Raw genomic sequence first — 71419 nt, forward strand, 5'->3', positions numbered from 1 at the left:
ACAGAGAGCTGCAGTCCTGGCCGCAGGCTTTGTGCAATGCCTGTGCCCCAGGATCGTCCTCTCCCTGTGTCGGGAGGTCCCAGCCATCGGCTCGCACAGCGAGTGCGCGACTCAGACCTGGTGTTTATTTTGGCAATAAGGAGGTGAGGTGATTCCCCCACGCAGCTTGCGGCAGCGCTGCCCGGAGGAGTGGGCGAGACTGTGAACAGCCAAACCACATACAGCCAAACCATGTACAGCCAAACCACGTACAGCCAAACCACGTATAGCCAAACCATGTACAGCCAAACCATGTATAGCCAAGCCACGTACAGCACGGTGCTGTCAGGAGCCGTGCCTTTGTGTGTTATACACAGGGAACCTGCACAGCAGGCAGCTGCTGTGTCTGTGGGCAGGGTCTGGGCTCCTGACACGGGGACTTTCATCTGAGTGTGCCTCTTTGGATGAGATGCTGTGGCTGGAATTAGGGACATGGGTCTCTTCCAGCTACTGCCCTGCAGATCCTTGTGTTTTCAATTGGCATGTTGCCACATGCCACTTGTCCTTGCAAGGCATGGTACAGCAACGAGCTTCCTTGCTGCTCTTCTTAACACCTAGAGAAAATTAAATACAGGTAAATACAGTAGGGGAATGGATTTGGAGCTGCAGGTTTCTGCATGCAGCAGAGATCCAGTCCTTCCCAATCCCTGGTGTAAATTAGAGTTACTTGGAGGTTAAATAACTTGTAACAGAAACTTTAAGTGATGCTGCAGTCAGTTCCTGATGTTCCTTCCTGTTCCGAGCCCATACTCATTTATTTCTGTGCCAAATACATCTGAGAATGGGAACTTCAAGAGGCCAGTAAGTTTGCTGGGATTGTGCAGGAGCGAGCATTTGAACAGAAGCAAAAATATCAGGAAGATATTTCCAGTAAGATTCACAGCTCAGTGTCTGTATCATGGACTCAGATTTGTATTGGACTTCCCTAGCAGAGGCTATTCTCTAGCCCACGTAGGAAATCCCCGTGGTTTTGAAGCTTAAATGTCAATATTTTGAGTGTGCGTGGGAGGTGTTTAACCATGTTATTTTTAGATATAGGTCTGTTGTAAAACAGTAGGCAGGAGCTATGCTGCAGCTTGGAGGTGTCTGTGCAGAGCTGTACGACCTGTGCTGCTGGCTTGAGTCACACTTGCTGGGCATGGACTGGGGCTGGTGTTCCCTTTTTCTTTCAGGGCAACCCCCATTTCAGAAGCAACCAGCCAAGCAACACTTCACAGGGAAGCTTAAAAATACCCCATCTGGGAAAACACAGCCAGACCTAACTACAGTGCATGAGACTCTAAAGCTTGAACCTGTGCATGTTGTTAAATGGAGGCTGAAATATAGGACAGGTGAGATTTTTGGAAAAACTTAAACACTCAGTTATAAAGATAAGCCCCTGGGCTCCAGCGAAAGGTTTTGCAATGCTCCAGTTGGTTGCTACCTGGCTTACTTTTTCAAGCCACGTTATAGAGAAACCTGTGGCATAAAAACGTCAATCATCAGAGCAGGGGCAGATATGTGTCACCAGGGAAAATGGGGGAGGCACCAAGCCCGGAGAAATTGGATGCAGAGAGGAACTCTGTGACCCTCCTGTACACCTGAGTTTGGATGCAGGTTACTGCAGCAGACAGTGTCCCACTACACTTCTTGTACACTACACTCCCCAAGATGCTAAACTCACTCTTGGCAGGACAAAATCTGAGCAGGTTTGGAGAAGGAATTGCAGAAATAGAAAGAAGCATTGAGAAGAAAGTAGTAGAGATGAGGTACTATATGGTTTCTGATGACCTGTTGTGTAAGGTGTGTTGATCCAGCTTGGGACCAGTGAGCCAAGCCTGTCATTTCTGGTGTAAATGAAGGAGAGGGTCATCTGTCTCCCATGTTTTTTAACTAGATGAGTTAGCACACAAAAGCCCTCAAATCAGAATGTTATCTGCTTATCTACCAAATAACACTGTGGGTTCCAAAAATAAACAGAGAAAACCCTACATCACAGGACAGTTCAAAGCAACCATTGAGATCCACTGCTTTGATAAACATACCTTCCTGAGATAGACTAATGCAGGTGCCAAAACCAACTTTAACCTGCTGGGTACAGAATCCTGCAGGGAAATTTTATAAAAGAATATGTCAGTTCTACAAACCAGAGAGACAGGGCTGGAGGAGGGCTTCTGTCACATTCCTGTGGCCAACATTCTTGCACAAGGTAAAACAAAAAAAAATAATTACCTGAAGTTAATGAAATATGTAACTCAGACCTGAGTCAGACCTGTAAGCCTGAATTTCAACATTTCAAACAATCCAGAAAGTTTTGGTTGCAAGTGCAAAGCTCAGTGTCAATTTAGAAATACAGATCGGAGCCTGTTATTTTTCCTAATGCTCCTGGGTTCTCCAAGCAGTCCGCGATAATCTGCACTGACAGCGTTCACCTTTTTTTTTTTTTCACAAGCACCAAAGCAACACCAGAAAATGCATATCATTCCTGAGATGAACTGGGGACCAGCCTGTGGAGAAAAGGACACACTGGCTGTAACTGGCAAGGCAGGGAAAGATGTCTTTAATTTCTTTTCTAGACCCCATCAGTTTTGCAGTGACCCTGAGAGGGGGAGAAACTCTTGAATTGGGCCTGAGAAATGCAGATGTGGTTCAAGATGTGGCCATTGAAAGATATCTTTATGATAGCAGTTGTGATGTATTCCAGTTTACCATGCCCCAAGCAATAAAAAAGCGCCCAAATTCTGTTCTATTACTTTTTAGAAAGGGAAACATATAAGCCAGAGTGACTTATTAAATGTAACTTGAAGAATAAAATAGGTGAAATGTTCACAAATAGCAGGGTGATATTTGAAGATACATTATGAAAGACTCAGTGTAAATATTTACCATCAAACAAAAAATATGAAAAGGATGTCCTCAGGCACACATATAGACCCAGAATAACTAAATCATAGCGTAAAGGAAGCTACTAGAAGAAAAAAAACTTTTTTTCAAAACCAAATAAAGAAAACAGAAAAAAAAGTCTGACCTCAGGAAAGTAAAATCATAAAGAGGCAAACAAATAACTTCTTTTAAGATAGGAGAGAAAGGTCAGTAATGACAAGGCAGAGGAGAGTATTTTTGTTATTCAACATACTCATAAATGATCAGGAAAGCTTGGTGAATAATGAGGTGATGAATATGCTGATGATTCAGAATTATTTTTCATATTTTTCAAAAGTGCAGGTAACTGAACAGTTGCAGAAATATCTTGAGAGACTGACTGGGTGATAAATGGCAAATGAAAGGCAGAGTGGGTAAGTGCAAAGTGAAGTGCATGGAGGAAGAGTAAACTAATTACATAAACACAAAGATGGGCTGCAAATTAGCTGTTGTCACTCAGATAGCTTTGCATCACTGTGGATATGCCAAGTGAATATTCAAAGTGTCAAAAAGGCAAATTGAGTTTTAGTAACTATTAGGAAAGGGACTGAGTATAAAGCAGCAAACATAATTTTGATACTGCTGCAACCCCTGCTGTTCCCCTGCCTGCATCACTCTGTGACGTTCTGGTTGCCCCAAGCCAAAAAGGAGAAAGTGTAGTTAGATGAGATGCTGAGAAAAGTCCTCTGGCTCATGGGAACAACGAGCTATGAAAAAAGATTTTGAAGAGCGTAAGGATCTCAGAAACTAAGCTGTCACAAGACAGCCGGGGAAGTTTTCTCCTGGATAAATGGTGGAGTAACAAGCAGAGGGTGAGAGCCCATGGACGGTTTTCACTGCAGGGAGAGGGCACGAGGAGGCTCCTGCAGAGAGGTGTGCTGGGACCTTTGCAGCTTAACAAACTTGTCAACCATCTGGAAGAGGAGGCAAGAGGGTAAAATTTGTTGACAATACCATATTTCTGTGGTGGCAAAGATATGAGCCAGTTGCTCAGGTGGATTGTGCAAAACTGAATGACTGCAGAATAAGATGGCAGGTGATGCTTAATGTCCGTAAATATGAAGTGATGCACACTTGAGAAAGGAGAAATCCTACCTTTTCAAATAAAATGATGGGCCCTGAGCTGATTACAATCACTCAGGTGCACATGAATGCTATGTAAGTATGACATGAGCATATGGAGGATAACAGACAGTTTTATGAAAACACCAGCTCAGTGCTTAGCAACCGTGAGAAGAGCAAACGGCAGGTTAACAATTATTAGACAAGGGACAGAGAATCACACAGATTCACACTGTTATGCCATTTTATAATCCCACAATACAGCCACTTTTTCTTGCTGTGTTCTCAGTCTCCAAGCTGTAAAAGGTCCCTTGACAGGGACAGCGGTGTGGGACAGCATCCACACCAGGAATGACCACGTACACTAAGTCCCTTCAGGCTGTAAGGTCCATACGGGTCACAGGAGGCAGAGCTCATTGTCTAACATAAAAGTCTGACCGCCTGAGTGGCAGATTCAAAGCACGTTAAGGAAGACAGATCTCCACCAAGCACGTGAGTACGATACAGTTCAGCTGCGGAGCTCCCTTCTGCAGGATGTTCTGGATGCTAAAACTTCACACGGGTCTGAAAAACAATTGGATGAACTAAGAAGAAAACTTGTTTGGGGCTATTAAATTGCTAAACTATAGGTCTATCTCAGGAAATGTCTAAGCCGCAAATCACTGGAGGTTGGAAGAGCATTCTGGGAAAGTACCACTGCCCGTTTGACTACTTTTGCTGCTCTTGAGGACAGGACACTGGCTGGCTGGACTTTAACTAATGTTAATCATCATTTCTCAGAACACAATAACCAGAAGGCATTTAATGAAATGATCATAGAATCATAGAACGGTTTGGGTTAGAAGGGACCTTAAAGATCATCTAGTTCCAATCCCCCTGCCATGGGCAGGCACACATTCCCATAAATCAGGTTGATCAAAGCCTCATCCAACGTGGCCTTGAACACTTCTAGAGATCGGGCATCCACAGCTCCTCTGAGCAACCTGTTCCAGTGCCTCACTACCCCGAGAATGAAGAATTTCTTCCTTAGATCTAATCAAAATCTTTCAGTTTAAAGCCATTGCCCCTTGTCCTATCACTACATGCCCTTGTAAAAAGTCCCTCTCCAGCTTTCTTGCAGGCCCCCTTTAAGTACTAGAAGGCTGCTAGAAGGTCTCCCCAGAGTCTTTTCTTTTCCAGGCTGAACAGCCCCAACTCTTTCAGTCTGTCTAGATGAAGCATGGGTTGTAAATGAGAAGAATATGGGAGGGAGGGATGCTCACAGGTGCAGGGAAATGCATTGCCCATGGTACAGTTGGCGAGGGGTACAAGCAGGCCACCACATCTCACCTGCGCCTGAGACAGGGGATGGGGAGGCACTGAGACCAGTCAGCAGCTCCAAACACTGATGTGCTGAGGGCAATGGCACGGAACAGCTGATAAATACTGCCTGTATTGTACCATTTTAGCATAATTCGTCCACTAATGTCAGAGCAAGTGGTAACAGAAATTGGAGCACGCAGGAATTCGTAGCTGTTAATCCTGCAAGCTAAAGGTAAACGTTCCCCTTTTAGTTTTCTTGCAGCTTCTTAGATCAGAGTGAGAACTCTGGTTTTCACCTTACAAGTCAAGGACTGAATATTTTTCAGGACAGATGAGAAAAATAATTCCGTCGTTCTCATTCGCTACTATGGGAACAGTGGATGATCAGAACTTCGAAAACCAGGCAATGCAGCCAAAGGGCTGTAAGGTTATTTCTGGCACAAACAGCTAAAGAGAGAAATAAAAATGAGAAATTCTTGAAATGGGAGAAGCAGGAAACCTAGGAAATAATAAGTGAGCCTAAGACATCACGTTCACATGGGAGGAAAAGGTCATTTCAGAGAAGTTTTTTGCCCTAGCTGTTTCAAAAGCAGATAGCAAAAAGATCTGCCTAAACTGCTGTCTCCAACTAATGGTGAGGACTGGAGAAGGCTCAGAGGGAGGTACGGTGTGGCAGAGTCTGCAGAAAAAATGAGAGGGCAGAAAGTGACCCGGCCTGGCTCAGCGGAGCTGCTAGCACAAATTACCTACTGTGGGGCAGAGTGGAGTCAAAACAGTGGCTGCTTTTAGCAAGTTTCAGTGGTTGCTGTTTTCACTGATGACAGTGAGTGGAGGAAATACTGGCCAGGAAGTGTTTCTTCTGTACCAATTAAACGTCGTTAAAAATAGAGGAAGAAATATTAAGCTCTAATGTTACCAAGACTATATGAGGATTAACAGGAGAGGTACTTCAGGGGACAACCATCTCTCTATATAGTTAAACTCTTCAAAAGAGTTAAAATACTGAATGAAAAAAGTAGATTTGATATTTTCGACTTTCAAGAGAAAAAAGGTGGCTAGCTATAAAATTCCTTCGAAACTTTCCTTTCAAGAATTTTAAAGAGAGTGAGCTTGTGAAGTGAACTGCAAAGTTTTGGCAAGAATCAGAAAAGGAAAAAAAGTATTTTCCTCCTCTTGAAACTAAAAAATCTTAATAAGAACATTTTTCTTAACTGTATTTTTATAATGCTTTACTGCAGGTGAGAGCATTGCAGAAGCCACAAAAGTCTTTAGCTCGGGTCTGGATGAGCACGTTGGTGGTCTCCAGCTGGGATGAAGGATGCCATAGCAGATGAAATGATACCTGAGGCTGCCCTCACTGCATCCTGCTTTCCCAGTGTAACCTGATAAAAGCCGATGCAATGCATCGGACTATAGCTGAGGCACAAGAACTAGATCAAATGTACCCAGATGGATTAAAACATTGCTGGTTAGAGTTGGTTGGCATTTTTTTTAAATAAAGTTTTGTCGGGATGAGTAGACTGAAATGGAAACTTGGTGCCTGCAAGGACTGCATTGGCAAAACACTGCTGTGACTGTTCTTCCCTATCTGAAGGTGTTTTGGGGTGGGGCAGAGAGCAAGAGACCTTTCTGTCAGCTCAACAGAAATCCATTTGCAGCAGTTCCTGGAAGGGAAAGCCCATCCGGGCTTTTAAAAAACAAAAATATCATGGTTGGTTCATGAATTCCCTGAGTCAGGAACACCCAGCAGCGAGGAGCATACCAGAAGTGGACACTTGCCCTCTTGTTGTGACCATGGAAGCTGGTGTCTAGGGCTGAAGGCAGCACAGCTTTGCACTCTCACACTTGTAGAGGAGGTGGCTCATTCTTTTCCCCTTTCATATCAGGCCCTACCTCAGATCTGTGAGGCAAAGTAAGAGCTAAATCCAGAAAAACCTTTTGATAGTGAGAACCTACATCCTTTTGGGTGCAAATAGGAAAGCAATCAAATTTTGATGATAAAAGATATCGTTCACATTTGCTGTATATGTCACCCAGCCAATACAGTAGCCCAAGAGGGCTCTCGATTGCTGGATTAAATCTCTCCTTTGTAGAACAGTAAAGGAAATTATCAAACACATTTGTGTCCACAGCAGCAAAACAGCGATTGATTCATGCTCATAAATACAGGGAGGAAAATGTTAATATTGCAGTAAATCAAGCAGCTTCTCTCTCTATCATATTTCGCTCTCCAGAAGGGAGGCCTGAATTCTCAATGCCTCTCTGCTAATGGAAAAATTCTAAAGCCTAATTAAAAAGTCTCTATTCAATGGGCTGTGGAGAATTTATAGCAGGGAAACTGTGTCAGACAAATATGCTATTGATAGTCCTGTGGGAACTAATGATGGAGGGACTACAAACAAGAACAGAGAGAGAAAAAGGAAACAGGCAGTACCCTGGGCGCCGTTTCAGACAGCTGGATGCTGGTGTGCGGGGAGGATGAGGAAGGGAGAGGGCTGGGGGTACGCTGGTGTCAGTGCTAAATAAATGCTGCTCCAGGAGAGGTCTCAGTGGGAGAAATGGAGATGTCCTGTGGGGTTTTACCTTTTCTCAAGGAAGGGGCTGCATCTGTGGTTTTAGGGCAGCCAACAATCCCACCAGGCATCACTGTCCAGTAACTTCACAGATCCCTCCCAAAGGGTGAAGATAAATACTGAAACACAGCACCAGATCATCCTAGTTGCTCTGTTACCTCCGGTGACATTTGGCCACCCCAGCAGTCACACAACTGGCAGCTGTTTCCTGACAGCCCGTGTTGCAGCCTGACTTGGCTCTAGCTCTGTAGGAGGATTTTGGGGAGTTCAGGAGCTGCTGCCTCCCTGGGGCTACACTGCAAGATACAGACGCTAGGGGTGATCTGCACCCTGGGCTGAAGGAGGACATGGTTGCAGATGGTGGGGGCAACACTGCCAGGATCATCTGTGCACAGAGCCCCACCTGTCCCCAGCTTTCTCCTGTTGGTCCCCAGGATCTGTGAATCAGCTCTCTGCTGCTCCTTGCTCATAGGTAAAGGTGCATTAACCACATCCAGGCTAGACAAGACGCGTCAGTGAGATTCAGTGACTTGTTGAAATGGCCATCAAGGCTTCTGAATGGCCTTTTTCAGCAACATCTGTGAAGAAACATGTGCAAAGAGGGCAGACTTTGTCATTGATGAACTTCATGCCAACCTGATGGACTTCCGGCTGAGTCCATGGCATTTCTCATTTCATCAGCTGGAGATCAAAAGACTGCATTTTTCCCAAAGCGAAACCCGTTTTCCCAAAGCAGGAATAGACTCTTGCCCAGCCGTTACAGGCACATGCATGCCAGGCAGGTAATGGAAAGCAGCCCAACCCTCTCACCAGTCTTGCCCCACTGAAAACACTTCCTTGGTGGCAAATGTCCCCCTCCCACATCCCTAGAGACCCGCTGGATTGCATCTCGAGCTGATGACCAGTGCAGAGCATGGGCGCACAGCACTTTGCAGCCAAGGGCATTGCAACGGCAGCAGCGTTGCCGACGGGAGGGCCAGCAAGATTTATTTACATATGCACTGGACCATGAGTTTCTGGTTGCTGGAACCCACTGTAACTCCATCTACAAACGCTGTTTCTGGGTTTTAGTCTCGGGCTGGCTTGACTTTGTTTGGAGAGGTTTCAAACCTCCTTATTCACCTCCCTGATAACAAAGCAGAGCTTTAGAAATGTGGAGAACATGAGGTCCCTATAAGAAAGGGCCTGATTTCTGAACACCAAGCCAGATGCCCTTACCTTCCTGTCAAATGTCCTTCTCATTAGGCAATAGGATCAGCTGCTCTTGCCTAACGCACATTTAGTTGTTTGCATTAAGGAGGGCCACCTGCAAGGGGAGAAACTGAGAGGGGAACTTTGTGACTCAGAATAAAGCCTCAAAGTTGGGAGCCCTGGCCAGGTGACCTCACCTGAGGGGTTTTCCCCTCATTTTCTCCTCCAGCTTGGGCTGGAGGCAAGTTCCTGGTCAGTCTCTTTGCCTTTTAAAATACTTTTCTTCAGTGAAATCACATTAGTGGTAAGAAAAAGTTCTGCCAATAATTTAATTCAAATTATTTGTTGCCACCTATACAGCCCCTGATGTTTGTGTTGGGATCTATTCAGAATAACCATTATTTAGGAAATGCTTTGTTTGTCATTCCTAAGAGTAGCTTTATACAAACTTTGATTAGGTCATTCCCTGCCTATTTACGGGAGCCAACACACTAGTTAGAAATTTTCAGTCAGAGGTTTTCTTCCTGTGTTATACTAAACTTGACCGTTATAATTGTGTGATGTAACAAAATGATTGCTACTTTAAGGGCTAATTTGGTGATTTTTTGGGGTATTACATTAGTCTCAGAGATTTTCAATGTTCAAAACAAATGATCCCTATTGTTGGCCCTTGGGAAAAGCAGACCTGGAGATGGTGCGAAGCAGTGACCCTGATGAGATGCCCTCAGCTAAAATGTTCCTGAAAAGATAGCTTCCAAACAGACTTCAAGTGGGAGATGCCATCAGGACAGTTGGGAAGTCCTGCAGAGGGTAACCTCAGCCATGAGGCTTGGTCCCTTTCTAAACCACCCTGTCTGGCCATGTCTGGAGCCAGGAAAGTGAGCTTCACGGGCTTTAGATGGCCTCAGGGTCAGGGCTTCAGCTCAGCATAAACATTTGGTTTTCGTTTGTGGTAGATGGGTCATCCTAGTGCCAGCAGGACTTTCTGCTGCTACTGGCCTGACCTTGTTCACTTCATCTCTTGATAGAAAGAAAAAAAACAAGCTTACATGTCTCCTTGAAGAGATCAGTTCCTGTGCTGTGTTCGTAGCAAAATGAGTGTGAGGACAGGATGAAGACAAATGGCTTTATATGCTCCATCTGTCATCTTTATGTTCCTCTATGATAGAGAAATGTGAGTCATCTGTCTGTAGAACTGATGGGGAGAAAATAAACCCTTAAATATCATTTATTTCTCTCTCTTTCCTTTGCTTTCTTTCTCTTCTTAGTTGATTAAATCAAAGTGGCTCTGGGTGTATAGACCTCTCCAAAGCAGATCTGCTTTAGAAGCTGTACTTTGTTACATTGACACTTGGGCTATTCCTGTCTTGAACTCTACTCTCCTGTGACACAGCTGGAAGGAGGAGAAGGTCTAGGAAAAGAAAATATTTTTCTCTTAGTATCCTTCCACATTTTATATGTTTTAAAATAAAAAGTATACATGCCCTAGTGAATACTTGCTTTAATAGCTTCAGGTTCCCAGTTGCACTGCACATTACCCCTCCGACTACTTGTCACCTGAAGCTCAGTGTGGGCCAGTGATGGCTTCAGAGGGTTTGATGTGACTGCACCTTGCCACCAAGGAAAACAGCTCAGCAGAAGGCTTATGATAATGTTGCTGGCTTGTTCCTGCTTGGGCTGGTGTTTTTTATTCTGATGCACCCTGGACTAGTGTCCAGAGAAACATGACAGCAGCCACAGACTTTAGAGGGTTGGCCACCTTTTTTTTCCTGCCTTCATGAACTAGGAGGTGGCAGGGGTGTCTCGAGCCCCTCTGTTCACACTGGGTCGGTGCTCGCTCCTGAAGATGCAAGGTCGCACGTGCTGGATGAGCCCTCTGCCCTGAGCTTCGGGTTCCAGCCTTTCCCCCAAGGTCTTGCTTAGTCCAGTTTGCCCAGAGGGCATAGGCAGCAAGCCCCCTCTGCAAGGAAGGAGCTGGAGGAAAGTGGATTTCAGCAGGTCCTTTACCCCACTCCCTTCTCATCCAGTTAAACGTAGAAGGTGTCTTTCCTCTCCTGCCTTCCAGGAGGCCCCTCCTGGGCCTAAGAGCTGGCAAAACTGTTTTTGAAAGCCTCTTCTGCGGGCTCTAGGCTAGGATTAGTCATCCAGAGTTGAAATCATAGGAGCAAACCTCCTCTGAAATGCAAGATTCTGGCAGGAGATGGGAAGAGATGGGGTCACAGTGTTTGCATTTGGTAAACGTAACCCCACACCCAGCACAACTCTCCCCCGCCCCACCAGTTGCCTGCACCAACCCCTTGCTGCCTGCAAGAGAGCAGAGCCGGGACTGTGGGCTCCTGAGCTCCGGGGCTGTCAGCAGACCCACTGCTCCTTATCCTGTCTGAGCCTTTTTTATCCCCGCTGCCCCTGAAACACGAGTGCCCAAGGGTACAGCGGCAGGGGAGGGCAGAAGCCGTCCGCTGACCCGGCGGAGCCGCTCCAGCCCTGCCGGCCCTCGGGCTCGCACCGGAAGGGCTGATGATTGCAATCCCAGCGTTCTCCTCCTGTATTCTCTTCTTCAGCAGTATTGGGGCAGGAAATACGAAGGAACAATTTGCCAGAGATGCGGGTCTTTATTTTTTTCTGTTTCAATTGGGCACGTTTTAACCTGGGGAGCGCTCATCTTCCGAAGAGCTGTGCCGTGCTGCGTGGGCGGCTTTTGCGCTCCCTCTCCTGGCACACACACACGGAGGAAAAGGAGGGGCAGTGGTGGTGGTGGTGGGAAAAACCCGCCCTGTGGGTTGCGCTGGGGGAGGGAGCCCGATGGTGCTTGCATGGGGGTTTGGGCATGCCAGAGTATCTTCGAGCTTTGCGTTGGGGCTCTGCTTGGTTGTCTGCACCCCTGGGGCCGGCTGTGCTACCCCAGCCCTCAGCCTTTCTGACCTGTCGTGGATCCTGGGCACAGGCGACCCAATGCTGCTTGTTTAAATGGTTCTTACAATCCAAGCACCAGGGATCCTGAAAGGTCATCCTCCTGTTCCCACTTCTGCTCCCTCCCTTCCTTCGCCACCAGCTGAACACACCCTTGCCTGAGCTGCCCCATAGCACTCCAGCTTGCTGCAAGAGAAAGAAATCAATTGTTTCTAGTTTGTTCGTGTACTTAACGGCCTCAAGATAGAATTGTTTCCCTTTGGCTTGGTCCAGTATGTGGATAACCCTGAGTTCCCCTAGCACTTGTTCTTGCTCCCCGGTTGGGCTCGCTCGGAGGAGGAGACCTCTGCTATTGACACACAGTGGTGTTTCCCTCCACTCTGGTATTCCCAAGTGCCTCCTCCCACGCTGAAGCCCCAGTAGATCAGGTGCTGAGGTTACACCACACCACAGGCTCTCTCCTTGGCAGGACCTGAAGGTTGCATGTCCCAGGGCCCCAGCGTCAGCAGAGGGGAGGCGAAGGAGCAGCCCTCTCCTTGGCCCCTCGTTCACGTCAGAGCCATACCTGCCCTTCCTGCTGTGCACTTTGGCAGGTAGCCAGCCATATATCTGTACACCATATACTGCTTTCCTTCAACCCATGGCATTGTGCTGTCAACCAGAAAGCAACAGAGCTGCAGGTGGCGTGAAGTTTAGTTGACCCTGGGATCCATTCTGCAAGGTCCAACATGGATCGTAAAGCGCAGATGCACCAGTGCTGAGCCCTCAGCATAGTGCAGGTCTGGGAGAAAGCCACGGCCAGGAAAGACTGTCACTGAAAACTGAGGAGCACCAGCAGTACTTCTGGTGGATACTGATTGCTTGGAGACAGGGCTGACACACCAAGGCACATCTGGAGTGGTTGGGTCAAAGTAACACATCTGTTGCAAGCACTGTGATGGCTCTGTGGTGCCTAGAAACCCACGGTTCTCCCTTCCTTTTGGGTGCACATCACATGAGTTACAGTCCATCTAAAACAAAGGATAAGGTAAACAACATGTATATGTATCTATATGCCATGCAAACATATGCACAGAGATACATGCATGCATTTATACAAAAATATACAAAGTGTAGAGATATATAAATATTTTTTCCTAACTAATCAATGCAGCCACTCCAGGGTTGCATTCAATATTTGACCTGTTCGGTCAAATATCAAAAATAGCTGTGAACTCAGGAGTGTGTTATTTTCCACTATATAGGCCCAACATGAGCCAATCCTCTAAGCAAAGGGCTACTTAGTGAAGTAGGTTATGATCTTGGCCTGCTCTCAGAAGCCAAATATGCTAATCTTCACAGTTTAATGGTTTCTCTCTCTTCACATTAGTCCCTGGCACCTATCTGTGCATCCAGCCATAACGCTGCTGTGCGGACTGGTGTGCCTCTAAACGTCACCTCAAGGAGCCTCCAAAGGGATGATGCTGTGCTGCTCTGCCTCCCTGCAGAAACAGCCTGCTGGCAGTTGTGGCAAGTTGTAAATATGAGGTATTGAAAGCTGGTTAGGTGCAAACATGAAACAGAGTTTGAATCTCAGCTGTGAAGTAAGAGTGATGCTGGAGAAACCGCGGGCAATGTGTCAGGGACGATCCATGTGAAAGGCAAAAGGGGCTCATGCAAAAAGTTGCAGCTTCAGTGCTCCAGTGATGATGGGCTTGCTCAATGGGGTACCCGCCTTCAGCTCCCTCTGAGGCAAAGCCAGGCCTTTTGCCCTTCATCTACTGGAAATGCTCTGCTGCAGCTGCCTCGCTGAGGATGCCCTGGGGACCAGAGGTTGAGCCGGAGCTACCTATGCCATCCAGAGGTCTGAATCCTGACAGCCTGTGGCACCCTGCCTGGGCACTAACCTCCCAGCAGAAATCCTTTTTTCATATTTTGTAGAGTACTGACCGTACACATAGTACTGCAACCACCTGAGAGACCCTCTGAACTGACTCTGTGGCTCCTACACCCCTCTGCCAGGGCAGACGAAGGCACCTGCATGAAGAACATTTCTGAGCTCTGTGCAGCAAGGATTATACAGTATGATGCTGTAGAAACTTATTTAAATAAATCTTACTTATATCATTAATACTAGATTAAATAAACATTTAGAAAATCTCCTTTACTTCTGAATATTGGCTTTTTTTTGGTGTTCATTTAGCTTGGAGGATGAAAATTGATTAGGCCTTTGTAAAGTAATCCTTTAAGGATGTTCCCAGTGCACTTTATTTCTCCTGGTGTCACATACATAACAGAGTCTGAAAGCAGCTACATGGCTTCACTTTCTGAGTCTATGCTAGTAGAACAGGGCTGCTCCCTTTGAGCTGCCAAATAGTTGAAATCCAAAATTAAATCTGCTTTTTGCCAACTCAAGGAAAAAAAAAAAGCTGCAGTGATTCCTGATGCGAAATTTCAGAAAAATGTTAGTTTTGAGCTGCTGAAAAAGCAGCTCTGCTGGGAAAGCAGATCTGTGCTTGACTCTGCTACCACAGCTAAGAGAAACGTAAATCGCTGGTGTCCCGATCCCTCCTTCTGACAGGAACAACATGGAAAGTGTATTCATTTCCTGTGTCCGTCATGTCTTTCATGATCCTGTACCAAATTATATTTACTTCTGCACATAGCTTTATAACTATGAGCATAATATTCACTTAATGTTTAGTATTTCTTGGTAATGAAGCAAGCCCCCTGTGGAAGACATTATTTAGCAGCACCCCTAAATAGCGCAGGCTAATTTCAGACGGCTTGGTTTTGCACCCAGTACAACTGCTGGATGCTGATGTGCAAACTCCTGCGCTTAGTCTCTGGGGTGCTGCTGAGCCCCAGAGCCAGCGAGGTGGTGAGGAACCAGAGCAAAGTCTCCTGCACCCCTGCCCTCCACCCGCAGACTTTAGGTAGGATGTGCGCCCACAGAAAAAAGTCACTTTTGAGGCTTTATTCTATATCAGTTGTGTTGTCCAAGTACTCTCATATACATTTGCCCAAGGAGGAGCTTTTTGGCCGTTTTATTCTTTTGTTGTCACCCTTGATTGTCATGTTGTCGGCACATTTGATGTCCCGTAAACAGGCAGGTGGCTGATCCTGGGCAAAGGCTGGCGAAGGTACCCAGTTTAGTGCCCAGTCGGTGTGGCAGGGAGGTTTGACCATCAAATCGGACATTCTTGCCAGCGCTAGCCCAGCTGTCGTTTATCACTGGGTGTGTGTTTTGCTAGTTGCTAAATAAACTATCTCCAACATGGTGAATCACCAAGTCAATGCTTTTATGTGTGTGTACAGCAATATTTTTATTTACTTCTTCAATTATGGAGTTGATGGGGAGCCTTCAAATAATGCTCAGTCCAGGGACAAAATGAAAAGAGGCTGCAAATGCTGGGAAAAAAGGCAACAAATGGGGTTTTCTTCTTTAGTGAGGCAGAGCCAAATGCGAACGGATTTTCAGAGGGGCTTGTTATTACCCCTCCTTTCTTTTAGCATTGTCTGGTAGATATGTACTCCGAGGTAAATGGTAGGAGAGAAGTTGCGCAGCCCCTTCACTCCCAGCTCTTACCACCTTGCTGGATAGCATACAGAGGTTGCCTGTAGCATTGGGGAAAATTTGGACTATGGGCCAGGTGGAGCTGCACTTCTCTTCTTCATGCTGCAAAAATATCATCAGCAAACAGTCCAGAAGAAGTCAGATTCCCGCATATGCCTGTGGTTTCTGTTGCTTGTCAGGAACTCCCACAGAGACTAAAGGAAGGCTTTTAAATATGACGTGCATCTCAGATGCAGATGCTGTCCATGAGGACTGATGAAGGCTCAGTCGACATCACAGAGCCGCTGACATCGGTGCGGTGAAAGGGGTGATGCTGCCGAGTGGAAGGGTTACGCTGGGCGGGTGCGAAGTGGGTGCAGGCAGCCCTCGGGTGCAGGCAGCCTGGGCAGGGCTGCAGGAACCCTTCCTGGGGGTAAGCCAATGGTGCGGGCTGGGGCTCTCCCCTGGCTCCACGTGGCCGCTGGCCTTCTCCTGGGATGGCCTTGGGTCTGTCCCTGTTCTGTTGTGGTCTTTACACTTCAGTGTGTGTGTGATTTATGTGATCCTAGCGAGTGACGAATCACCCATGACACGCAGGTCTCCCTAGGGACGGGTCTTACACTGACGTCCCTAGTGTCACTTGGAGGGATGTTGGCAGCGCTTGGAGGGATGCTGGCAGCGCTTGGAGAGCTGCTGGGAACAGCCGTCACCGCTCTCCCCTCCAGCTCACACATGTCTCGGGCAGGGATGAGCAGCTTCAGGTCCCAGAGGAGTCAGTGGTCAGCATTTGCTTACTGTCCTACTGCAACATGAAGAGAAATTAATTCAATATATGAAATTATGAACTAGGCTCAGCCTGGAGAAGAGAAGGCTCTGGGGTGATCTTCTAGCAGCCTTCCAGTACTTAAGGTGGCATACAGTAAAGCTGGAGAGGGACTTTTTACAAGGGCGTGTAGTGATAGGACAAGGGGCAATGGATTTAAACTGAAAGAGGGCAGATTTAGATTGGATATAAGAATGAAATTTTTCACTCTGAAGGTGGTGAGGCACTGGAACAGGTTGCCCAGAGAAGTTGTGGATGCCCCATCCCTGGAAGTGTTCAAGGCCAGGTTGGATGAGGCTTTGAGCAACCTGATGTAGTGGAGGGTGTCCTGCCCATGGCAGGGGGATTGGAACTAGATGATCTTTGAGGTCCCTTCCAACCCAAACCATTCTATGATTCTATGATTCTATAATTCATCATCTGGAGCAGTATTTCTGAGTCTCCAGTCCCAGTGTGTTAGTGACTAGAGGGTGATCTGCTCAGTGGCTGCCAAAAAAAAAAAAAAAAAATTCTTTATAAATATGAGCATGTGCCCATATGTACTGGTGGATGAACAGAAAAAGGAAACTGGCATAAATAAAGAAGCATCTCCACTTGTAAATAAAAATCATTTCGCTTCAAGGGAACTGGCTGGGGCTGTCAGGGGGTGCAGGGGCAACGTGACCACAGGCTTTGCCCCAGGGGGGTGAGGAGTGGAGGAAGAGGAGGAGAGGCTGCTACCTTTGGAAAGGAATGAAGGCTTGGAGCAATCCCATGCCTTGGGGATACCTGTGGGGTTTGCCTGGTTTTTGCATGCAGGCAGCACATCTGCCCTCCTTCTGCCCGGCCTCCTGGTCCCCTAATGGCTCCTGAGCCTGTTGGACATTTTAAATAAATTTGAGAGAGAAACTGGAGGAGAAACTATTGAAATAGTCATACCAACTTCTGGCAAGCTGTGTGCAGATTTGCAGCTGGGAGGAAAAAAGGGATCTGAATGTTTGTCCCCACTGAAGGAGAAGCAGGAGGTTTCAAGCTTTGGTTGGCATCAGCAGGTTGGTCACTGGGCTAACTGGCCAGCCGGTGATTGCACTGCCTCCTGCCCAGCCAAGTGCCATGGGATGGGGACGTCATGGGCAGCCAGTGGCACTAGGAGAGGGAAGGTGGGATCCAGTGGGTAGAGAAAGCAAAGGGCTTGTGAGGCAAGAGAGAGGTCTTGAGAGGTGGAGAGGATCTAGGGGTATTGCAGAGGAGGCACTATAAAAAGCAGGGATTATGGTGGTGTGGGGTGGACGTGGGGACGCAGAGCCATGGAGGTGCAGGGACGCAGAGCCTGACCCCAACCTCCCACTGACATGGCCGTGCCTCATTCCTCCCACAGGGAGAAGCAGGAGGAGGGAGTGAAGGAAACCTTAAATAGGTGACCATCTTTCCCTCTGCTTTTGCTGCAGCCACAGTATGATGAAGTCGTTTGTTTCTGGAGAGGCTTAGATTCCATTTTCCTACCGGCTTCAAGGCTTTCTTAAAATTAAGCTGTATCTAATGAATATCTGCACATGGCTGTAAGTGTCTAGTGCTGGATGCCTGTACAGAAATATTTTTATGTGACAGTTATATTTTTGCCCTAGAGCCTGTATATTGTGATACCATCCTAGTCCTAGTAAAAGTGCTACTAAAAAGAAGGTTGCTAAATCTCTAAATAAACTCGTTTTTTTTTTTTTTTGCCATTGGTAAGTGACACAAAATAATTTGTAGGGAAAAGGTACTTTTTCACTGTTACTGTCCAATTATAGCTTCGGTCTCAGATGGGAATATTCTAGCCAGGTAGTTGGAGATGTGGATAATATACTGCTCAACAGATCTCTGTGGATCAAAAACAACTCTGCAGTGACATCAGAGTCCCCTCCTCTGCTAGGGGAACTGCATCTCCCCAGTAACGTCTCCTCAAATAGCCAAGAGTGATGGGGACCATAACTGTGTTCGCATTACCCACTTCCGGTGACTGAGGCATAAACTCTTCAGTATTTTTTTTTTTTTTTTTAAACAGAGGTTGTAGGCAAAATTTTGAGGTATGCTGCCATCTGCTGTGGGCTTAATACTGTCATAAGTGTTTCAAATTTGTTTCTGATAGAGATACTGCTGTTGAGGGTAAGGGAGCCCAAATAAATAGCTACATGGCAGTCACGCTAGTTGTATGAAAAGGATCTAAAACTCCCTTCCACTTGACGCTCTATGCAAAACGTATAAAAAGTAGGAAATCTGTAGAAAGGAATTATGATTTACTGCTGAGTTTATTTTAATTGCAAATGATTTCCCCTAAGTGCTTTATGCTGTGGTGCTTCAAGACATTCTTGTTCTTTACTCTTGCTTTCTCATTTTTCACTCCTTCACTGCCCTCCCGCTCTCACCTGAACACTTCAGGGGGGTCATATTTATTTTAAGACCACACCTCAGAGAAGGCGGCCTCATTCCCCCTATTGCCATTGGGAGCCGCTTTAATATAATTCAGCAAGAATTAGGCAAATCCTTTTTTCGGGAAAGCCACAGGCGGTCACCCGCCACTGGAGCTCCACCAGCCTGCCGTGCACCAGGCTCAGCAGGGGACAGTCCTTGAAAAATGGCTGCATAGGATAGGATGTCACTTGGCTGCAGCTAATTTCCATTTATTTAGGTCTCTGATAAAGGTTTTAAAGCCGTTGCTTTGGCCTTATTTTCTAAGGCTGCGTTTTGCCAAATTTGTTTTCACCATGCAGCCCGTACCCAGCCCTGGCTATGGGGACACATAGACACATGTGGGCAACCTCAGAGCAGAGGTCTAACGTGGGTGCCCGAGGCCAGACTGGGCTCCTAGCTCAACTGCCAGGTCATGTGCCAGCATTTACCTTGTGTAAACACACTCCAGCATTAGGAAACGGGACATTGTTAATTTTTTTCATCTGGCCATTGCACTTTGCAGGTTCGTATTGCTCAGATTGGCAGCTACCAAGGGGCTCTTCAGGAACACAAATCAGTTATGGAGTCAGTTTTCTTTTAATCAGCAAAAATTGGTCTGACCATTTTGTGCCATCCACAAGGCTGCATTTTTACCTCTCCTCTGACAAATTTTGGAGGTAAACTATCAAAAATGCTACCTATCTAACCAGTGTCAAGGCTGGGGATGCAACCTGCTGTCCTCTACTGTAGCAGGAGCTCCACCAGCAAGAAAACGTGTGACAAAAGCAACAAAATAAACTCGGAAGCCTCTGCTTTTGTAAAATACATAAAAACGGGGATTAAAGGCAATGATCGAGTGTGCTTTTTCAGTTCAGATAAGAAACATTTCCTTGTACCTTCCCTAAAGTTAAATAGCCAAAGTAAGCTCACTTTTTACTGTGCTTTGCGTAATCTCAGGCTCCTGCTGCCACAAGTGTGGTACTGCTTCTCACAGGGCTGTTTGCTGACGAAAGAAATTCGATCTGCACATCTTAAAATGGTACTACACTCACAGAGATATCGGAGAGTGTGTACCTTCAGGAATCAAACAAGGTTTGTCACCATAACAGCAAGATTTACAGTGCAGCACTTATAGAATATAAGATTTCAACCTGTTTTGTTTGGGTGTTGAAACAGGATCGGATGAGCCAGATCTATTTTTTTTTTAAGTTTAGTGTTCTTAATGTATAAATACTTGTATTCACATTTACAGACGTATATGAATCTTGACAGTGAGATATCCCTACGAGCAGAGCTGTGCAGCATCTCCTCGTCTGTGCAGTGGTTGCTTCTTGGTATAGGATGTGTTAGCATGTGAAAGCATGTCGCCTCTCAGAAAAAACTTTGGCTTTCTCAGACACCAAACTTAGGCATTTGTTTTTATGCTTATCTCTGTGTCTTTACAGAAATTGTCTTTTTATTTGTACATCTCAAGTGAAAAAAAAATTAATTTCAGATTGGCCAAAGGACAGTTTATCTATGTGATGTTTTTCAAAGTGTTTGGGAAAACTATGCAGAATCATAGAATCATAGAATGGTTTGGGTTGGAAGGGATCTTAAAGATCATCTAGTTCAAATCCCCTGCAATGGGCAGGGACATCTTTCACTAGATCAGGTTGCTCGAAGCCTCATCCAGCCTGGCCTTGAACACTTCCAGGAATGGGGCAGCCACAACTCCTCTGGGCAACCTGTTCCACTGCCTCACCACCCTCTGAGTGAAAAATTTCTTCCTTATATCTAATCTAAACCTACCCTCTTTCAGTTTAAAGCCTTTGTCCCTTGTCCTATCGCTACACACCCTTGTAAAAAGTCCCTCTCCACCTTTTCTGTAGGGCCCCTTCAGGTACTGGAAGGCTGCTAGAAGGTCTTCCCAGAGCCTTCTCTTCTCCAGGCTGAACAGCCCCAACTCTCTCAGCCATAGGAGAGGTGCTCCAGCCCTTGGATCATCTTTGTGGCCCTCCTCTGGACTTGCTCCAACAGCTCCATGTCATTCTTATGTTGGGGGCCTCAGACCTGAATGCAGTACTCCAGGTGGGGTCTCACAAGAGCAGAGTAGCGGGGCAGAATCATCTCCCTTGACCTGCTGGTCACACTTCTTTTGATGCAGCCCAGGATATGGTTGGCTTTCTGGGCTGCAGGTGCACATTGCCAACTCATGTTGAGCTTCTCATCAACCAGCACCCCCAAGTCCTTCTTCTCAAAGCTGCTCTCAATCCATTCTCCACTCACCCTGTTCTTGTGATTGGGATTGCCCTGACCCATGTGCAGGACCTTGCACTTGGTCTCATTGAACTTCATGAGGTTCGCACGGGCCAACCCTTCAAGCCTGTCAAGGTCCCTCTGGATGGCATCTCTTCCCTCCAGCGTGTCAAACACACCACACAATTTGGCGTCATCTGCAAACTTGCTGATGGAGCACTCAATCTCACTGTCCATGTCGCTGACAAGATGTTAAACAGCACAAGTCCGATACCAGCTCCTGAGGAACACCACTCATCACTGGTGCCCACTTGGACATCAAGTTCATTGACTACAACTTTTTGAGTGCGGCCATGCAGCCAATTCCTTATCCACTGAATGGTCCATCCATCAAATCCATGTCCCTCCGATTTAGAGACAAGGATGTCATGCAAGACAGTGTCAAATGCTTTGCAAAAGTCCAGGTAGATGATATCAGTTGTTCTTCCCTTATCCACCAATGCTGTAACCCCATCACAAAAGGCCACCAAGTTTGTCAGTCACGATTTGCCCTTAGTGAAGCCATGCTGGCTGTCACCAATCACCTCCTTATTTTCCATGTGCCTTAGCATAGTCGACAGGAGGATCTGCTCCATGATCTTGCCAGGGACAGAGGTGAGACTGACTGGCCTGTAGTTCCCCTGGGTCTTCCCTTTTTTGCTTTTTAAAAATGTGGTCTATATTACCCCTTTTCCAGTCAGTGGGAACTTCACTGGACTGCCATGACTTCTCAAATATGATGGATAGTGGCTTAGCAGCTCCCTCTACCAGTTCCCTCAGGACCCGTGGATGCATGATCTCATCAGGTCTCATGGAGCATCTTGAATAAAAGTCACATCTGGTTCATCCAAACTTACCCACTTTGTCTCAGTTTTGGACTTAAATACCGTGATGACAGGAACAGGTCATGAATGCCAAATGAATTTTTTTTTTATATATGCTGGACATTTCACATGAAGTCATATGTTGGATTCATTTTCTAGAATCTATTACACGTTGATGCAAGTTTGCTCTACAGGCTTTACATACAAGCAGGTTGTATTTCTAAGGGATACTATGGCTGTAACGTAATCCTGTTTTAAAGCAACCATTTTAACCAGTGATCTGAGTTCACAAACTAGAAGCTGTTTCATCAGCCTCTTTAATAATGCAGCAGATATACAGTCCTCTGGTATAAAGATCTTAAATACTTCCAAGATGTTCACCATAGAACTCCTAATCAGGATTAGTTAAACTAGAGCTGCCTTCAGCCCACCTGGTTTGGCAGGCCTCTGTACATGCACATGCGGTGTAGCCGGTTGTTATCATTGAATAGAGAGAAGAAAATCCAAGGAAAAGGAAAGGCTTAGTGACCTGTCATACAACCTCTTTGAAAAGTCACTTTACTGTCTACCAGTTCATTCCAGCTGTAATACCAACTACTAGTAGAGGCAAGCTTATCCATCCCACCTCTCTTTTAATAAAACACAATGCTGATCTCTGTACAAAACCCTCCCCACAGCAAATGTCCTAAAACTCCCTGTATCTTCATCTGGGTTCATACAAAGAAATACACTAAAACTGTGATTGTATTTATCTTTAAAGCTCTGGCATGCATGTTGAAATTACCCATTTCATTCCAGTTTTTGTGTGAGCTTTGCAATTATATTTCCCTCTTCTTTTAATAATATGCCATTTCTGGAAGTGCTGTTTCCATTGCAATGCAGTTTCTTTAGCCAGGGTGAAGGGTATCAGTGCAGTGTTCTCTGAGACCAAAGTTTGTATCCACAGGATGACGTGGAGATTGCCAGTTTGTGCAGCGTTGCTGTTGTCTCTCAACTTTCACCCAACACGTTGCAGTGAGAATGCAGTTCTGATTCCACTAGTGCTTTCTTGCAGCAGTGGTGATGACAGTGGTGATGTAGATACTGATTTAGAAGCATACAAAACTGCATCCCAAACCACTTATCGAGCACTTGATCAGATGATAAGATCAATTTTGGCTGACTTTGAAAAGCTCTGACAATGTTATCTATTATCAGCCAAACTAGTCCTTAGCAATCAATTCTAAAATTGACAACTTTCATCCCAGGATTTTTACAAAGGGCACGTGCAAAATGATCAGGTATTTTCCAACCTAACAAATAACATGAAGCTGATATATTGAAATGTCTTGTAAAACAGGAACCACAGCAGCACTTCAGGTATTTTGTCCCTTGCCCTGCTGGCATCAGTTCACCTGCACCACTGAATTCACTAGCAGGTACAAAGAGTGCAGAATCTATATTGTCCTGTCTGCAGAGGAAGAGAGGGAAAACAGGGAAGGCAACTGAGCATGAGTGCCTTGAGGAATTCTACTACATGGTGTGATCTTGGTAGTAATCAACTGCTATTGCACTGTATGGTGCACCATAGGTAGAGCAATGATTTTGGCTCTCCAGCCTGTTGAAAGGCAGTAAAGAAGCTGCTCTTCCCTTTAAGACTGTTTGGTACTCTCACAATTTTTCACTAGAGTTACAACCTGTGTGTTGCTCATTTCAGAGCTATTTGCCACAAGAAAACTCCTAAGAATTCGATATTTAGGAGTTTTGTTCACAGCCACATGATAAAAGATTTGAATCCAGAGATATTTTCTAACAAGAGTTGAACATACTTGCCAAATGCTTGCCAAAATTGCCAACTGCTTGCTTCCTGCTTGCTTTATGGCTTCAAAGAAAACTGCCTCTGTAACAGAGCATGGATCTTATATAAGAATACTTTCAGGAAAAATTCTTTTTGTAGTCTGTTTCTTGGAAAGAAAGTACTAACGAAACAGCTAGCAGCCTGATCTGAAGTTGCCCCAGTCTTTTACTCATGGTGCCTACAAAACTTTAGTATGATAGCGTCCCAGGTTATCAGTCTTAGCACTTTTTCCACATATGAAATTTGTAGCTCTGAAGGCGCATGCCCATCATCCAGCATCCAGCTGCCTCTTCCATCCTAAAGAGGCTGACTGTGTAACAGTTTTCACTAAGTACAGTTACCAGTACCAAAAGAAATGGTAAAAAGTAGTCCGTGAAGGTACAAAGCTCAGAGCAGGTGTCCGGAAGAGTGTGGTAGGTCCTTTTGTAGGGTTGGAGCATGATGTGGATTTTCAGAAGTCCAGCACACTGCTGCTCTCCTCAGGTCTGCAATTCTTCTCTCTGGGAAGCAAAACCAGTTATGCATCTATTTAAATGCTCATGTTGCTGCCTGTTGAATTCCAAAAGGGAAAAACTTTTTTCCCCCTGTGGTACTAGGGTCACCAGAGGAACTGCAGGGTTGCTGGAGGCAGTTCTGCCAGCTGAAGCTCTTGAGAAAAACACACCACCTCAACAGAAGAGGTGTGGTCCAATTCCCATGGGGTGCACTGTGTACCTGAGCAAACACCATCAGCTTCTCTCTCTGCTTTAGTTCACTGGTTCTCAACCTTGCGTGAGCTAAGACAGGAACACAAGACTCATAAAGAAATATGGCTATAGGAGACGGAGGAATATATTACTAATTGTAGTAGACACTGCGTGCATGAGACACATGCATACAGGGAGCTAAGTAGCCTTTGAAGGAGTTATTTTGTTTCCTCTTAATTGTTCCATTGCTGTTTTCTTTTTTTTTTTCTTTTTTGCTGGGGTGGGAACCTGTCACGTCTATTCAGATTTAATAGTTGAAGCATAATATTTCTCAGACAGTAATGTATGTAGGTCACTAGTACTCCCCTTAGTGTTATAAACATTTTTTTTCCTCCCTAGTGGAAGAGCTGTTCAAAATGGAGGCAGCAGGAATTCTGCTCAAAACGTTGGAGAAACATCTTGCTAAATGACATCAACTGATTTCCACCACTTAGTGGAGAGCAATAAAGAACTTTTCTCTGCGCTCACAGGAATGAGCCTTTAGCAAAATGTTTGTATCCTCCTGAAAACCTGAGAGACAGAAGTGCTTTATTCAGGTTTCAAACCTGGAAAGGGCAGATCAGAAAACACAAATGGCTCCTCTTTGGTCAGGCCTTGCATTAGATGATTGGCCCTGAAGGGTGAGCTGTTAACAAAGCTAGTTTCCAGAAAGCAAGCCTTTAAGGACATGCTGATGGCCAAATTCCTTATCTTGCAATTTTCATCTCTTAGATCAAAATGAACCTCTTTCCTAACTCCTTTGCTACGCCTTAGCTATGGGAGTTAATTTAGTTTGAAGAAAGTACAGAAGCTTCTGGGGAGACCAAATGAACCCTAGTCCACGGTGAGAAATAGCAGGTAAGAGCAGATCAGGACCGTTAGGCCACAATACTGATGTGCCCGGTGCAAGCTATTCCCTTGGTACCATTTTCAAAGGTACACTTGTTCTACTTTCTCTTGGTTTGTTTCAGAGTCCATTAAAAAGTGTCCGTGTTTCTATGCTGCAGTTGAAAATCCTTTCTAAGAGGATAAACTGGTGAATTAACGTTTACATCTGAAGGATGTCCCTGTGAAAAATTGTAACATGTTAGCATTTAGATAAACAAAGATTTAGTTGTACTTTTTTCCCCTTGATCACTTCTTTATAATGGAGATCTGTGCTTTCACTGGGTATGAACATCTGAAATATCTGGGCTTCTGCATCTGCAAATGAATCACGATGTATATATTTTGGAGGAAGAAAAAAAAAGTACTATTAGAGGTCTTAAAGATTTAGACGTCACCCTGTTTTCTTTAGCTCTGTTGAGTGACCAATAGGCACGTGATAGCGTAAATCTTTGTGTGTAATATAGGTTACGAAAACAGCATATGTCTTAAAACATATGGATGGGAGGCTGAGCTGTCACTGCACACATAACCTTATTTCGGGCATTTCCTTGTCTGTGAATGTTTGATATTGGCACTTGGGTTTGAGGAGGAAGTCTCACATATTTCACAAATGAGACGAGGACAGGAATGGTTTCATCACGTGCCATCATGGTGGCACAGGCAGCTGTCAAGGCTGGGGACTGTATTGTTGGTGCTGCAATATTCATTAATGAATCCATTCATTCATTCATTCATTCCAGCAAACCGGGTGCTGGAATAGCAGCATGGCACCACTGTCTGAGGACCAGGCTAGAGCAGGATGGACGTACACTTTGGTGCTTAGGGAGGCTTTGCCATGAAGCTAAGAAAATGGCAATTAAAAGCCTGTGCATAAGCATCTGCCTGTGAGCTACATGTCCAGGCTCCTACTAGGACAGGTTCACTTGCCTTGCACATGCACTGTCTAGTGCTACTTGAGGTGCCTTAGTGCCACTTTGCCCAACCTCCAGCAGTTGATCCAGAAGGCCTCAGATCTCCCATAGATCCTCTATCATATCTACCTGGGCTGTCACAGAGTGTCTGAGACATCCCCATGGGCTAGCTGCAGATCCTTGCCCCTTCTGCAGGGACACCGTGGGCCAGGCAGGACGGCCTAGGGTCTCTAAATGTCTCTAGATGCCTCTGCTTAGGCAACAGATCCCTGCCTGGGAGACCACCTGAAGCACAACGACTCTGCCTGCCCAGTGTCTCTGGCAGTGCTGGAGGGGTGCTGGCAGCAGAGGACCCGGTCTCCAGAGAGCAGGCCACACTTGGGTCAGGTGAAGGTGGCTGCAGAATCCCTCCACTTCCTTGCCTCTCCTTCCAGCCAACACCATCTCCCCTCTTCCCCAATTTCCTTGGCCCACTCAGTTTCAACTCCACAGGTTTTTTTTGTGGCAGCTTCATGGCTTCAGCTAAAGCCCCTTAGCATCTCTTCTCCTGCCCCATCTCCTTACTCAGCCCTTTCACACCTCCCTGCTCCCTGCTCTGCACCTCCAGGCCCCCTCCCCAGTCACTCCATGCTCCTCTCCCCTCTCTACCCCTGCCCTGGTTCTCCTACATCCTGCCATGACCCCTGCCCCCTGCTCTGCCCGCTCTGCACATGGACCTGCCCCGATCCCCAAACACGCCGTTGGGTCACACATGGCCATACAACACAACTCAGCTATGACAAATATGATCTAAACCCCGTGTGGCACAGGCAGAGCAAAGCAACAACTGGAGACAGAGAGACTGGGCCAAACCAGACCTCCATCTGTTCATGTATCCAGTCCAGGAAGGAGGTGGTTCGGCTGTAGACGCCCGGCTTGTTCTTTTCTGCACAGCCCACTCCGAAGCTGGTGGTCCCCACCAACTTCCAGATACTCATGTCTTCGCATGCTAAAGGACCCCCGCTATCTCCCTGGAGGAAAAAGAATTAAAACAAATGTCAGTGTCCCAGAAAAGGAGGGGAATGTCTATTTGGGGGAATAGGGGGAGGGGCTAGTTCAGTAATTCAAAGTCTCCTGTTTCTATTCTGTTCTGGGTCCTGGGAAATCTATGTGTTACAGCAGAAGTGGAGACTTCTTAGAAACGTGTATTAGATCTTATTTTTCTTTCCCCAGTTAGCAGCACAGTACACAAAGCATGTTGAAGCCTGCTGTTAAACAACATTTAGGCGCTGGGGAGCATGCCTGTCCTGCAGGCAGGGCATCGCTTATCTACAGTCTCTGTGCCAGGGTCTTGGTCTCTCACAGCTGCTTCTCTCAAAAAGCTCCTGGCTTTTGAGCTGAGCTGAGCCCAGGGTTGCAACGACGAGCTGGTACCCCACCTTCCTTCCCTGCCTGCTCCTGCATGCGGTCTCGCTTTTCTGGCCCTGCCCAGGCACTTCGCTAAGCAGATCCGACTCAATGGACTCACGTCTAAGCACTGGAAACTCCCAATTTATTTTGCTGGGGCACTTTCCTGCTATGAGCATCAGAGCCAGCACAACAACAGAAAAAAAGGGAATCTGGAGCAAGCCTCCCTTTGGTGAGTAGGGCTCATTTTGTCGCTTGGAGCCGCATGCTAAGCGTGCTGCCTCTGGGCAGCAATCCTAGGCATAGTGCTGTGCTGCTGCTCGGTACTGTCCTGGTGGGGTTGTACAAACAGGCACTTAAATGAAGATCTATGCACCTAATGCCTTTGCGTTGTCTTGTCCCACGCGTAACTGGGACTGAGCAAATCTGGAAACATGAAGTTCCTCCCCAGGCCCTGCTCTTCATCCATGACTAGCTGGGTGAGTCCTCATTAGTGTACATGGGAATGAGACCTGGCACAAGGTGGGCGCTCTCATGACTCTGACAGTGATTTTGAATCATCACCACCCTGTGTCGTCAAGGATCCTCTGATCCATCGCTGCTATGAATCCCTCTTCCTCAGAGTCATTACCAGTTCTCTGGGTTACTCAGACACCTCTCTCTTCTTTCTTCCCCTGCCTCACTCTACTCTTTCCAAAATCACAGCCTTATGCTTCTCTATTGATGTATGCTTTGACTGCTTTTCACCACAAGGTTTCTACACCTTGCAGGTCTCCGGGGCTGCTCACAGTGCAGTACAGAGGCCACAGCCAGGGCAAAGGAAGGATGGCACCATTCCGTACCACATGCAAGAAAATGTGAAAAAAAATGGCTTAAGTAAATTTGGCTTCAGAAGTAGCAGATATGGTCCGCAGAAGAAATGTAAGAAGAGAAATGTAGCATATGAATGCGTGCATAGTCAGTGATTGATATTTATGGTGAACAGAGTAAATGGCACAAACCCAAATGTTTGCCCAAGCAAAGCCTAGGAGTGCCTTCTGATAACTTATCACTCATGTTTTCCATTGCTGCTGTTAATGAGCACAGTTGCAATTTGGAAACTTCCGTACCTGGCAGGTGTCTACCCCTCCCTTTAGGAAACCGGCACAAAGCATTGAAGAAGTTATGATCCCACCATAGACATCCCTGTGATTGCAAATCGCATTAGAAATCAGAGGAACACCTGCATAATTCATGGTGTCAGATGTATCACCTGTTAAAAAAACAAAAACAAAAAACAAAAATCGAGCAAAAACTATCCTTGAAACTAATCTCTAATAATAAAGAGAAAATTTTAGTATATGAAGAGTTGGCAAGCAAGGGTGAAAGAAATATGGTTGAAATGAAAACATACAAGTAAGGCAACTAGGTGTCTCATCACTTACAGAATCCAGTAACTAGTGACTCTATAGAGCTGTGGATTATCACATTAATAATGCAAAGCTGTACATTATGTTTCTACTTCAAACTAGACAATCAATTACAGTAATGAACTTAAAAGGTAGTTTGACACTGTCTTCAATACTAGTGCCAAAATTTGTTTCGAATTTATCGCCTGTTCTGTTAGTCAACAAATCATCTGCAAACATCTGATTTATTTTATAAACATTTATTTTATTTCATTCAGAGTCTGAATGGATCATTTCTACAAATGAGAGTATTTGCACACTGTCTATTGTCAATTTATAGCTGACGTGGTAAACCTTGCTTTCATTTTTCCCCACCTTTCACTGTTATCTCTGTCGGGTAACATACTGTTCTTGTTCTCTGAACAATGGGAACACTTTAAATAAGATGAATAAAGAATGATAAAAAACAATGACCTGAGAATTCAAACATTTTCACATGAAAGTGATTCAGTATGTATTATTGATTAACATGACCTATGAGTCATGATCAAAAAAAAAAGAAAGAATTCCCTTTTCTTTGTGACATTTTTCATAGATCAAATTTCTATGTCATCCAATCTGCCTGAAAGTGCATACATGCTTTCTCTGAAAAAATGGGTGGTTGATTCCTGCATTCGTGCCATGCTTTCTGTGCTTGAAGTTGTAAAGAACACAGCCTGCTTGACTGGGGCTGAGTACAGCACTGTGGACAGAGTTGCTGTCTACATACATTTTCAGTCTTTTCAAGGAGTTTATGCATCCCTTCCTGGTGATAAGGGTTTGTACAGCACTTCTGCAGTTCAGGGTGAGCGTAAAATTTAGGAATATGTCTTCTTACCCCCCACATATTCCAGAAAATTTAATGTTGAACAATGCTCCAACCAAATGCTGTATTTACTGTATGTGAGGTATTTTCATATAGTGTAATCAAAAGCAGACCATTTAAAATACCTCCTTCCACAGTTGCTCCCCATCCCGATACCCAACACATTTTCCCTTCTGGGAACTGTTCACCAAAATTAGGCAGACAAATTGGCTCTATGTGACCTATTTAAAAAGAAGAATGAGAAGAGAGAATTGCTTTTAAAATTTAGCAAAAAAAAATGTATGCCTCAGTAAAACTTGAGGATTTGGCTTGCAGTGAACTCATTATGAACACCACCCACTCCCCACATAAATAGCCTGGCAATTCTGCAGGTCATTTGCCTTATGGTCAATACCACAGGTAGGAAACAATACCGAGAACAGACCTAATTAATTTTGAGTACGAAGCAACAGAAGGAGGTGTCGGCAGGTCAATAAGTTGAAGAACAAGCAAACAAGACATGCACCACATACGCAGAGGATGGGCAGATCAGGAACCCCACGGCACACTGCTCGGGCAGAGAAATGGCCTTGGCTAAACACGGCACAACTGCGTGGCACCACCTAACAGGGTCTGTGCAGCGGCACGTACAAAGAGCCGTGTGTGCACATTGCCGCGCTCTTCTGAAACGGCAACAAGACATCTGGGATGCTCCTTGCTTCCCACCTGCCGACTAACAGAGTTTCAGGACCTCTCTGTTCCAGGGTGCTAAATGCCGTGCAATATAATATAATGTATTTGATGTTTATACAATATAATATATTTGATGTTTGCGGGGACAAGCTGCAGCGTGTCAAGATGAGGTGGCCCTCGGCAAACGCAGGGAAGATATAAGATATTACTGGGCGATTCCTAGTGCTTTGGTTCTCCATAGTGCAACGATCTCAGCTCAAAACATCAAGCCTCCCAGGCAACCCTCTCCGGGCTGCCCTCAGCCCCACAGGGCATAGGGTATCTCGCTCAGATGTGGAGCCATTATTGTTCTTGACAGCCTCCCAAACTCATTTCTGAGTAAAAGAAAACAGCACTAGCTGAGATACAAACCAGAACAAAATCAAGTTTAATTTTCATTCAAAGTGGAAGTTTAAAGTATTTCAAGAGAATTGATTTAGGAACTGACAATCTAGTTGTGTCAGAGAGAGCCAGCTCCCCTTTGCAGGGAGCTCACAGTGATTAGGAGGCATTGGTAGGTGATAATTTAAATTCATACAATATATTATACATTATTTCAATTCACGAACTGCACGAGCTGTAGGTGGCATCCTGCAGGAAAATAAAAGTAGTTTTAAGTTAAAAGCATTATGTTTGAGTTGCCTTTTCTGCTTTGGAATTTAAGCTTGATTTTCAGCTTTGGACACTGCTGGATCTCCCTATACGCACAGAAAGGACATGATAAAAATCTTTGTGACCTCCAAATAAAATGAAGTGAGGCATTATTTTAGATAGGAAAAATATTTAGAAAGAATAAAGTTAGTGTTTGCCTATTATTAAATGCCTTCAGTAAGCCAGTACCAAAATGGACTGGGAACATTTTGCAGAGCCCTGTGACCACGTTGCTGCTCTCTGTGCCTGGATAACAAGTGCAGAGAAGTTCCTGATACTGAGGACGGGAGGTTTCTACTGGTGTAGTGTGAACAGAGACCACTGCCTTGCCATCACAGCAGCAGGCTGGCTCCATCCACATTGCACATCTCTCACTGCTTTTGTAGGCGGTGGGGATCCACTCAACTCTCCTGGGTCAGGTGTAGGTCACTAACAAAAATTTCCCTGTCTGTGCTAGGAAAGACCCTTCTTGCTTTTAGCTAGAAAGATGAGAAAGTCAAGCGAAAGCTAACAGAAAGAATTACCATTGAGAGCAAGCGGTGCTGCCAGTTTCATCAGTGCTATATCATTTCCCATTGTCTTGGGTTTATAATTCCGATGGTATATAATTTTTCCACTGAGTATGGGTGAACCTGGGTGTCTTGCTGAGTCACAAAACCAACCTGCACACTCCATGAGCTCGGCAAGTACAAGCTGAAACAAAGAGGTGTGAGAGAGTGAAAAACCTTCAAGAAAGCCCTCAGGTTTTCTAATTGTCTCCTGAGCTTCCACATGAAGCTCTGCTGTACTTGCTTACCTATCTGTTAATTTTGGCTATGTTTGCACCTAATTTCAAAAATTGCAGAAAGGGTGACTAATCTTAGTAACACACTGGGTCACTGGTATGTTATCTGTGCAGCTTTCTACAAATACATGAGAGTTTTGCATTAGCCTACCTGCCTGTCCTCCTATGTGGTGCTGCTGCCTGGCACACCTGTGCTCAACCATTTGGCTAGCTCAGCGGCACTTGTGGCAAGGGTTTTGAAGGGAGAGTCTTGCCTTCTGGAAGGTGCTTCTGCCCCTACTTCACGAGCAACCAACCACATCTTTCAGCCTCCAGCACATGAGCAGCTCCTCTCCTCTTGATTTCCTCCCACCGGGCTGGCAGTGGGTTAGCAACGGTGGTTGGAAAAGGCTCCAGGGATGTGGGCTGTGTTGCCAGCTCCCATTCCTGTCAGCCTTTGAACAGACCACAACCAACTTAGTCATGCATGACAGAGCTGAGGACGAAAGCCCTAAAATGCTTAATTCCTAAGTAATTATTTGTATGGCTCTAAATATGATCTAGGAGTGGGATTTGTGTGTTCCATGTCTTCTCTCCACTGGGTATAAAAACATTCTACAGGACTTGCTCAGAAGCAGGCATCCATGCTGCAAGCACCTGAAAGAGGTCAGATGAATCCCATTTTAGCTGGCTAAATGCCTTTGGTGAACGTGGCCTGGAGTTTGTAAAAGGAAAAGAGCCAGAAGAGCTCTCCTGCACTATTGGCAACAAAAAAGGCTGCAAAACCAGACAACCCATTATAAATAAGAGGGAGTGCTATGTTTATAATTACACGAAGAGTCTAAGTAATTGTTTAGCATCTATTTACTAATAAATTACTATAATCTATTTACCAGTATTAAAGACTACTTCAAACACCATAAAAAGGAGCAGTGAGTGTGTGGTAAAGGGCGCTAAGCACAGCAACAGCTCACTAACTACCACTGACTGATCCTGTCAGCTTGAAAAAAAATCTTGTCATTTATATTGGAGCTCTGGAGTATCAGAGCAGTCAAGTACAAATTCCTCCTGAGCTATTAATTCACATGCAACATAGAGAAATTCAAGATCAGGTGCCTAAAGCCTGGCACTTAAGCGTTGTTTTTAGCTGATTTCCCAGGCAGTTGAGAGTGCCCAGAATATCTGAAAACTGAGGCCCCTGATTTGGACCACTTCTTGGGGAGACTTGTTTCAATAAAGACTTGCACAGGTTGCAAGAAGAGGTAGAGATAGTTTAAATGTTATGGAGCAAGCCCATGAAATAAGGACAACCCAACCTCTCCTGCTGTTCATTTTTAAGAGAAAGGCACGGCGCATTAGCCCTCTTATGCAGTGACCCCCCCCCCAGCAGACCTTCTGCAAACGGGGTCAGTGGGACACCTCAAGCAAGATGGTTTAGGGACTTACTCATAGACACAATGGGCGGCCGTGATGATCCAGCGTGGGGTGATGACAGACCCTCCACAGAGGTGTGTCCGTGGAACTGCAGGCTGACCTGCCAGGGCCACTGCCGGGGGGAGGACGCGTTGCCCCCCACAATCCGTGGCCCATAGCTGGCTCGTGTCCCGCATGCTGCCGGAAAGCAAAGGTTATTGTCCAAGAGGGAAACACAGGCATGGTTTTGGTCATCTTCAGCCCCTCTACGCCCAGCCTTGCTGAGGCCAGGAGGTCTCTGCAGCACCACTGTCCCCATCCCCACGGCCCACATCTCAGGCTGTGGTTGCCCCCAGAGATTTCTCCTCCTCCCTCCCATCCCTGCAGCATTGTCTCTGGTAGCTGGTGTGGGAACTGTGGTGCTCACATCTCCCCTGCAGACGTAGTGCTCAGCTGAGCTGTAAACCCCATGGTTCTGCCCTCCTTAAATGCACGGTGTCCCAGGGGCTCACATAGGCAGGCTGAAGCGTCTCCTCTCCGCTGGTGATTATTTTGCTGTTGTTTTTCGACTTTTCATATATCTATCTGAAAACTAGCTGACATGGAGAGGTGTGGGATGAAAGTTCAAGTGTTAAGACAGAACTTCCCTTTCCCCTCCCTGAAATGGCAGAGTTGGAATTATAGGTATCCTGAACTCAACTCACAATCCTTAAACGTCTACTTCCTACTGTGATTCTCACCGAAACGCTCCTGCTACCTGATGCTCCCAATCTGCCCTCCCAGGCTATTCTCACTTTCTGAAATTCTTTTAAATTTTTATAAGAATATATTTTTTCTTGGGTGTGATAAACTGATGATATAATATGCCCTGAATACACAATTCCTCTCAACTCTTGCCATGCAGTGAATGAAGGAGGACAGTTTCTGATTTTATTTTCACTTTTCCTGATTCTTACCCAAGCATTTTAAGACGATCACATTGCCAGAAGTGCATTCCTCTCTAAGATGAAAAGACAGAGCAGTATTAGTTCCAATTAACAAATTTTTTTTTCAATATTGTGTCATCTTCCTCTACAGCTATGTACATATAAATATAATTAACTCATATATGAAAGAGGTACAAAGTCATGTACTCATCCAATCTACTTAGAGCATTTAGCTGGAATACTTAGGGTAGGAGCTTAGACACCATTGGGAGCCTGCAGACCATATGCTGCCCTGCTGAAGAGCGATTTGCTCTTCCGTGAGGGGAGGCTCATTAGCAATTTTCAACATGTCATCTGTGGTCTCGTTGGATCCATAGCTTGCTTCTCAGTGAAAGGTAACTAAGAAAAACGAGCAACTGTCAGGAGGAAGAAATGGACCGTAAAGTGTTCATAAGCCCACTGGGAAATATCAAGGGATATGTAAACTGAAACAAACTGCTTCACTATGGGAAAAGATAAGTGCCTGCTGTCTATCCATTTGCAAAAAAAGGGATCGTGGGACAAACAAGTTATTCAAATAGCTCATTTTAAAACCTTTGTTGATTTTAATGGGCCTCAGATCAGGCTCTTAGTTCATATTCCAGCAGGACTGCTGCTGAACCTTGGTCTATGGTGTGTAACACCACCAACCACTTACGAAGTTATACGTGCCTGATAAAATAGGTGACAATCTCAAACATTTAGTAATCCTCCTTCTATTGATTGCTCTCTTTCTGTCAGGATGAACAGGCTGAGGCGTACCTGAGGTTTGTTGCATTGTGCAGGGATGTCACTTGATCAGTTGATAACCAGTGGGTGAGGGATACGAAATGTCTTTGAAACTGTTTTTCGACTGCAGCCACGGGCAGGTAACCTGAACTCACGTAACTGCAAATAACACCATAAACACAGCTTCCTCCTTAAATAATTCAGTGGTTCAACTAATGAAAACCCAGTCTAGCAACCACAATAGTCAGATTCTGACACTTGATCAAGTAATCTTAGCCTTCCCCGAGAAACGCTTCTTATACGTGTGCATATTTTTGCCATAACCTTGCTCAGAGTCATTAACTGGCAGAAGAAACTGAATTGAATTCTAATATTGCAAAAAGCTTTTATTGTAAGTGGTTGGCACATTTCCTGAAGCCACATTTCCTGAAGCACTAACAAGCTCATTGTCATCTTTTTCTAGAGTTAGTGTTTTGCAACAGGAAGGATGAATAATTAGTAGTTTTTTCTTGTCATTTTGTTGAGCACTTGAGAGATATTTATCCTAAAGGCAACAAGAATTTTTTCAAAGGAGCTTTATACTGCTACTATACCGTCCAGAAATCAGAATGACGCTATTGTAAGAAATAGCAGAGCATCATTGCAAGTCACAACTTCAAACTCTTTCTCAATTTTGTGAATGTTTGTGAAAGAAACGGTGCTTTTTCAGGAATGGAATCAAACCAGTAAGAATCACATCGCCAGGTTCTTCTTTAATTATGAGGTGGACCTCAATTCGTAACAGATGTCACCACCATGAATTATACATACAATTTCCCTACAGAGGAAGTAAAAGAAATGGAAAATGCTCATGTTTTTTAGTGCCTCTCTGACAGGCTGTAAGCTACTAGAGAGACAAATAGGATTCAGACGGCCTGCACCTCATAGGGAAGATATAATCAACCATTGTATTTAGCCATTATCCAGGATGTAGAGCAGTAATAAATAGTATTTGCAGTGCACAAGTATCAAGACTTATTTCCCACATCATCCCAATCTCCTCAACTATATCATTCACAAAGGTGGATTGTTAAGTCCTTTTTTCTTTTAAAGCACAGACTAATACAAGGTTTCATTAGAAAGACTGAAAACCTCAGTTTGTTCAAACTGCCAAAAAAACAGTCTTCCGTTTATGTTCATACCTTGAGAAACCCAGGGTGTTTGCAGGTAGTATTGCCATACTCTGCTTTCCAGTCGTCAGAGCAGACTGTTCGCCAGGATCCAGAAGTGAACACTTGCGAACTGCTTTCTTGCCACTCAACCTGACTTTGAGATTCAGGAGAAGAAAAGCCTGAGTGAGCGGGAAGAAGAACCACGAGGTACACAACAGCGTCAATGCACCACTGTAGTACCCACATTTCTTGGCTCACTGGATTTTCACTACTTGTATTTTTAATCACTTGGATCCTTTGAAAGAATTCTTTTGTGTGGATTTTGTTGTTTGTTTGTTTGTTTTTTTCCCCTTTAAGGAAAGGAACCAAGGACACTGATTTAGAAGAGCCAGCAGAAAAAAGGACTATGCTCGTGGGAATGGATAGGGGAGCTAGCTCTAATACAGATCGAGAAGGCTGCCTTGCCTCCAGTGAGCCTAAGGAAGTCTTGCTGATCAACAGTGAGTTGGAGCCCGCAGATGCTTGGCATGGACGAAACCTACGATCAAGATAAGTGATGAAAGGTGGTCGGCAGCTCCTGCACTGCACAGCACAGTCGGGGAGGTGGATGCACTTGCATCCAGCCTCCCCTGGGCTCCTGAGGAGTTTCCCTACCTGCTTCCCTCTGCTGAAATGGGGCTGGCGTGTCTGGGCCATCACCCACGGTCCCTTCGTCCTGCATGTCGCTGCGTCCTCCTCACCCTTGCACCCTGTACCACAGCCTCTGCCGAGGTGCAGAGCCCTGGATGAGCAGGAGGCACTGACCTGGACACTTCCCAGGGACAAGGGAGGCACCACACATGGTCACTGCTGGACAGGGGTTCCCGCAGGCGCCCGTGGGTCAATGTTACGGCATTGCAAAGGCAGACAAGAAAAACAGTCGTGTTGTCCACAGTGCTCCACAGGGGACCTGAACCTCCTGGGGAAAAACAGGCCAAGGTGGAAAGCGTAGTATGGGGTTAACTGGGGCCAAAAGCCATGGTTCTTGCATTCCTTGTATCGCATAGACAGAAAGCTGTGCTGCCTCCTTACCTGTAGGTACAGGAGTCAGAAGTACAAGTTACTCTATTTACTAACAGTAGTCCTTTCCCTCCGGTGGCCCTGCAAACACCACAGTCATCTTCCATAGCACAGGACAGGGAAGGACGATTGAAATGGCCCTGTGATGCCCAAAACCATACAGAGAGAAACTCAGACATAGGGGCACACATTTCACACACAAAAGCAGCAAACTCCACAATTGCTCAGTGCACAAAAGGCAGAGCTGATCTCTCCTGTTCCCACGTCCCTGAAGATAATAAAGAGCTTTTGCAATCTTCAAAAATGATAGTGCAACTGCGTGGCAGTGAATACACAAAGTGCTCTATATACACACCGTAATGCAGTGATGGTATAACTTGCAAGCAGGGGAAATGCTAGCAGTCAAAACCATCTAGACTTATAATAGAGAAACATGCCTGATACAGCTGTAGGCAATATTCAGCAGTCATCACAGTTATCTTAAGAGCAGTTCGATTTCTCATAAACCGTAAATCAATAACTCAGGGAGATTGTTCCTCTGAAGTATGGATTTAGATAATACATCGGTCTCTGTCTTTCTTGTCTCACCCAAGCTCTTACAACATGCATTTCTTGATAACGTGCCAGATGCTACAAGAGGAGGTAGGAGGGATTTATAATCAAATTTAAATTACCACATCCGTACTCATCCTCCCCTTCTTTACAGTTGAAGACACCATTGCACCTGGCTGATTTCTGGATACACTTAAAGGATGATCGGCAGCGAAACCTCCCCAATGCAGTTGTATTGGACTAACAAGAATGAAAGAAAACAGAGTGATGAAAACACACTTGGATATTAGTTTAACACTTCTGACTTCCATTATCTGGCTGGATTTCTGTCTTGCTAAGGAAAAGACAACTACTGTACTCTAGGAACTTTTGAAACGCAACCTGGAGATTGCTACATGGTGCAGCTAAACTCATCCATTAGTAATGACTTGTAGTATGAATCAGCTTTGCTGTCTGTGCTGACTCCTTCTCAGCTCCCTCTACTCAGTTTATGTTTCATTCCAGGGTGAGTTTCCACCTGGTGTCTCAGCCCCTCAGCAGCAAAGGAAGGAGACCCTTGCAAAATACAATCAGTGCACTCTCTTCCTGAGGGGATGCCCCAACCTCCTGCAAGCTTATCACTGTTGCAGGTGTGCAGGTACAGCTCTAGCATCAACATATTTGGCACCTAGACCTGGGCAGGTCACACTTTCCCATTGCAGTTAAACTCATTCTGCATTTTCTTTTCCTGTGTAGAAGTTGTTGTGATAGGGTAAAGTTCTTCAATTCCTTGAAAACAAACTTGGAGAAGTGCATTACAGGACAAAAATACAGTGTGTGCTACCTGAAGCCTCCCTAGTTTCTGAATTCTTAGCTCACCAACCAAGAGGAATCAGTGAAGACAGAGAAAGGTTTTACTAGAGAAAGGTTTCCTGGAGCTGTGGGTGCCCCAGTATTGTAAATATTACACCAATCCTCTTATGAGTGCCAGATCTATTTTATCCCTTCATGTAAATAAAATTTAAAGTCATCACATCAACAAGATTTTTTACTTCAGCAAACAAGCCACAGTAACAGTTTAATTCCATTCTAAGTAAAAGGTTCATGAAAATTAAGCATTTGAATGGTTAAGTGAGAACTTAATGAATAACTAATTGTACTCACCACCCAGGCCAATGGCAACTGCTAGGATTACTGCAAGGAATAAACCACAGATATATGGAAAGTATTTTAGGGAGATCAAAACATGGCACATCGAAGGTGGTTCAATATCTCCTAGAAACCAAACAGAAAGTACAGCTTCTGTGAAGTTAAACCAGCTTGAGTTTGCAAGGGAAAAGATCTATCCAACATTAAACCAGATGGCAGCAGTAACCCCTGCATGCACTTCATGAGCTGACCTGACCTGGAGGGGTTCAGATCCCCCAGCTCAGGGGCTGAGAAGTCTCCAAGTGCTTTGGGGCAGGCTAGCATGGTGCTCTCAGACACCCTTCAGCATTTGCCTCACAAGGAGTCTGAATCATGCCCTTACAGAGCACCTGGTCTGTCCTCAATGCAATCAAGAATATGAGCTCTAAATTTTGATTTTCATGGGCTACATCACACTGCAAGCTTTAGAAGTATTCAAGTACCTCTCTTGAAAAAAATGAGTCCCAGAATAAAAATTAAATTCAAACTTGGTTTGTTTGTATAACCTTGTGTGCAAGGTGTGTAGTCTCTGAAGACTTCAGAAAGTTGAAGTGGACTAATAAATTCTTTCAGTGGAATAGCGAAGAAGGAACTAGTTTGAGTCTCCTCCTTATGACTGTTCCTGTCCATGATACCTCCTGACTCTTGCCGGTATCAAGCCTGCAGTCCCTGTGCTCCCCCCAGCCATAGCCCCAGCTGGACACTGCTCTGAGCACTGTGTCTGGGACAATGGAAATCCTGGGATGAGGCTGGAGGCCACATAGCTCCACCTCATGCAACGGGGAGCTAAGTCCAGTGTGTGAGGCATTCCTCCAGAGTTGAGGTAACAGAGGCATGGAAACAAGTAAGAGGAGCCTCAAGATTTGAACAGAAGCAGGGATACTGGAAAAAAACAGGACTGGATAGTAAATAGGTGTTACGACAAGAAGGAGAAAAGTCACTGGTCCTTTTTGACTTGGAAGCAAGGATAACTGAAAATGGTGGAAAGCTAAATTTGCAATAAACAGGCCCCCCAAACTAGTCTTGAAAAATATGAGAAAAGATGATGATCTGTTCAAAGTTTTGCTATAAAGACAGGAGAGAACTGAGCAAGAACTCAAGGCTGAATTTTGAGTTTTCAAGGAAGAAAGATGCATCTACAGTTAAAATATAAATTAGCAGAAATTACTGAATACTTTTCATGAGCTGGACCAGTCCTGCTCACCAGCCACCTCCATAGCTGACCTCAACTTAGTGGTATTGTCAATCTGGAAGACGACAACAAATTCCACTGAAAATAATGAATGGTTCACTTGTTTCAAATGTATTCTGATATACAAAGGCCAAACTGTGGGAAAGTAGCATACACAGCTCGGTCATGGGTACACACAGAAAGTGGCAGAACCTTGTCTTCAATTTTAATTCATGCGGCTCTTCACCCCCTCATTCTTCAAGCTTTGAATTTGAGATTGGGAAACACTTGCAATCAGTCAAGGATGAGGAGTGTCTCCCAGTGTTTATAAATTCACAAGTAAATCCCAGCCTACACAGACTCTCTCAGCAGCAGCTGAGTAATTGGTTTTGGCAATGGAGTTGACATCTGGTATGTCAAAAATCTTAGACAGCTGTAGTAGCTAATGGACTAGAAAATTAAATTGCTCTATCTTCATCCTTGATGCTCAGCCTGCCTCTGTTAGAGTTAAAGGTTATTTTTGCCATGAAACCTAAGGGAAAAGTAGCAAGCATGCATGCTATTCCTCCAAGGTTGCTATATGGCTGCTATATTGTATATTCTGTTTTTAATAGACCAATTTTCAGGTTGGTAAAATTTCAAATAAGCCATTCAAAAACGTGTCTGAAAAGCATGGGCAAATATTTGATATGTGGCTGAATTGTGTGAATAATCTGGCTGTGAAAAATGTTTGCCTATGCAAGCCGACACAAGGAGTCATCACCTATTAATACGCTGGCAAATCTCACAGCTGGGGGAGTGAGGTTGTGTTTCTTCTTCCTCTAAGTGATTGCTTTCTCTGACTGAGTGCGCAAGCATAGTTTTGCAAGGCTAAAGACCAAATTAGCCATTTAGATTACGAAGGTCAAAAGCTGTGCAATATCCCTACCAGATCCATCTGCACTGGGGTCCACTTTTGCTTGTGGTATGAAGAAAATCTTTTGAAGGAAAACTGAATTTCTGGTACTGGTACATCTTCTGTAATAGAGATGATTTCAAGACTTCCAGTAGTGGGATTTGTCTCTTGTACCTGACTCAACACGAGAAAAAAGAAAAAAAAAAAAAGAAGATAATCACCTTACAAAATGTTATCATACAATAGTTCGGGTTGGAAGGGATCTTTAAAGGTCATCTAGTCCCACCCATCTGCAATAAGCAGGGAGATCTCCAATTAGATCAGATTTCTCAAAGCCTTGTCCAACCTGACCTTGAATGTTTCCAGGGATGGGGCATCTACCACCTCTCTGGGCAACATGTTCCAGGGTTTCACTACCTTCGTCGTAAAAAATGTTTTCCTCATATCCAGTCTAAATCTATCCTCTTTTAGTTTAAAACCATTACCCCATGTCCTATTGCAACAGACCCTGCTAAAAAGTTTGTCCCTGTCTTTCTTGTAGGGCCCCTTTAGGTACTGGAAGGCTGCTATAAGGTCCCCCCAGAGCCTTCTCTTCTCCAGGCTGAACAAGCCCAACCCTCTCAGCCTGTCTTCAGAGGAGAGGTGCTTCAGCCCTTGAATCATTTTTGTGGCCTCCTCTAGACTCGCTCCAACAGGTCCATGTCTTTCCTGTGCTGAGGACTGCAGAGTTGGAAGCAATACATTAAGTTATATACTTCATGAAAGGAGCTCTTATAATTAATTTACCAGCAGCCTAATGAAGTCAATTTTTGTTCAAATTTGTCTAAGCACCGTAGCTACTTTTGGTAACTCACACTGGGGGTGTGAATCCATCCTCTGCTCTTTAATTTCAATAGGAAACAAGAGAAAGACTAAAAAGCATATGACATCTGCACGGCACTTGACAGGATCCTCATGAAGAGGCCCACTGAATTTTACTCCAGAAAACCTTTGGTCATTTTCTACATGTTGAAAAACAATTGAAACAGGCTACACTAGAATTCAGGGTAAATAGTTCTGAAATGCTAATTTCTGACTCTGGTCCTGCACACTGTCACTGGCAAAAGGAGCCAGATTTTTGTACTCCCAGTGGTGTGAAATAGATCCAGATTCATTAAAAATGGTGGTGCTGGTAAGCTGTAAAAGCAGCATGAGTATTTGTAGAGTCAGTGCCAGAAAATGTTTACAATGACACATTTTAGGCAAAGAATACATGTTTTCTCAGTGACACTATATCTTTAAGTCACCTAAGATATCTTTTCACATTTCAGTGAACAACTGCAATAAGGTTTCTACTCTTTCATTTGATAAAATTTCATGTACATTCCAATGAACATAAATTAAATTTTATATTGAATCTCCTGGCATTAAGGCAGAGAAATGGACAGCTTGCTGTGCATGATTTTTAAATATTAAAAAAAAAAAGTGCCTTCTCACTGGTGTGTAAGTTGTCCATCGGGAGACAAAACAGCATTGTGAAGTACACTACACGAAAGCCGAACACCGATGTGTAGTTTTAGAGGGTATCACATGCTCGCAAAGCTTCACTCACCTCTTCCTGAGAAGTCATAGTTAAAAGCAAAGCTGTTTTCTTTCTTCATTATCAAGAGAAACCAAAAGGAAATTCTGAGGTTGCTAAGCCAGTCTGCTCTGGAAGGGTTTTCAGTGAGCTGCCCGCCGCTGCCCGTTCAATCATCTGTTGCATATGGCACTATGGCAGCAGCCCATGTAATTCAACCCAGGGAGGGGTATCGGGTAGCCCCGGATGGCACGGCTATGTAAAGAGGTAGATAAAAATTCAGCACGTTTTTTTTTAATTAGCCTAAGAGCCTCAGGTAATATCGTTGTGTTTGCAAACCTTTCTGTAACCCCTCAGCGAAGGAGCACCACAAACTGCACAGGCTCAAGCTTGCTCATCTTTTATCAAAACTCACGCAGCTGGGGAGGCTGCCAGTAGCGGTGGGTGGCAGAAGGCAGAAGCCCCAGGCGCTTCTCTTTGGCATGCAAGGCCCATAGGCACACCTCGGTCTTCCTTCACTTGGTTTAGCCTTTCCTGTGTGCCTGCAGCAAAGAGCACGCTTAAAGAGGGTTTTTGAAAAAGACCTACACTTTAGTTATGGATAGCTTTTATAATTGAATGTTGCACAATATTTTGGAAGTGCTTCGCAAGCAGTATCTCATGTTTCTGAAGTATCAACTCATTTATATTCTGGGATTTAGAAAATGAAAATATATGCTCAGCTTCATAAAATGCTCAAGAGCAGTAATAATTTGGCTTGGTTTTTTTTTACAAAGAAGAGAGATCAATGGCAGAGGGGAGGGTAGAGGGAAGAAGGAGGATGAGAGATGAAGCAAAAATCCACAGCAATGTACGTGAAACAAGGCTGCTGAGAGGCTGGGGAAGACATGAAGGTTTTCCACGACAAAGCTCATGTCCCTGGAACATGGTTGCGATGAGGGAAGCTGTTCAGTCCCGTTTTTGTGCATGATGAAAACTGGAAATTTCAAAGGAGAGGACGCCATGTCATGATCCTGTTAACTGTTTGCATGTGGGCCATGACATCAAAAGTTCTTCATCAACTCTTTCAGTAGCCTTCACTAGAAATGGGAAACACTGGGGGATGTAAGAAAAAAAAAAAAGAAAGCAGACAGGGATGTATAAAGCAAGCCACACTTCCTGAGTTCCTCACAGTGCCCTGATGCTCTCCTCACTAGGCTTCAGAGACAAACAGTTGGAGAAATAGCCCAAACTGGCCAGGTGCCTCAAGGAGAACTTCAGTCAAGGGAGCGAAAGTGAGGGCTCATTTCAGGAGACCAGCAGCTCAGGTGACGTTTTCAGTCTGTCCTCCCCAGGGAGTGGTGGTACCTTCAATAAGGACAGCCCAAGCCAGAGAAAATTGTCTTCATCCATTCCACCTGCTCTGGCGATGCTGGGAACCCTGGGGACCAGCCAGCGCAGCTCTTCAAAGGCTCCTGTGGTGAGATTGGCACACCGGAAGGGACAGGCTTCTCCCTGCTGCCACCATGAGATGCTCCAAGACCAGCTTCAAAGCATGACGTCTAGATGGGACATTGGGTTTGACCTTGCACAGCTAGCTGGCTCATCACCTTTGGCTGAGAAGACCAAAGCAGGAGCCATATACAATAGGGACGGGAGGACATGAAAATGAAGCCCAAAAGGAAAGAATTTGGCCTACAGACTAACTTCTTACATGCTGCATGACATCCGTGGTCACCTCCCCCAACGCTGCAGAAGAAGCTCTGGTGGATTTCTTGGCTTTCAGAAGACAATTTAAAATGAAAGGCTAAAAGATTCCATCGCAGACCCTTCAGCAAGTCCACCCTGACTGCAGTGTTTAACTTTGGGCTACCAGTCTTGTTCTGCTGAGGCGTATGAGAAAAGCCTGCAGATAGCTTTTGCTTTTTTAGCCACCCTAAACCAAAAATTTAGAGATGCAGATGCTACGAAAACAGGATGTCAGCTTTTGTCAGAAAAGATCAGAGAGGTTTGAGGTTGGAGGGGTTTTTTTAGCTACCTCTGTCTCTTTCTCTTTCTCTCGTTTTCTTCCTCCCTCCCTCCCTCGCACCCTCCTCCCACCTCCCAATTTCTGTCAGCGCTCGGCGCGTGGTCACGAGAAGAACAGAGGAGATGGCAGTGGCTGAGACACAGCTGTACGCAAAGGTGTTCAACAAGCACAGGAGCAAAAGCACCTCTGGGCTCCTCGAATCTCTCCTCGCCAAAGGATTCCCGGCTCATACCGCGTGAGTAACGTTTTCGTCTGCCTTTGCACAGTAAGAAGTATTTAAGATAAAACGGGTATTTCTTGTAAGATCCTGACAACAGGCAGCTTGCTTTTTTCATCAAGAGAGCGTGCTGCTTCCTGGGGGTGATGTCCCTATACAGGGATCAGACCTGTCTTGCTCTGAATTTCTTGTAGAGCAGTGTGTGGTGCTCATATTGCAAAAACAACCTGCTCTATATTGATTTTTATAAATACTGTGTGTATCTGAAGACACACAGCCTTCCATGTCTTCAGGTTGAGAGGCTCCACAATAAATTAAGAAGTTGATGTCCATAGTTCACTCTTGGGATGTATCCTCTTTCATTTTTTCTGCTTATCACTGTTATTATAAGGGAGTTAAATGAGGATGTAACTTCTAGCCAAAGTTTTTTCAGGCCTGGCAAAGATCTCCTACCGGATTTTGTCACTGGAAACTATTTTAAAAGAGTGTGGTTTCCTTAACAAGATTCCACATAAGTCTGTCAATTTTTCTTCCTGTCTTGAATCAGGATCCTGTTTCAAAATCATGTCCTACCTGGAAAATGTAACAGTACAGAATGAGGCACTATTCTTGGCAACCGCAATGGACGAGAGATTAAGTGGTGGCAGCTAACCAAGTTAATAAAAAAGAAACGAGGTGGTCACTCCTCCCCCAAACATTGCTCTGGTTGGACAGAGAAGTTTTGGGGAGGATTTTGCAGCTTCTGAAGGGCACACGTGGACACTTCAGTTCAAATTGTTCAAAAAATAAATCTTTTTTTAAATGTCAAAGAACGCCTCAAAAATATTTCAGAAAGGAGAGCACTATCTCTCCTTTTTGCCTGAAAATTAAGTAAGTTGAAAAGGCTCCATTCATAAGTGCTGTGCTGCTTTTTAGGAGCAGCTGTGTTTAGTGGATCAACTTTAGACATGATGGGTATAGCTTACAAGAAAACTGTGGGTCTCTTGTTCCCGGTTATGCGCAGTGGAATTTTAGCTGTGCAGCTGAAAACCTGGCTCGTCATTTCTCTAGTAATACTGTAAGTTGGGTCACCCCAAAGTAATGACTAGTTTTTGAATTTTCTGTCCTGTATGTGATGCTCTTCAAATCCCCTTCGAAACACTTTCTGCTGTTACAGAGATGGCTTCGTGCTTCCCAGGTCAAAATCAAGAAGCAGTGGCAGAAGTACTATGCGAATCAACATAAAATGACAAAATGTCCAAAAGCACTTTATTTTTTAATTTCTTCGCTTTTTTTATTTTATGACCTTCACAATTTTGACTGCATTTTTATAAAACATTTTAGCTGTCTCTGTAGTTCCTGGATTGAACCGTAAATGAAAGTACTGAAAAGTTGTTCTTTTGAGATGTACTTGCCTGAGAAAAATGAGGCTCGGTGGAAATACTACAAAACCTTTCATAATGTAGAACCAGCATGCCAAAGCAACATTTCCCCAAAGAACAAAAATCAAATATGTGAGAACCAAGCCTAGCACCGGATCAACAAAATTGGCCTCCCCTGGTGCTTGTACAGAACTGAACTGTGTCAGTAGTTGTGTCAGAGGAGCACAAGGGAGCAAGGAGATAGTGCTGAGCAGCATGACAGTCCCATGGTCTCAGGTCTCACTTGTCTTAATATGTTTATGATTTCGCAGGCCCTATGGTAAAGAAAAGCTGAACTCATGTTCCATTCGGCTTCAGGGCTGTTTGCACAGAACTTCTCACCAAGTAGGAGAAGCAGCATGGCATGAAGCAGTAAAACACTCACTTTGAGGTGTAAAAAGTGGTGACAAAGTCTAGCATCATTGGCCAAGCAGCGGCAGGCACTGACATTTCAACACGATATGGCAGGAAGGGCTGCATGGGGAGAACGACAAAAGCACAGGTTGTTTGTGTTTGATGTGATGGAGAAGGGTGAACCAGCAGAGGTATGGAAAGAAAAGGTGCAGTATTCAGTCACAGAGGACACAAGCTAGTTTTAGACCAGCTGGCTCACAGTTTTGCACTGATTTGACCATGGTAGTTGATTTACTTTACGGAGAAGAAAGGTAGAAGCTAAAGCTTGAGTGGAAAGACTCACTTTAGCCCTCATCCATGTTGAGCCCTCACTAAAGAGCCAGGCGTGGTTGCACATACACATACGTACATTTAATGGTTTTAACAAGCTCATGTATAGTTTTTGCTCTGTAGAGAAGACAGAAGGTTAGGAGGAAGCACCAAGGACAAACCTGAGTCCTGCTGCTTGATGGACTCATTGCACTGCTGATGCTCAGATGTCATAGGGAGGGATGGAGGATAAAAATGAGAGGAGACTAAATAATTCGATGCCCTCAGGACCCAGTGGCCAGAAGGGATGCCCTCAAGATAGAAGGAAAGAGATGAGTATCTCTTGGTATGAGATACTTGATATGAGCCAGCAGTGTGCCCAGGTGGCCAAAAAGGCCAATGGGATACTGACATGTATCAAGAATAGTGTGACCAGCAGGAATAGGGAAGTGATCCTGCCCCTGTACTTGCTACTGGTGAGGCCGCACCTGGAATATTGTGTCCAGTTTTGGGCCCCTCGCTTTAAGAGAGATATTGAGCTCCTGGAGCGAGTCCAAAGAAGGGCGACTAAACTGGTCAAGGGGCTGGAAAATAAAACTTATGAGGAGCGGCTAAGGGAGTTAGGGCTGTTTAGCCTGGAGAAGAGGAGGCTGAGGGGAAACCTGATTACAGCCTACAAATACATGAGAAGGGATGGTGGGGAGGTAGGGGAAGGGCTCTTTACATTAGTAATGGGTGATAGGACAAGAGGAAATGGGTATAAGCTTAGTCAGGGGAGATTCAGGTTGGATGTTAGGAAGAATTTCTTCTCTGAAAGGGTTGTCAGCCACTGGAATAGGCTGCCCAGGGAGGTGGTTGAGTCCCCATCCCTGGATGTGTTTAAGAATAGGGTGGATGATCTACTTAGGGATATGGTTTAATGGGGATTAGGGACGGTTGGACTGGATGATCTCTAAGGTCTTTTCCAACCTAGAAATCTATGAAATCTATGAGTAGATGCCAAGTAATTTAGCAGGTTTTACTCCATGTCCACTGTCTCTGCCTTCCTTTCATGTCTCTTCTGAGAAGTTTGTAGATGGGTTTCAGGGCTGTAAATTGGTTTATTGGGTGCAGGTGCTACTTAAACACTGGAATTCTTCATTCATCACCTAGCATTTAGTCACAAAGACTTGTTCATGTGAAACACATAGTTGTAATTCTGAAAACTGTAGTGAGAAAAGAAAATGTGAATCAAATCCGATCTCAGACAATGACAGTTTCATTAACAGAGAGAAACATGAGATATCATCCCTCGTCTTGAACCAAACTGGTGGCTTAGATCTGGCTCTCTGATGGCTCTCTGATCCCAATATAAGTATGTTTTGCTTTGTTTGTATACATGGGCTTGGGCCTGGCATCTTGAACCTGAACATTATCCTATGAACCTAGCAAACTCTGCTCTTACAGTGCGTGGATGGACGGTTTACCCAATCCTAAGGAAATCCATATAGTCAGTAGGGCTGCTAAGGAAACACCTGCAGAACACAAAGGAGGACATCCTGTGGGGAGGACAGGTTACCAATCTTTAAGGCATTAAAGACTTGCAGTGGGAAAAACTATCTAGAGGGATTCAAGAACATTAATATTTTCCAGGAATCACCTAGTTGTTAAAGGTCCTGTCTGTGCTGGAAAACAAACTTGGTGACCACAGCACATCCATTCTTTACTTCCTAGGAGTTTTCTTTCTGTTTTTCTGATGAATACATTTTGGGTTTTTTCTAGGCAAAAAGCCTTGGCTGCTACTGGACAAAAGACAATAGAAGATGCTGCAAAATGGTAAGTACTTGTGATTTCCAAGGAGTGCTTTCGCATTAAACCCGGCTACAACTCCTTGTTAATGTGCTAATTCTGTCACTGAATTTGAAGTTAGCTGCCATTAAAAACCCTGCATCTGAGTTCTCTTTTTTTCATTTTAGTTCACACAGAGAAAAAAAAATAATTGCATTTGTACTTACTCTGGAAAGTGAGGTTGTTTGCAGGAAGTCTGGGGTAAATCAAAAAAGCTAGGGAGGTAAGACTAGTCTTGGGCAGAAGCAGCTACTTTTACCACAGTGGTGTTAATCAATTCATGGGACCAGCTGCTCTGGGGAGACACTTCTCACTATTGAATCTCCTTCTCATTTATGGCCATGGTAGGTGAAGTCTGGTCACTGCCTCAGTAAGGGGTTCCTGGGCTCCAAGCCAGGATCATGGGTGCTCAGCGGGCCACGTCTGGAAAGGTGCTCGGAGGCAGCCAGGGAGTATAGATCCTCCCTGCCTCTGCACCGCGCTCACACCTCGTGGTGTGCACCCATAGACAATGGGCATGGGGCTCGAGGAGGAAACCTGGACTCTCTCTCTCGAAGGAAAGGAGGAAGGAAACAAGGAAAATATCTGTAAACCTATGGTTGCAGTTACAAATGCGTGCGGTAACAACGTGGGGTTAAATGGCAATGGCTGGAGGCAAACAGCCCGTCTTCCCTTGAGAAAGGCTCATTATAAAATAAGCTGAAAGACTGATGGTCAGAGGGAGGTATCATTAGAGCCAAAACAGCTTGTTAGTCTTGATCTCTGCAAGGCTTTTTCCTCTGTCCTAAGACGCTCACAGAGTATTTATATGTTATGCTGATAATAGATTTTTTCACTTTAATCCGCCTTCCAATTAAATCCAGTCTTTCCTTGCACTTTCTTCTGGTTTTTGTTGTGCTTTTTTTTTTCTTTTGGTTGGTTTGATTGCTTTTTTCTTTTTTTTTTCTTTGGTGCAAAGCCAGAGGAGACATTTGAGAGTGGCATATTCTTCCCAAATAATTTTTTGTTGAGGATGCCACCATGCTTTCCATTAATCACTCCCAATCCAACAGCTGCAAAGTCAAACATACCGCATGTGAAGGACAAGGTGAAGGATGTCATCACATAGGATACGAGTTTCTGATCTTTGCTTGTACATCTTCTGATACATCTTGTTTACATTTATTAGGGCTGCATTAAAAGGCTAGCTCTTTTTGAGTATTTTTTAAAATCTTCAGCTGGTATTCACTTTGTGATTCTCGAATATTTTCTACCCGTTGCTTCTTTTTCCTCCTCCAGTCCTCTGTTTCCAGTCATGAAAAAGGGGGCAAAATAACAAAAAGAAAAACCCTAAAAAAAATCTTTTTTGTTGTCTTTCATTTTCAGACATTGAAAGAAATGAAGGCACATAGTTAAATGTAAAGCATACAAAAAATGAGCAGAAAACCCCCCACTTTCTCCATTATTTAGTACTTCAAAGAGACAATTTGTAAGGAGCTTTTATTTTAGGTTTTCATTTGTAGTAAAATAACAACCTCGTATTTCCTTTTTCTGATCTCTACTATAGAGGCCTTCAACTACAGGAAACGAGTAGTAAGCGGTGTGCACACTTACTCTGCGATATGCTCTTGATTTCAGGTTGCACTCCCACTGCAATGATCCCTCTTTGGATGACCCGATCCCTCAGGAGTATGCTCTTTACTTGTGTCCCACCGGCCGTTTCCGTAACCACCTACAAGAGTTTTGGAAGGAGAGCAAGCGCCAGTGCGGGAAAAACAGAGCCCATGAGATTTTTCCTCACATCACTCTCTGCGATTTCTTCACGGTAAGGCACAAAAGATGTGCAAGGGTCAAATAGCAGCTACTGGTGAAACTGGGCCACCTGCCATTGTCTTACACCAGAACTTCTCCTTGATGATGAAATGGTATGACCCAGGTCCAGGCATGCTTGCTTAACAGCTGAATGTTCAGCCCCTGCGTAGGCTCCGAGGGCTTTCTTCCCACCACCCACTCTAGCTACCCACCTTAAATCTTGGGATACCTGAAAATTGGATGCTGTGGCCAGTGGGATGCTTTGGGGTAGCTGAGTGACATGTGTCTAGCATCTGTCTAGAGCAACCCTGTGCAGTTCAGGCTGCATGTTGACCTGCCAGCAGGAAGCACTGCTCCCTACATGCAGCTATCAGCAGGTGTCAGAGACCATGCCCATTGCTGTATCCATCTAGGATGTTCAGCCTTCCTAGCTAGGGCAGCAGCAGCTGCCTTCAGCCAGCTGTGCAGCAGTGACAGCGTCATCATAGGATGTAGACAACTTTGGTATTATGCCTGTGAGAATCTTAGGGACACCTCTGCCTTCCCCAGAGAGACCTAGCCAGAAGTTCATAGCTATAGTGGCCTGTCCCAGTCTTTGCTCTTTCTATTGAAGCTTGGATGTTGTGAAAAAGAGAGAAGCAGAACACGCAGGGATGGAAGGAACAGGGGAAGACACATCGGAGTCAGGCAGTGCAGTTGAGTCACTTTGTCAATAATTTAACATGAAAATTAGGCACCTGAGCTGGACTCCTGTTGGGCTCTTTTCTGGTTCTAGAGGTGCTACTGTTCTCCTAGGTGGCCTTCTGAAGAATTCTGGAAGTGGTGGCCTCTAGAGAACTTCCCAGCAGAGCTGCTTCTCTTGCATAGGTGAATGTGCCAGTATCAGCCAAGACCTGCAACGAGTCACGGTCTGGAAAAACTCTGGAGCCACATGGAATCCAGTTTTCACATGTTGATGGTGCAGCACGTGAACATTAGCTGCAGCTGAGATATGCTGAAACAGTCATGAGCTAGGGCAGATGGACAAAAATTATTGTTATTCATTTTTTTATACTAAGCCATGCCACTAAGTATAGACAGTGAAAATAAGAGTATCTTGTAACAAAACATTGACTGGTACCCTGTGGCCATTAATCACAATTGTACGAAACAAAAATCATTAATTAGTAACAAATGTCACACTCTTGAAAGGTGTCAAGTTTAAAGGCCTGCTCCTAGAAGAGGCAACTGAATTGCAACCCTCACCTCGTGCATCTCAGCCCCATTTCAGGAAGCATATTTTTAGGGATAAATGCACCTTCTGGTGCTCTTCTCTGCTCCTTGGCTGTCAGCAAGAGCTGACCTGGGAGCCTCACAGGCAGAAGTGAGACTCACTGACCTGGCTCCCACCTCCTGCTCCTGACTTGGCCCTCTGCTGTTTCCAGAGCTCCCAGACTGGTCTGCCCCAGAGTAGTCTGCTGTGTGGCACTTGCCCATCCACCCCTGTCCCCCCACAGCCCAGTCTGTCCAGTGCCCCCTTGGTGCATTCCACCTCCCCGTGGCCTGAGAAATTGCTCGAAAGACGGTCAAAGAAGGAGGAGCTCCTTTCTTCTCTTCTGCTCTTCCTCTTCAGCAGCTTGACCCAGGGTAAAGGCTAAATGGAGCCAATAGCTCTGTGAAGGAGAATAAATCAGTGCAGAAGTGGAGCATCGTTAATGTTCCTGTCTTTGGCCGGACGGCGCAAATTCCATCTCTGTCTCTTCACTTCTTATACTGCTTAATTGCCACTTTTTTGTGGAAGCATGGCTCTGTACAATCCTTTAATTTGCTGTGATTAGATGATTAAGGATCATAATGACAAAAATGGTTTATGAATTTTGCTAGGTATGCTTCTCAGCATCTGAGATGTTGAGGTTTTAGCAGGAGCAATTTCAGCTAATAACTGTAGGATAATGAGAACACAAATTCTTACTTAGAAATGAAGAGGGAAATCATGATCCCTGCCTCATTTCAGACATGTTACTCCACACCTGTCAGACAGTAAAATCTTTTGTCCTTTTCCTGCCCAGGCTAGATACACATCCTGGCAGATGGCTCCATCTCCTATGATAGCACCAGGATACTGTGCTGATCAAACTGTCCAATAGTACTGATTTTAATACTAGGAATTTCGGGCAAGTTTGTAGGTGTGTTGCCTTTCTCAGGAAGTCTAATGCCCACAGCGTTTTCTGATACTACTGTATAACACAGGCTATGATAGCAACTGTTGAGCTGGTCAGTAAAGCCTGCTCCTCGTCTATTTTCTTTCAGTGTGAAGACCAGAAAGTGGAATTACTGTATGACACCTTAAAGCGAGTCGGTGACAGCTTTTCACAGTGCTTTCCACCATCCATTTCCCTAACACTACATTCATCCACCAGCTACCTTGGCTTCTTCATTAGTGACAGCCATGCCAATATCCTCAAAGAGTTTGCTCTGGCATTCTCTTCAGAGGCTTCATCCCTGGCAGGTAGGACCAACGTCAAAGGGAAAATGGGTGGGTCGTAGCACAAATGCTTAGGCATGGTACTGAAAACATCTCCTGTATATCCAGGGGATCTTAGCTGATGTTTTACTGCCAGAAAACACCCTTTCCTTCTACAGACTTGAAAATAATGTGGCTAGGGGAGCGCATTTTAGACTTGGAAGACATGGTTCTTTTGTCTAGAAGCTGAAATTGTTGGCTGTGTAACTTGATAGGCCACTGATCAGGATATCCAAGATGGACAGAGATATAATACTCCTATTCCCAGACCTCCATCCCCATGGTGTTATGGCCCAACTTGATGGCCCAACTGTATCCCTGAGAAATAGGTCCTAATCCCCACTCCAGTGACATCCAAGGGAAACTGCATCACCCGTGGAGACTGAAGGGACACAGCCCCAGGATAGCTTCACCTGGGAGGAACGAGTTCAATAAATCTCAGACTGGGAGAAGAATTCAAGCCCTGTTCATTTTGTTCTCCCAGCTGAAGCCAGGGAGCAAATCCAATCCAGATTTGTGAATTGTTCTGGCATGATTAAAACCGTGACATTCTGCAAAATCGTTATACAGCAAAACTATGATCTACTCTACTACCAATTACTGTGGTATTTCCTGCATCATGCAAAGCATGTAGTGTAAACCAAGAAGATCTTTAAATGACCTTCACTTCTATGTTGTGATGTGATTGTTTCATTCCTAGATTGCCATGTGAAGCCTTGTCTAAAGCAGCTCCACCTTACCTTGGCTCACAAGTTTTATCCTCATCATCAGAAGACTTTGGAACAATTGGCCAAATGCATTAACCCAGGAGAGAGCTGCCAGTGGGTAGCTGCTCTTTACTCACGGGACATGCGTTTTGTGCATTACCAGGTACTGACATCAGATTTATTTAATTTCCTGAGCCCACGATCCGGACTCTTTGCTACAGTCATCTTGCCTTTTTTTTTCATGAAGAAAATCAGTGCATGCACAATACAGTGTTTCAAAAAGCATGGTTGTTTCAAGTATCTTTTTGAGTAGAAAAACTGTACTCATGAATCAGTAGAAGATACCTTTATGGTAGGCCTGCATGTCAGCAAGGTCTAATTCTAAACTCCAGCAGAAAAAAGATAATCTTGCCATCACATGAGAAAATAGAAGAGATAGGAAAAGATAATCCTTGAATATTTGCTGAGATTTGTCAGACCACAGCTTTGCAGCAAAATTCCTTTCAGGAAAATTAGTTTTCTTGATTGGTCCAGCCATGGTGAAAACTGCACAGATTAGACATCAGTGAGCAGGACATAGTTCTTGCCGATGATTTTCTGCTTAACAGACTCTTAGAACCAGTCAACATTTTTCCAGTTCTCATTTCCAAATTTAAATTATGGAATGATCAACACTATTTAGTCAGATCAGTATATCACCTTGTCACAAATCTCATATTGGATTTTGGTCACACTCAGGAGAGCTGCAAGTAAACACAAAAATAGCTGATAACACTTTTGCTATGTTTGCTTTCAAATAAATCTGTACTACTTACAGGAAAAAAATATTTTTATGAAAACCAAGTGCCTATTTTTACGAAAACCAAGTGCCTATTTTTACACACACTGCAAATGCAGTCATGTCTTCCTTTTTCTCTGCTCAAGTGCCATTAAAGAGCACGTTGCAGAATGGAAAATAGTACCAGTCATCGTGTCCAGTAGAGAGTTGAACAAGCATCCCCTGAAAGGCTGCGGCAGGTGCAGTAGTGGGCTCTGGGCAGCAGTCTGACTCTGTTGCATCTTCTCCCCAGACGCTGAGGGCCCTCTTCCAGTATAAGCCCCAGAACATCGATGAACTCATGATCAACACCGGGGACTTCATCTACGTTGACCCGACGCAGCAGTCTGACGTGAGTGAAGGCTGGGTGATCGGGACCTCGCATCGGACCGGCTGCAGGGGTTTTCTTCCCGAAAACTACACTGAGAGGGCCAACGAGTCAGACACGTGGGTTAAGCACAGGTAAGTTGAGGTTTCACAGGTGTTGCTCTACATCAGCTGCTTTTCCTGCCAGGGAGCAGCGGCTGTGGTTCTCCTCACTGTGAGCTGTGGGCTGCCAGGCAGGAGCTGGGGGCAGTGTGGGCAGAGGAGAATGGGGTCCTGAAAGTCTGGGTGGGATGCTGAGATTTCTGGAAGAAAAGACATAAGACCAAAACCCACCGACACCCAGAGTTCATTAGTTCAGCTGCTCAAGGGATGACCCCTGTTTGCCCTTTAACAACCTGAACATCCTAATGACTTTTAAAAGACCACGTTCTGTGGGGCAGACTGAGCCTTCAGCCTAGCTCATTGCTTTCTTCTTTCTCCTTTTTTCTCATTTCAAGAACTTGCAAAGCTAACTTGAAGTGAAACCACACAAAGGTTACTCCACCACCTTGAGCCCATCCTTGTCTTGTTGATTTACCCTGTATCAGCAGGCATCTGTCTGGCTTCCTGCACTTTGCTCTGCAGCTGACAGCATGGCTGATGCTGCTTGTAGATTAGAGCTGATTTTTCTAAGCAAGGAGGTGTAGGTGCACTTCTTGCTGAGTCCTCAGAGACAGAGAGGGGACAACCAGGTAGTATTTCCTGTTAGAAGAGCACACTTTAGCAGGGTTACACCAAATATATGCCACCAGTTCATGTTATTTTAGCCTGATTTTTACTGGGCAGATTCTAAACCAAGAACAAAGTGATGAAGGGGATTGCAAGTATGAAAAAAATATTGGGTGGAATATGAATCCTGACTTACACGTGTCTCTAGACAAAATAACAACTTAAAAATCCCTTCTATTTATGTGTGCACCTGTATGTTTGTGTGCATTGCTTCTGCAGGGAGTATGTTTTTGTAACAGCTTCCAGATTCTTCACCCAAACTGAACATGAACCTAATGTAAAGCTGAATGGAGAAGTCCATAATTCTAGTATGTCAAGGAGCATAACCAATGTGCTATCTCTTCAGGTAATTGTTTTTTTTTTTTCATTTCTTATCTTTCCCATGTGCTTGTGCAGATATACTATTAATTAAAGCATTTAGCAAATTTAATAGTATCTTCCTTTCTCCTCCCTCACATTTTCATGTTATGTTGTAATTCACATATATATTACACACATACACACTCATACGCTCATACTGTATGATGTAATATCTCATAAATATTTTGTAATGTGTATGATGTATATTACTCTTGCCTTCTTTCACAAAACTCTCTTCATTCCTGTCATAATAGTCCCACATATGAGTTCTCTACTCAGGTTTCTCTGTGTACAGCCTTACTGGGCAAGCTGTGCAGAGATATGGCAACAGGTCAGACAAGTGAGACGCAGGTACAACTTCCCCTGGCTTTCATATGGTTTCATAGCAGAGTAACTAGAGCAGAATTAGGCTCATTGATCATTGTTACTTTTATGTCCAGATTCTATGGATGTCACCTTGGTGGTTTACATGGTCCCAGATCTTGGCACATTTAAATGTTTCGTCTTCTTTGGTGTTCTTAGGTATGTAGCTAATGCAAACAACTGCATAGAACTGCAGCAAAAGAACAGCTAGCTGGAAAGGTTAGCAGCACTGATGCGATTACATTTTTGTCCCAGTTTCAAAATAAACATGTATCAGTTTTTTCCTGGATTTTCCACTGGTCTTCAGGTAGGAAGAGCAAAACAAATAATTTTTTACCTACAGCACATTTTTCACCTCCACTGCCTTATTGGCTCTGACTGTCAGGAATGCCAAAAGAGTCCTTTCTGGCACACCGACATGCTGCAGAAACCCCTTTGGGCTTGCTGGCCCCACGACTTCTCTTCTCACTATGCTGAGGGATAGCCCCAGGTTCATTTGTGTTAACATCAGAGGAACTCGAGGGCTTTTTGAGGGAACTTCTACCCCGGGGCATCCCAGGACACTGTGTGTGCTACTGTAAGACAGAAACTTCTGCACGAGTCACACATCCTTCGATTGGTTCTTGGTTGCCCTTGGCCTCTCTTATCTAGCTCAGATCTGTGGCAGAGCCACTGCTTGGCCTGAGGAACATGTTTTGCAGGTGTGCACGTCTCCAGTCTAGGAGTTTCCCCGACCTCTGGTTTCCTCCTAAGCAGAAATGCAAGACCACAGAACCTTAGTTTTAAACTCTGATCTTGTGACAGTTATTTGCACTTCATGGCAGAAATGCAATAGTGTTTAGCAGAACACATGAATATAAATCTCATACCACTTCTTAAGAATTCCCTTCTCTGCTGCTGAAGATACTCATCACTAACCTCAGCGCTGCAGCAGTAACACTGCGATGGGTTACTGTTGAAAAAGTTTTAAAGCCTTTGTCCTGTTCCTCCTTATCTTCTCATCTGTGTTTAATGTGCATTGTATACTAACCCCAAACTACTTAGAACTTATTTGTAATTCCACAAAGTCTGAGTAAAAAAGTGGCCTCAGAGGAGGTCTGGGTTTACTGTTGACTTGGCCACACAGTTAAGAAAAGTGTAAAAGTAGTGTTTTCATTAGGAAAAGAAAGACAATCTTCCTGTTAGTCCTGGTGTAGAAAAGAGCATTACCACTTAAATCTTAGCTAGTTTCTCTCTAGTTTATACCAACCGTATCATATATATTAAAATTATAATTTCTTCCCACACTGGAATTAAAAGTTCTATTATCAGTACTACCTTTCACTGGTGTAAACACAGAGTTACAACCTAATCTGTAGCCCATGAAGGTCAGGGATCTCTTTCATTTGCCTTCAGTGGAGAGCCAGTCAAGCTTACTATTGTCCTAAAGATAGGCATCTATTATAGCAACTCCTTTCCCTCCCCATCTGTACTTTTTGTAGACCTCCCAGGACACGTCTGCTGTTCCTTCCTCTATCAGGCAGCATCCAGGAAACCAGAGTTTTCATGTGGGTTATATATAATTTCGTAATAAAAGTCCTTTTTTCCACAGCAGTCTCAGAATGCCACCCTGCGCAGAGGGGTGCTGGTGATGCGCCACGGGGAAAGAGTTGATCAGGTCTTTGGCAAGTCGTGGCTTCAGCAGTGCTTGACCACAGATGGTGAGTAAGATAATGGAAGGATCTTAGCAAATCAGAACTGAAACCAATTGACCCCAGTAATGAGTATGAGAGATTCAGTCTCCTATGTGTAAATATAAACACTGACACAAAAGAGTGAGTAACATTGCAAGTCAGGCGTAGCACTGCTTTGACCTACCCGTAACCACTATTTCATAATGTCCTAAAGACCTTCATGCTTATGTTAGATAAACTCTGCAGAAGAAGCAAATCTCTTGTGATACTGACAGATGTGTTTCACTGAAGGATGTACAAAACACAAGACCTCTACCGCTGGTTGCACAAGGTGGTGGTTGTCAGACCCCTTCATCTTTACACGCCTGAGTCAGAATTGTGGTCAGAGTCACAGTACGTCACTAGTCAAACCTGGGGAAGAAGAGCAAGAGCAAACCGTGGTGCAAATGAGATGTCAGCACCAACTTAAAAGCTGAATTTCTTGGCCTTCTCTCTCAAAAAAAGTATGTTTTGAGGTGAAGAAAACTGACCCAGAACAGGGAAATATGTGTCAGCAGGAAGGAGAGGAAGAAGCCGGTGGGAGTTCAGAAGGGAGAGCTTTATGCTGAAAGTCTCCTTTATTATGCCGGTGATCTTCTATACTAAATGTGCAAAATTCACACTAGATAATGAGGGCGGTACCTTCTGGCTGTATAATCAACTTATTGGTTTCATTTTTCTTCAGTGGAAATGCTTTTTTGTCATTTTGGCAATTGTAAAAGCATATCAGTATGGAGTGGATTTTTGTTTCATTTAAGCCCCCAAAGCCAAATTCTCACAATTTGCTGTCCTCTCTCTCCTCCCCCCCATTTTCTCCTTCAGAGCTTGCAGAAGAGGTGATATTTTGTTAGGACATGTAATTTCCCAAGCCAGTGTTGTGACCTTAAAACATGATCTCTTTAAGGTAATAGCAGTCACCAGGTCTTTTTCATCAGTGAGACACTGACTGGGTCTGTAGTACTAAAATAATCCTGTAGGCATCTGAATTCAGGCACTGTCCATGATTCCCTAAACTGCTTAGTTATCAGCTGTCTCTTTGGCATGGTTTCAGTTGATGGCAGCTCGCCCTCGCCCACATCGTTTGAAGGCGATGTTTGGGGAGAGCACAGGCCACTGTCCATCGCCAGTGGACAGCCAGCATGGGTGTTTGAGGTGGAGGAAGGAGAGACTAGCTCCTTGGGCAGATGCCCTGCTTCATTGCTTACCCTCGTGGCCAGAGAACAGGCCTCAGCTTGTTTCCTTTGCCAGTCGAGATGTCACTCGGGGCTGAGTTTTCAACCATTCAGAAGAAATGAAGCCATTATATGGAAATGCCACCTGTGTGTTCGACTGTTGCCCACCTTGTGCCATGGCAAAATGTCCTACCTCATTTCAGGAAAATACTACAGAGCAGATCTGAACTTCCCTTCCACCCTGCCGAAGCGGAAAGACAACGTGAAGCATTTTGAATACGATCCTCCTTTATCTTGCTGTGGTATTTTCCAGTCAAGGCTTATAGGTAAGCTGAATAATATTCTACTGCAAATATAAGAGTTTGGGAAGCAGGGTTTCATCATCTGCAAAAGCTCATACAGGCTTTGCAGTAGAAAAACTCCTAGTAGCACGCATTATCGTAACTCTTCCCTATGGGCAACCACTGCGAGATCTTGTTAAACAGTAAAATAGAGAGTGGGGCTGGTTGCTCATCTTTGAGACCCATCCTGCCAGTTCCTGGCAAAGAAAGTTAAAAGAAAGAAGCTACAATGCTACATATGCCCATCTGCTTCTCTGCAAGGGACTAATGTCTTATGAAGTTGTCACTGAATGGGCAGCGAGGAGTGCAGCAGCTGCATGGTCAGCAGAGTGTGATCAGGTCACCACAGGTAGCTGGTGGCTGGGTGATATGGGTTAGTCTGACTCAATTCACTCACTGGATGAAGTTATTTTTGCTCCCTGAGCGAGCACACCTGACTGGACAATGGAAGTCTGCTGCAAATGCTTGTCTCTGGTGATTCAGATATCCGGAGACAGCCAAGCCCCTAACTGCTGTTTGCAGATTTGGAGTGAATCTTCTGTCATTATCTTTCATTTTAAACTTGCCATTGCCACCAGAATGAGCTTTTTAGTGGCCTTATTCAGCCAATAGTGTGAAAAAATGAATGGAAAGGGACTGTCAATGTATCCGACACCAATGAAACTGAAAAGTTCCAAGCTGTTTTTTGCAGAAAGTGTTTTGTAGTAGTTTCTCATCAGTCATGATTTGTAAAAGAGCAACTCGCTTTGCTGTTCCCGCCCAGGGGAAGCTCTGCTGGACCAGGAGGTGACAGTCAGCTACGTGTACTCATCACCCGCGCTCCGCTGCGTACAGACAGCTCAACACCTACTGCAGGGTAAGGTAGAAAAACCAGCCAGGCGCTTTTGCAACGGCAAAAATGCCTTCATCAAACTTCTGTGAAGTCTCTGAGAGAAGTAATTAAGAAGATATATGATTTTATGCATATTTGTTGTTATATTTAAGCAGGGAAGACAAGGTGGTTTTGTCTAGCTGGTAATCTAGGCAGTAATAAACCTGCTGCCATGTCTCTGGTCTGGAGAGTACTATCCTGTTAACTCTAGTCCTCACTAGTTAAAATGGAATCTAATGTTATATGAAACAGAGATATTTCACATCAGGCTGAATTCAACATTAGTAGCTGCTCATCAAATCACCACTGCCACCTCTTCCAGAAAATATTCTGAGCCAAAAAGCGAATGTTTCCAGTGCTCTGAAGGATACGTATGTGAATCAGGGAAGATAGCTTTCTCCTGAAACCATTTACCTTTGCAAGCCAAACTATTTTAATTCCTTCATACTGCAGACCCTCTTTCCTTCTCCTTCTCCTTCTGCCTCTCTCTTTCTCTCCTTTTTTCTTTTCCTGTCCCCTCCAACAGATCTGTCGGAGGTTCACAGTTCGTTACCAGGTTTACATCAGAATTACAATGGGAGTGCATTTCTTCTGGGAGCTAGCACCACTCAGTAACCTCTCTTGAGAATAATCAACAAAACAACGTGTCTTATCACAAAAGAATTCCATTTCTAACACCACAGGATGATTTATTGCCCTGTCAAGAACCACCAAACAAAATGCTATATAAAAAGGGTAAAAACATTTCCTGTCTAAAGTTTATTCGGATTGCAACATTAATGAGCTCTTTTCTTCTATTCTCTCCTGTACCTTGCAGCTCATCACAAGAAAGCTCCAGAAATAATAATAATAATAGTAATAATAATAATAGTAATAATAATAATAATGTAAGAATTTGTAGTGACTTGACATAAGTCAGACAAGAATATAATGTTGACTTCATTTAATCAACATGACCCTTTTTTGTTCAACATAAGTAATTCTTTTTCATTAATGAAAACATTACAGCAAACAACGTAGAATGTACAGCATGAGTGTACGCTTTCTTCTCTTGATAAATATTTCTTGTTCTTGCAGGGCTTAAATTAGATCAAAAAGTCAAAATCAGGGTGGAACCAGGACTGTTTGAATGGACCAAGTGGGAATCAAGCAAGGTAATTCCTAACTTCATGACTGTGACAGAACTGGCAGAGGCATCATACACGACAGACACAAGTTACAGGTAATTGCTCCATATCTAGCTGTTAACGCCTTATTTTTTTTCCCTGAGGTATCTCTTCATCTTTATATTTGTCATAAATCATTGCAGACACTACAAAAGATGGGTGATTCTGATCAAATTCAAGTCTGCGTGATCTGTTCCCAAAATACGACATCCCATCAGCTGCCTTGTGCCAAGAGTCCACTTTGTCCGCTGCTCTGACGCGGACACACACACGCACGCTTGGCAATGTGTGTGCAGGCAGCGCACAGGTGCACCTGCACACACACAAACATCTGATGCTTGTGTACGGCACCAGCCCTGCTTCACTGTTGCCTTCAGATCCACCAGCTCAGGTCCATGGTTTGTCATGCACAGGCATAACTGTGTTACAGGCATTTGTATCAGGTACCAGGAGTTTCGTTTTCACCTTTGGCTTACATGAACCACACTTTAGAAATGTGAGGAATAACCTGTCGGGTAAATAACACCCTGCTTTTCAGTGACGGAGAAACATGACTTTAGAAAAGGTTAGTAAGCCCTTTGTTTAGAGTCTGCAGGGCAGCAGCAAGAAGTTTGCCCCATGGCAGAGGATGAACCCAGGGCTGGGAGGTGACAAGGAGCACAGCTCCACGCCTGAAACCTTGCTGGTTTGTGTCACTGAAGCAACAGCTATAGCAGGAAGGGAAAGCAGGGCGTCACCCCAGGGGCTGGGGAAAAAGAGATGAGCTCGACACAAACCAGCTGTCCTCCTGGTTTGGGGGGCAAGCAGGATAACAGCCTGTCACCAAGATCCATCGGAGAGGGGGCCTGTTTTGTTTTGGGTTGCTCGAAGATTAACATTGTGCTCAGCAAGAGCTTTTTGGGGCCCTCACAACTGAGGTGTGGAGCGGGTGTTGATGCCTTTTCTGAGCGCTTGCAAACCACAGCAGGGCAGGAAACCATAAGCCTCCAATTCAATCTAGCTCCTCATCTTGCTCACAAACCAGGCTGCTCTGTGTTCACTGTGCACAGCCAGATCCAGGAAATTACTCAGCTAATGAAAACGAGTGTCTCTGGGGTTTCCCACATATTCAAGAAAGGGGGAAAGGAAACTTCTCATGTCTCAATGCATTTCTTACAGTCAAGCAAGTATCTTCATTTGAAATTGCATGGAGGAATAAAATCCTTCATTTTCTTGGATCATAGTGCTTTCTGGTGTGTTTTACCACCAACAGACTCTTTTCTCAAGTTTTTTTGATACAAAATCACTTGCCTCAAACTTCCACATAGAAAAGGGTGCAAATGTAGAGCAGTGGGGAGTTCAGAGGGGAAGCTCTGAAGCAATGCTATCTACAGAGTTCAGACACCTCACAGCTCACCCAGGTCCAGGCAAAAATAGGGTGGATGAGCTACAAACTTGCACGTATGATGCCAGTTTCTTCCCGTCACATGTGGCGTTCAAAATCCTCAGGTTCTAGAAGGTGGTTTTACCACATTCACCCACTGCAAATGACGACCTTCAGCTAGGTTAAATCCTGGGTCGTTCCCTGTCAGCAGAGGACCTGACTCAAATTCTTCTGTTTCCAGTGCCACTAAAAGGCAATGCGAGTGGTGCTGAAACATCTGCTGCCCAAGCATTGTGCCCTGAGATGGAATCACCTTGAGGTTCACTGCACTCAGTCGCAGACACCTAAGAGTTGGGTGTCCAGGCTGCGGTCGTTCACTAGCAGCCTTTTTGTTGGTGGAAAGAACTGGACTCCCAAGACAGTGATTTTCCATCTTAGCCTACGTCAGACACTTAAGATAGCATGAATTGCCTTCTGAAGGGGCTTACTTGTCTCCTTTGACCTAGCCAGACGCTTGAGTTGTAGGCAGCTAAGGCTGGATGATGTTAACTCGGCCTCTTCCTCCTCTTAAACTCTGACAGAAGCAGAGGATTGGCAGGCACTCCTTGTCCCAAAGCAGGATACACTCTGCCTTTGCCATTCCTACTGTTAAAGACTGCCAGTCATGGTGTAAGCTGCTTATTTCTTTCCTCTTCATCCTTTGCATGGAGGACAGACCCTTCCTTTCCTCTTCACAACTGCCTTTTGCAGACCATTATCATGTCCTTCTCCAGCCTTTCCTCCAAGCCGAACTCTTCCCATCCTCCCTCAGGCTGTGTTTTCCAAACCCCTGCTCACTGCTCCTCTCTGGATTTTCTCTTGTTGGTCCTCACCTCACTTGTCCTGTAGCACTCACTGCTGGACACAGCACTCACACCGAGACCTTAGCCTGGCTTGAGCCCTCCTGTTGCTATTTAGCCTGGAAACCACCTGGGCCAGTGCTGGAGATGCTCATTTCTGCTGCAGGATGGCTTGTTAGTAACAGGGTTAATACTGAGGTGCCAACTGGACAGCACATGAAAAAAAAAATATTGCAGCTCTGCCAAAAGGCAGACTAGTTTTGAGTACCCCAATCTAGACTTGTCTGACCTAGCCAGGATTAGTGTTAGTTGTGATTGACAATCCAGCACGAGCCTTTCACACGGTTTTACCACCTGTTTTCTACTTTTGCCGTTTGTGCTGACATAATGTACTGAGGACTCAGCTGTGAAAGTACACTGTGATACCATACCTTACTACAATATGTTAGTCTAACCTCACTTCTGCCTGTGCAGTGAATGAGGAGACCGTCAAATCAGGGTGAGGCGGGCAGCTCTTTGTAGAAAAAAAATTAACACCTTATATTGTATCACAACACATGGCTAGCTATTTGCCAGCTGTAGCAGTGAACGCTTCCCATTCCCAGAGAAGACAGATTAAAAGGATGACAGGAAAAACAGAAAGTGAGTTTGGGAAGGTTTTATTCTGTTGCCAAGAAGCCCCGATTCTAGCAGCTGCTAAGTGGGTAGATATCAAAGACAGGAGCCTGTTGAGAGGCAGCAAATGGTCCTGCTGCCTATTTTGCCTGTCCTGCAGCTCTGGGAAGGCTGTCAGGGCCTCCCATTCCTGGGAATTTGGTGTTCCCAGCCACCTTCCCTTGGCACCGCTGACCATCAGGACACTGCAAGCTCTTCCCTTCTCCCAGGGCTGGGCAGAGCTAATGTCTTGGAAGCTGCTGTGGCGCCTTGGGACAGGTCTGTGCAGGGTTCATGGCATCCATCAACCCAAGTCCTACCAGTCCTGTGAGGCTGCCCTGATTCACAGCAGCTTGAAGGTCTGGCTCTTACTTTTTTTTGAAAATGTTTATTCAGTACCTGAAGAGCCCCAATGTATAAAAGAAAGAAGAATGCCTGATCTCAGCACAAGAACCGCTCAGATACTTAGGAGCGGCGCGTTATGATTAATATCCTTGGAAACATTTTTTTTCTTTTTTAACTCTAGGAATGGAAGTCTTTGCTATCCATTTGTCCAGCTAATGCAGATATGCCCCATTTATTGTTGATTTTGATTTGCTTTGTTTATTAAGGGGAACAAGGAGGATCAGGGGAACAAGGAGGACCCGGGCAACTACAGGCCGGTCAGCCTCACCTCTGTGCCTGGCAAGGTCATGGAGCAGATTCTCCTGGGAACCATGCTAAGGCACATGGAGAGCAAGGAGGTGGTGGGTAACAGCCAACATGGCTTCACCAAAGGCAGATCGTGCCTGACCAACTTGGTGGCCTTTTATGATGGGGTGACAGCATCGGTGGACAAGGGTCGACCAATGGATATCATCTACCTGGACTTGTGCAAAGCTTTTGACACTGTCCCGCACGACATTCTTCTCTCTAAACTAGAGAGGCATGGGTTTGATGGATGGACCACTCGGTGGATAAGGAATTGGTTCAATGGTCGCACTCAGAGAGTAGTGGTCAACGGCTCAATGTCCAAGTGGAGACCGGTCACGAGTGGCGTCCCTCAGGGGTCCGTGTTGGGCCCGGCCCTCTTCAACATCTTTGTCGGTGACGTGGACAGTGGCATGGAGTGCACCCTCAGCAAGTTCGCCGATGACACCAAGCTGTGTGGTGCCGTCGACACGCTGGAAGGGAGGGATGCCATCCAGAGGGACCTCGACAGGCTGGAGAGGTGGGCCCGTACCAACCTCATGAAGTACAACCAGGCCAAATGCAAGGTCCTACATCTGGGTCGTGGCAATCCCAGGCACAAATACAGACTGGGCGGAGAATGGATCGAGAGCAGCCCTGAGGAGAAGGACTTGGGAGTACTGGTGGACGAGAAGCTCAATATGAGCCGGCAATGTGCTCTTGCGGCCCAGAAGGCCAACCGCGTCCTGGGCTGCATCAAGAGGAGCATGGCCAGTAGGTCGAGAGAGGTGATTCTTCCCCTCTACTCTGCCCTCGTGAGACCTCACCTGGAGTACTGTGTCCAGTTCTGGAGCCCCCAACATAAGAAGGACATGGACCAGTTGGAGAGGGTCCAGAGGAGGGCCACGAAGATGATAAGAGGGCTGGAGCAGCTTTCCTATGAGGACAGGCTGAAAGAGTTGGGGCTGTTCAGCCTGGAGAAGAGGAGGCTCCGGGGTGACCTTATAGCGGTCTTCCAGTACCTCAAGGGGGCCTACAGGAAAGATGGGGAGAGGCTGTTCAGGAGGGCCTGTTGTGATAGGACAAGGGGTAATGGTTTTAAAATAGAGGGAGGTAGATTCAGATTGGATATTAGGAAAAAATTTTTTACCATGAGAGTTGTAGAACACTGGAACAGGTTGCCCAGAGAGGTGGTGGATGCTCCATCCCTGGAGACGTTCAAGGCCCGGTTGGACGAGGCCCTGAGCAACCTGATCTAGTTGGAGATATCCCTGTTCCTTGCAGGGGGGTTGGACTAGATGACCTTTGAAGGTCCCTTCCAGCCCTAACCATTCTATGATTCTATGATTCTATGAACACTGAGGCACCAAATCTTGAAAGCGTTCATGTCATCAGTCTCGCCTCAGTTTGAACGCAGTCAGGATTGCTAGAGCTGGGCTGCTCTGCAAGTCTGTAGTCCATACCTGGGCAGTGGTCCCTGCCAACAGAATTACTCAAAGCTTAAGCTTTTCTTAGGCATGAATCCTACTTTAAATAATCTCAATTGTAAACTACAAGTTATATTAAAGTATGGTTTTCCCTGCATCTGGTGCTTTATGAGCTACGAGATTTAGCCATAAGATTTAACGGAAATTACTGTGGTGGAAGCAAATGCTCCGTGCCAGCTGAGGTAGCAGTATGTCAGCCAAGTCAGTAAATAAACCTATATCCTTTTAACTGATTGCCTTTTCTCTGGTGTAGTCATTCAATAGTGCTGACAGTCTCCCCATATTCATCTACATTAACATATATTTGTGACTTTGTTGTCAGGGGTAACTTCCCACTCTCTTCTCTGGTACCATCGGAAAGTTATGAAGAATATGTAAGCCGAAGCTCTGCGGTTATAAAACAGATCATCACAGCCTGCCCCAGCAAAGGTAAAAGTTTCAGGTTTTTGTATATTCTGTCAGACACTTTCAGTAACAGGAACTGGCAGAGATTTGCCAACAGAAACACATTAAACATGAGTTGCTGGTATTGCACAAAGCTTAAGGTCGACTCTTAGTCCTTGTCCTGGGTTACACTAAATTAAAATTCTTGCAATTTATGGGATAGAAATGAAAAAGTGAAATTAAACAGAAAATAGTAGAGTGCTAAATTGCAAGAGTATACACTTTGCTTGGTCTTTCTATGTTGGGATGTAGCTCAGAGTAAGATAATATACTTTTCTGGAAAACTGTTTTTTCTCTTTTCCTAGCAAATGCTTTCTCTCAGTAGCTGGCATACCTAAAACATATCACTTTTTCTAACCAACACAATACACCCTGCCACATTATCAAAGAGGTCTGCAGAGATGAACAGCCCCAAAAGAGCCTCATACCTGACAGTGCTGCAACTCCCTTACTACTTTTCTTTGCATTCTCTGGCGTATCAGGTGTCATCCTCATTGTGGGCCATGGATCCTCCTTGACGTCTTTCACCCGACCTCTGATAGGGCTCCCCCCCAGAGACAGCAGCGACTTTGCCCAGGTGGTACGAAAGGTAAGAAGACTTTTTTTTCAGCAGGAGGCTTTATTTTTGTTTTATTATACTTTTAATAAGGAGCTTGCTTAGACAGTGAGACATGGGTGTGACTGCCTGCCAGTACCAATGGCATCAGCTTTGTCATTGCAAAGGGAATCTCATACAGTTTTAGCATAGCTCTGCAGGTCAAGAGAAGGATTTTCTCCTGATGAACAGTATGTGACTAGCAGCTAGATTTTCATCCAACTCCCCTGGAAAGTCAACGTAATGTAACACCTACAGACAAGAGGCACATTTGGAAACCTCTTCCTCTGGAGCCAGCTTCTTTCCTTTGGAAATGGGGCTAAGAGCCTTCCCTCTTCACCTCGTGGTGTTGTTAGTGTAACCTGCAGCTACATTCAATGAGTCATTCTGTAAGAAGCTGTATGTTTTTTAGGTCACTGTAAGTTCATAACTTTGGTGCTCAGCTACAGAATGAAGTGGAGAAGGGATTTTTTTTGCCAGCTTCGCAAGTGGGGCCTGTGCTTGAGACCTGGTCATCAAGGTTTTTTGTTTATATTATTTGTGTATTATCACCGGTGGCAGAATTCTTCACCTCAGTTTTCCTTACTATCTGCCATGGTATGAACAACCAGAGAGTTCAGTCATTAGATCTATTTTTACTACCACTGTTGATATATAAGGAGAAGTGAATATATTTTGACCATCGAATCCAAGTATGAATGTGGGGCGATGACACAAGTTCACCTTTCACTCCACAGACCTCCACTCTGGTTTTATTTCATTTCAGAAACTGCAAAATGTCCTGGTTTCTCCCAGAACAGTCTCAGGGTTTGCTCTTTTCTGTAACAAAGCCCCCTCTTTCATGTCAAAGCAGTGACCCTGCTAGTAACTCTGCTGGTAACTTCTTTCCTAGATCCCTTCGCTGGGCATGTGTTTCTGCGAAGAGATTGAAGAGGAGAACAAATGGCAGATGGTCAACCCACCAGTGAAGACGTTGACTCATGGAGCAAATGCAGCGTTTAACTGGAGAAATGGTCTCATGGAAGATTAGAAGGCCGGCTCTGCCTTTGCAGTCGTCAAAAACTAGTCAAAGACAGGTTAGGGTTCAGCACAGCCCAGTGACTCATCCGGAAGACTTAAGAGACGGTGGGAAATACCCTCTCCAAGTTGTCAAAGCACAGAAAAACACTTCCCAGTTTCGTGCCTGAATTTTTTTTTTGTTTCAGTGGCTGAGAAGAAGGAACCTAGGAACTAGCATGTAAGTGAGAAATAACTCTTCCAGTGGTGAAGAAAGTGCTTTTACACCTTTTCTGAGAGTACCAATGTTTAATAAATACAGAACCAGCTGATTATAAATTCTACTGCTAAAGGCACTGAAGTAGGCAATGTTGCATTTTCCAAGACCAAAATACATTCAGTAAGAATTGCTTTTTTTCATACACTTGGATGTTTTCAGACAAACAGAGAAACTGGGACTGAAAAAATCATCTACTCAAAGAGGACACCAGCTCTACCTAGAGCCATGACGTTTCCTGTTCACTCCACCAGTTTCGTGAAAGCAAATACCACAGTGACTTTATTAACTTCTACAAAGAGGGCCTATTTTCTATCACAACAGCTCCCAATTCGGCGATCCATATTGCAAAAGGAACTAAATTATTCCTTTTGGAAGAAAATGGAACTGGTTGCTTTATTGTTGCTGAGACAAAGAAAGACTCCCTGCGTTAGTGTACTGGTGACAAAACCGTGATGTGAGCAACTCTGACAGCTGAACACTTCTTGAGATAGCATTCATAGGACAACAGCTTTGCTTTGTTCTGTGCCAAATTGTATAAATGGTGACACATCTATCAGACGAGTCACCTGCAAGGTCTCTGCAGCTCTTCTTTTGATTTGTTTGATTAAGGGTACATAGCCCTAATATTGTATGCACAAACAGGAACGTGCCTTCCCACAGTCTATTTTCCTTTCTAATTCTCCTTTGTAGTTACCCTCTCAGATAACTACCTCTGGGAAAGCACAAGTATTTCTTTCAATGAGAGGGAACAATGGAGGTTTCTCTTTCTCTCTTAGCATGGCTAAAAACATTTTCTTTTTCACTCTTCATCTCTCTGCTCCTTCTCGATATATCTCTGCACACATGCCATTAGCCATCAGGGCGTGTGGTAGAGCCCATCCGACGTTCAGGCTTGGAGACTGAGCGGTGTCTGACAAGCACCCTTATCAGTGAGTGTGGAGATTTTTTATCTTGGTCTTGCACCTGAAATGGTTCATTTTGACTTTCTGGCTCTGTTGAAGTTGGTTGAGCTCTCGCTTTTCTGACAGCGCGGTAACTTAAAGTGAAAATCAAATGCCCCAGGGCCAAGACAGGAACTCTTCAGCTAGCAAATGATGCATGGAAAGGCATAGGACTGAATCACTGGTTGCAGCTCAAGTGCACGAGATGAGTGGCTATGGATGCAGTCCCAGTAAAAGGTAAAAACCCCAGGTGCCATCACAGTCTCTTCTTGCTCTGGGGAAGCAGGGTGCCACTGCAGCGCTGAGAAGACCGTGGCTTGGTTACTTCACATCTCACCCTGTCATGCACTTGCTGTCTGCTGAGAGGGGCAGGTGTGGTGAGGGATGATTCCTGTTTCCTCACCAAGGAACTTGTCCAAGTGGAAACAGAGGGGGAAAATGGGCACAGTGGGGCAGTAGGCGTGGCATGGAGCAAGGACCTGGCACTGGGCATGGCACATGTCTGGTCGCTTCTGGGAGGTTTGAGCTCAATGTCTGCAGAGGAGTCAGGTCCCACCTCACAGTGCTCCCATGGGGCTTTCATTTCTATGAAAGCTTTGCTTTTGGTGTGATTTGCTCTGATTTCATCAAGCAATTTCAAACTAAAGGACAGGTGTAATTTAAGAAGCTGTCACCCCAGTCTGAAACCACCATGTCAGAGATGGTCCCAGCTCTGACCAGGGCTTGGGGGTGTGCGGTACCAGGGTTGTGCGAGCATTGGTGTGTATTTCTAGGTTGAGCTTTTGTTAGGGATACAGCCTCTGGATAGGGACCTGGCTCTGCTTTAAGGCATGGTAGCAGCTGTACTTGTTATGCTCCATGCTACCGTTGCCCCTCACGTCTGAAAAGTTGACTTTTGAGACAGCTTTTGCAGTGTATGTTCCAGGTTTCAACCTATCTGCTTTTGGCCTTTTGAATAGCTCCAGCCTTGGGACTGATCCCACCGCTCTATGTGAGAAGAAACACAGGCAAGCCATGGGGAGTGCCTTTCTTCTCCAATGGGGCACATGCCTCTGCAATTACATTATTGCATAAAAGGAGGTCTTGAGCTCAGTGGCCCAGGCACGGTGGCTGGCTGGAGCAAAACAAAATCCCAGGTGAGAGGAAGGATAGGTGGGAGTGATGGTGGTGCTCCACATTCATGTGGGAAGGGAAAATGCCTGCTGCTCAAATGACACCCCATGAGAGTGGGCCATGATGACACACTGACCACCTCGGGACGGAGCCAGGAGCAGATAAACAGATGTTGCGAGATGAGATGGACAAGGTTGGAGGAAGTGCCTCTCTTGTCTGGTGGGACCTTTCTTACAGGTGGGGAGGACATGGGGGAAGGATTCAACCAGCTAACCTCATCTTGGCATGTCATCAAAAGACCCACAGAGCATGAACAACACTATTTGCAAACTCAATATACTTAACAGGCAGATTGACAACACACTTTAATAAAAATCCCACTATCCTTTTTTTT

General features: G+C 44.9%; 2 protein-coding genes across 3 annotated transcripts; one reads left to right on the forward strand and one right to left on the reverse strand.

Moving 5' to 3' along the window:
* Positions 1–25456: 25456 nt before the first annotated feature.
* Positions 25457–39637, reverse strand: TMPRSS3 (transmembrane serine protease 3). Its single transcript, XM_086629207.1, is given in 16 exon segments — positions 25457–25475; positions 27060–27217; positions 28703–28845; positions 29972–30067; positions 31733–31846; positions 31849–31901; positions 33418–33484; positions 33487–33582; positions 34341–34384; positions 35112–35237; positions 36270–36357; positions 36360–36383; positions 37963–38065; positions 38067–38080; positions 38984–39094; positions 39514–39637. Coding segments are annotated over 16 exon segments (1380 nt in total).
* A 5124-nt stretch (positions 39638–44761) lies between these two features.
* Positions 44762–68869, forward strand: UBASH3A (ubiquitin associated and SH3 domain containing A). 2 transcript variants are annotated; one of them, XM_086608304.1, is made up of 14 exons: positions 44762–44874; positions 48681–48734; positions 50364–50550; positions 52827–53025; positions 53741–53910; positions 54818–55026; positions 55879–56005; positions 57974–58082; positions 59470–59592; positions 60371–60463; positions 61556–61700; positions 66979–67085; positions 67583–67689; positions 68588–68869. In XM_086608304.1, the coding sequence occupies exons 1-14, from the start codon at positions 44762–44764 to the stop codon at positions 68723–68725; spliced, it is 1881 nt and encodes a 626-aa protein (XP_086464430.1). In that variant the 3' UTR covers positions 68726–68869. The 2 variants fall into 2 exon arrangements, with proteins under 2 accessions (XP_086464430.1, XP_086464436.1); XM_086608310.1 differs by having other exon boundaries at positions 57983–58082.
* Positions 68870–71419: the final 2550 nt, after the last annotated feature.

The sequence above is a fragment of the Tauraco erythrolophus genome, chromosome 1 (genome assembly GCF_009769465.1).
Source record: "Tauraco erythrolophus isolate bTauEry1 chromosome 1, bTauEry1.pri, whole genome shotgun sequence".
Lineage (NCBI taxonomy): Eukaryota > Metazoa > Chordata > Aves > Musophagiformes > Musophagidae > Tauraco > Tauraco erythrolophus.

Excerpts from the sequence above, each read along its gene's own strand:
- UBASH3A (XM_086608304.1), top strand. The coding sequence starts at position 44,762 with ATGGCAGTGGCTGAGACACAGCTGTACGCAAAGGTGTTCAACAAGCAC. Across the intron at positions 53,911-54,817 it reads TGCGTTTTGTGCATTACCAG|ACGCTGAGGGCCCTCTTCCA; the intron begins GTACTGACATCA and ends TCTTCTCCCCAG. Across the intron at positions 59,593-60,370 it reads TTTCCAGTCAAGGCTTATAG|GGGAAGCTCTGCTGGACCAG; the intron begins GTAAGCTGAATA and ends GTTCCCGCCCAG.